General features: G+C 42.1%; 2 protein-coding genes and 1 long non-coding RNA gene across 7 annotated transcripts; all 3 read left to right on the top strand.

Moving 5' to 3' along the window:
* Window positions 1-280: 280 nt before the first annotated feature.
* AP1S3 (adaptor related protein complex 1 subunit sigma 3) lies at window positions 281-17,777 on the top strand. 3 transcript variants are annotated; one of them, XM_061365162.1, is made up of 6 exons: window positions 339-406; window positions 2,834-3,110; window positions 13,845-14,023; window positions 15,190-15,298; window positions 16,243-16,380; window positions 17,335-17,777. In XM_061365162.1, the coding sequence occupies exons 2-6, from the start codon at window positions 3,105-3,107 to the stop codon at window positions 17,368-17,370; spliced, it is 468 nt and encodes a 155-aa protein (XP_061221146.1). In that variant the 5' UTR covers window positions 339-406; window positions 2,834-3,104; the 3' UTR covers window positions 17,371-17,777. The 3 variants fall into 3 exon arrangements, with proteins under 3 accessions (XP_061221145.1, XP_061221146.1, XP_061221147.1); XM_061365161.1 differs by lacking the exon at window positions 2,834-3,110 and having other exon boundaries at window positions 281-406; XM_061365163.1 differs by lacking the exons at window positions 339-406; window positions 2,834-3,110 and adding an exon at window positions 11,332-13,151 and having other exon boundaries at window positions 13,849-14,023.
* Window positions 17,778-29,687: 11,910 nt separating this feature from the next.
* LOC133218647 (uncharacterized) lies at window positions 29,688-30,825 on the top strand. The gene is made up of 2 exons (XR_009727227.1): window positions 29,688-29,760; window positions 30,114-30,825. It is a non-coding gene; the product is annotated as an uncharacterized LOC133218647 (long non-coding RNA).
* Window positions 30,826-54,353: 23,528 nt separating this feature from the next.
* Window positions 54,354-60,451, top strand: SCG2 (secretogranin II). Of its 3 annotated transcripts, none has more exons than XM_061365160.1 (2): window positions 54,354-54,498; window positions 58,154-60,451. In XM_061365160.1, the coding sequence occupies exon 2, from the start codon at window positions 58,168-58,170 to the stop codon at window positions 60,043-60,045; it is 1,878 nt and encodes a 625-aa protein (XP_061221144.1). In that variant the 5' UTR covers window positions 54,354-54,498; window positions 58,154-58,167; the 3' UTR covers window positions 60,046-60,451. The 3 variants fall into 3 exon arrangements, with proteins under 3 accessions (XP_061221144.1, XP_061221143.1, XP_061221142.1); XM_061365159.1 differs by lacking the exon at window positions 54,354-54,498 and adding an exon at window positions 54,519-54,605; XM_061365158.1 differs by lacking the exon at window positions 54,354-54,498 and adding an exon at window positions 54,521-54,664.
* The last annotated feature ends 497 nt before the right edge of the window (window positions 60,452-60,948 follow it).

Here is a 60,948-nt window from a genome sequence, read left to right as displayed (position 1 = left end):
GGAGGACATGAGCTGTGGCAAGAAAGGCACCTTCTGAGCGGTTAACACCTGCACAGGATCTGGGTCACCCCATGTGCGGGGACGGGGTCTCTGCACCCCTGCCTGTCATCGGCGCCCTCCCTTCCCACAACGACCGGCCTGTGAGGAGCTGTCCGGGGACAGCCCGACGCCGCCGGGGCCCCTCTCTCCTACCCGACGGCGGTGCCCGCGGGGAGTCCCTGCCCGGCGGCGGGGGGAGGCGCCCGCGGAGTGCCCTTTCGCGGCATTGTGGGAAGGCGCGATGCGGCCGGGGCCTCACCTGGCGCGGATCGGGGCGGCGCGGGGCGGGGAGGGAGGAGGGCAGGAGGGAGGCGGCCGGCAGCCAGCCCGGCCGGGCCGGCTCCGAGCCCGCCGCCGCCACGCCATGGTAAGTGGGCCGGGGCTGCCCCTGCCCCCGCCGGTGCCGCAGCCGGGCCGGCAGAGCAGCCCCCCTCGACTGGCGCGTTCTCTGTGCTTCCTCGGCTGGGCGGAGGGGAGCTGCCCCCGAGCCTCTCAGACCCGCGGGAACAGGGTTGCTCCGCCCGGAGCCGAGACCCGGCGCTTGGCCGACTGGAGACCCTCGGCGGGGCCGCCCTGGACGTTGCTTTCCCGAGAGCCGAAAGCAAACAGAAATGTTTGCTCGCTGCCCGAGAAAGCAAAGTCCCCGCGGAGGTGGGTTCGAACGTGGAGCCGCTCTGACACTCGGGTGCCCCGTCCTGGTGTACCTGCGGAGAGGGCAGGTCCCGGAATGGTGCGGCAGCGGCTCCCTTGTGTTTGGGAGAAAGAAACTTGGGTTTTGTTCAATAATCATTCCGCTGGAATAACCCGAGTTGGCTTTAAGTAGATGTAAAAGGTGTTATTTGGAAGGTGCATGCCAGCCTGCTTGCGAGGGCTGTGCCGGCTGCTCCGAGCAGCAGAAATGCCATTTCCAAGCAGGCTTCAACAAGGTTAGCACCTGTTTTGAGGAAATGGAAGTTATATTCTTTTTCTTTTTGCCTTGTTACCGTTGGGGTGAGCTGGGGTCATGGTGACAGCTTTTCATAGCCAACCAGGAAAACAAGGCTGTTACAGAGAGAGGCTTTATAAAGTCTTCCTGTAACTTGAGGAGCTGAGGTTCAAGTCAGCTCCAGCGCCTGGAGAAGGATCGAATGTGGTTTCATAGAGATCTGTGTCTGCTGGCTGGCTCTGGGGTCAAAGCGGAGCAGTGCTGGGCAGTGAGGTTTCTTGTAACGGGAGCATTGGGAAGAGCTTTTCCCCACGTGTATTCCCTTGGTGCCGGGTAACTGGAAAGCTTGGGCGGCAGCCTTGCTTCTAGCTCAACTGCCTGGTCTCATGGGGGTCCTAGGAATTTTGTTCTGCTTTTCCATCAATTAATACATCCGTGAAGAGAGCATATGGGTCTGGTTCTCTTCCTTGTATGTCATCTGTTGGCAGCCAGGGTACGTGCGCAACCCAGCTCCGTGGTGGGCCAGAGGTGGCAGCAGCAGCACCTTGTTTCAGTTTGGAAGGGGGCAGCAGCCCTTCAGGTTGAAGGGCTGGCAAGCAGGATCTTGGCAAGAAGGCCCTTTGGCTCTCCACTGCTGTACTTGGTGGTGGTTTGCTGGGATCAGTAAAGGTTGCCGCGGTTATTCTCTTTTGTTAAGCGTGTTGACCAATATCCTCAGAATAATAGCTAGATTTTCCCCAAGGAGGACTGCGGGCTCTCAAGCAGTGAGATGGTCAGCGATGCCTCTTACTTGAGAAAGCATCTTGCTGCTTGATAATTCAGGCTTGGGGCAGGTTCTGAAAGTGTGCCCGGAGCTGCTGTCTTGTACAGTTTGTCTGTTGTGTGATCTGAAACACCAGTTAACTGGCAGAACGTCTCTCACCTCCTTCATCAGAGGCCAAGTTTCGTTGTTTCTTTCTATCCTCAAAGGCAGAACTAAGTTGTTTCTTTTCAGTGGTTTAGCCAGAATGCTAAACATGTGTTAGTTTAGTGTACTTAGAAAGGTGTACCTGTCATTATGTTTGCAAATATGTATGCACAGTAATGAATTTACAGATGGCAACACAGTCTCCACACACCCTAAGTCCCTATGTAGATATAACCTTTCTGGTTACACCCCGAGACAGCCCTACATATCCACTTCCCTCAGGTAAAGCTTATGTAAACAACTGGAGCTCCTATTTTGCTCTTGAAGGTCAGTAAATATGGGAGCTGATTTCAGGGAAGCTGATCTCAGAACTCTCCCTGATGCATGCACTTCACAAATGCCAGTTTTCAAAGCACTCAAAGCGGCCCCAGGGGAGCGCTGCTTACGATACTGCTGTTTATGAACAATTTGGAGACTGCCTGCTGTATTGATTGATATAATTTTATAAGGTGAGTGTGCATTCTTACAATTAATAATTTTTTTTTGCCCTTTTCTGAGGTCATGGTACAAACCCTTGCTGGTGTTACTCCATTAACTAGTGCTCCCAGCCTTACCATCTTCTGTTGTAGAACCAGTGCTGGTGAAAGGGTGCTTTTGTCAGGCCACTGTTTTGCTTACAATTCTTCTATCATCCACTCTTCATGAAGGGCTTGTTACACTGGACTATGTGTCAAGAAGTAAGGGTTACTGGGTTACAAACCAAGAATAAGCCTTATTCAGGCTCATGAGTGAAGAACTTTCAACAGGTCATTTAAAATCTGTAGATCAGTTCCTCCAGTTTGGAATGATGTAGTTGAGCTTGCCACCTTTTTTGTATGTTTTGAAGTCTGAGTGGAAGGTACTTATGCAAATGGAATGGTGTCTTAGCAGGAAGGTTGTTTCAATTGTTTTCTCTGTTGCAGATTTCCAGGGAAGTTTCAGGAAAGAGTCTGTTTAGCAAAGCTAACTTCACATCCTGCTGAGAAAGTCAGCTTTTCTGCCTGGCTGCTACTTTTGTAACATGCTTAAACGAAGACTTTATAGTAAAGAGACTAAATTCTGCTCCCTGACATATATGGGTGCAGTAGAGAAAGGTGTCCTGAAGAACTGTTGTCTCAACAGAGTCGAAAAGCAGGGAGAGAGCACAGAAAAAATTATTAGTTTCTCCAAGGATACGTGTTACTGTAGTCTCTTATGCCTGTAAGTGTTGCGACACCTTGATCTTACTGCCACCTCAGTGTTATCAGTATTGCATTCATGACAGTCCAGGGCTCTGCTTGCATAGCTTTGAGTGCAGAACTGCTGCCTGCATAGTAAAGGTCCTCCTTCCCTCCATTCTGTGCTGCTCATCAGCACAATGAGAAAAATTAGTACTTGTGGGCATGATCTGAAATCCTGGACAAAGATCAAAAGAATCCCATGGAGCACAGGGGCTCTAAATATGGACTTGGTCTGCCTAGAAAAGGAGTTGGCAAGCACTGTTTCTGTTTAGCAAGGCATTTGATACCAGTCACTGATCTAGAAGTGGAAATATTATTGAAGCTGCTGACACCTGGCTGGTGTTTGGCAATGGACTTTCAGCTATTCTGAATGTTGACCTCACCAACAATCTCAATGACCTTAATTGTTAACACAGACACAGGTCTGCAAAAGGTGTTTTCAGTGCTGCACAGAATTTACTGTCCACAGTTTCAAAGAATGACTGTTTTATTCCACTCTGTGATGTAGCTGTGTATTGACCTAGCAAAGACAAACTTTGCTTCTAGGCATTTACCTCTGAAAGACCAGAAGGGCAGCAGATTAGAATAGATGAAGGAAGGAGAAAAAATGGCAAATAAATTATTCTTGTTGTTTGAGGCAGTGTTCTGCATTGGGGGGAAAATTGTCCAAGTGGTATTTCTTTGTTAATTTGTCTTGGCGGTGAATTGTTAGTGTGTGAACAGATAATGGTAATGGAATGGATCCTGAGTAGATAGACTTTTAAGCTTGGAAAGAGATGACTACAGGGGAAGAGATAGAAATGCATGAAGTCATGAACGCCAGAAAGAATGGTTGCTATAGGAAGTATTAGGGTACATCCTGTTAAATTTTTAGGCACTAAATATAAAGAAAACAAAAGGGTGCTGTAGGTGTCCTAATAGTTAAGAAAGTTTGTAGAGGATAGGTCCACAAGTGCGTTGTCTGGATCCAGTTTCTGGCCATGAATCTTTAAATCTGTGATTCCTGGAGACAGGACTACCAGAATGATTTTACACTTGCCATATTACACGTGCTGTCCCCTTCTGGAATCTCCTCAGTTCACAGTACTGCTCAGAGGGTGATCCTTACTCCAATATTCATGTTACTCTGTCATTCAGCTGCGCTTTTGAATAGCATTTTATGGGATTTGCCAGGAAAAATGTTTTCTAGGGTTCTTTATCTCTGACTGTTGATGTGGTCCTCTTCCAGTTTTATATGTTCTCTCTCAAGTACTCACTCACTACAGTCTGTCACTGTTACACTAGAGAGCACTCTGGACTGGCTGGCTATGCAGTAATTGTGATGCACACTTCACTGTCCCTGGGTAATAAGCTCATTTCCGGAGAGCAAAAGAAATGTTATGATGGATCATCTGCTGATTCTTTGCTTAGGTGATCTTTTAATTTATTTTCACTTGCAAATAAGGAAATTGTAGGCATGTCTCAGAGCCAGGAGTTATTACTAGGACGTGGAGTGCCTGGAGGGCTTTGGAGAAAGCCATGGTATGTGGGGTAAGCAAATGCAGGAAAAGGACTGGAGTGTTAATGGGCAGCTGTGGCTATGAGGAGACAAAAATAATGCTGCCAAGTCTGTGGACCATGTAAAATGCTTGCTGCTTTTCTCTGTCTTTCATCATTTCAGAGTCCCATGCTTTATAAACCATCCCATAGACCTTCTGCCTTCTGAAAGCATCAGTTATGTGCAAGAGCAGCAAAGGGACAAAATGATGAAAGTGGTGAGGAAACTGATGGTTCAGGGAGGACAGGTAGAGCTGCTCCTCCCTGAAGTACAAGGTTTATGCTTTGGCAGTACATCAAGCATTTATGTGAGCCAGTTGTAGTGTTTCCAGTGATGCCTAAATGAAAGCCATGCTGCTCCCTGTAAAAAGAATTCTTTTTGTATTGCATATACAGCTACTAATTACCATCCCTGCCCATTCATTTCCCTACTGCCCTATTCCTATGGGCTGTCATCTGCGTTAACTTGGCTGCTTTGGGTGTATGCTTTCTTGAGCAGCCCTTTGCATTTTTGCAGATGTTGCAGTTTAGAGTTGCACGATCCAGTCATGTACAAACAGTATGTCATTTGTGAGTAGGAATATAGTCAGTCACTGGGGTAGGATGGGAAAATAAACTTAACATTTGTGTGTTTGAAGACAAGCTTGACATGCCTTTCTGGCCAGGCATGTCTTTCAGGCCTAGTATGTCCTGGGTTTATGTTTCCTTATACCGCAGGTGTAACCCCAGCTATTCTGTGCACCAGTCTCTTTTTCTTCTCTGACTGGCTGAATTTGTGTAGGATGTCCATCTGCTATCCTCTATTCAGATGAGAAGAGAATACAGGGCATTAAAATCCCTCTTCACCAGCCAGTAAATGCCTGTCCTTGCCTTGCTGCCTGACATTGGAGCTTGAAGGTATTTTTGCTCAGACACTTGAGTTCTTCATGGCTCATTAATCAGTGCAGGAATTCCTGTGTGGTCATCACCCTCTGCTTAGTCTCCTGAGGTGTGTGATAGACACAAACCACCAAGGAATGAGAAATTGAATGATTTTTTGTTTGAACAGAATGAAAAAAATTACTATGTTGTGAACTGTGTAAGTATGCTATGTCTCGGAGTGCTGTATGCTGGAGGGAGAACATGTGAAGTGTTGGGTTAGTGTCTGTCTACTCTGAGCTCTAGAAAAGCCATGGGGTGGTAAGACATGGGAACAGGTTTCCCAGAGAAGCTGTGGCTGCCCCATCTGTGGCAGTGCTCAAGGCCAGGCTGGACAGGCCTTGGAGCAGCCTGCTCTAGTGGAAGGTGCCCCTGCCTGTGGCAGGGGGATTGGAACCAAATGAGCTTCAAGGTCCCTTCCAGCCCAACCCATTCTATGAAACACTCGCAACTCAACAGCCACCAGGCTCAGGAGATGGGGATGGGGAAGGCGCAGTATCTCAGGCATTTCCTTTCCAAGTCTCATGAAAAGAGCTGGATGAATGAATGGCAGAATTATTTTTTGCTCCACTTTTTCATCCAAGAGGCTGAATTTTGGGCCAGCATAAAGCATTTTGTGAGATAATTTGCTTTGGCCTTTCCTTCTGGTTGCTTCTTTTATGCTTAGATTATTAAATCCATGATGTTTTTTTACCTTAATGAAAAAATGACATTTTAAAAGGGAAAATTGAGAATTTCTCTATTGAAAATGACTAAATTAAATGCTTCAGCGTTTCTAAAAAAATACTCTGTGCTCCTCAGAGTCATTCACAAATGTGATCCTAACTCACATGAATCTCTGGTCCTTGTGGAGCTCAGATTTTCTGTGAGCATCTTTGCTGGCAACTGGAGGGATGAGTGTGAGGCTGCTGCAGACCTGCAGCATTCCTGCTGCACCAGACACTGGTGTCCCCAGGCTGAAGCACTGTCAGCTGGCTGAGGCACCTGGAAACTCCTCACCTTCTGATGTATCCACCCTGTCCCAGAGCAAGGCTTTTTAACTTTGCTCCTTGGAAGCTCAGAGCCAAGGGAAGGGCACTGCAGGACCTTCACAGAGCAGGGCTTTGCTGATGAGATAAACGAAATGAAACTGAAAGAGGCTGCACCTTGAGTCAGAGTCCATTGGGCTAGATTTAGCTCTGTTTCTTCATCAGGTGTTTAAGGAACAGACTGGGAAAATGGCTTCTTGTGACTGTAAAGTACACTGGTGCTATAGCAAATGAAGGGTGGCTCTCTGCAGGTTGTTCAGCCTCTCCCCTGGTCTCCTCCTGCTTATAGTAACCTAGTGAAGATTTCCACTGCCTCCCAATAATGTGTAAACAAATAAAAACAACTCTGCGAGCCCAGCCCAGTCGACAGAAGGGATGTGATCACCCAGTTAATAATCATACTAAGTGTCTTCAAATTGTGCTGCTTTCTGTAAGGTCAGCCAGCTAGCATCCCTGCAACCTGTCTGTCCCTGGAGCTGAGACTGAAGGTGTGAGTGCTGTCTCTCTGGTTCACGCAGCTATGGTGTGGTCACTGGCCTGCTCTTAAATTGCAGAGTTTGAGGCAGGTTTTATGCAAACCCTCCGCCTGAATCTGTTCTTGCTTATTGGCTAGAAACAAGAGAAATTCCACATGCAGGAATAAAAAAGCAGTGATTTATGAAAACTGAGATAATTATTCTCTGTAAAACGAGGATGTCATTGCCTGCATCTACATCTTAGGAGGTATCTTGCAAAGCTGTGCTGTCTGTCTTCTGTGGAGAGGTGCTGGAAACTAGGCTTTGCTGTTGGTGGGATGTCCAGCAGCCTGAGAGGAGAAGGCACAAGCATGCCTGTACTGTAAGGAGGATGTTGTTGAAGGAATGCTGCCTGTTCCATGAGAAACGAGCCAAGGGTGGGAGGAGTAGACCTGCTGGAGGCAGCTTGTGGTGCACTTACAGCTTCCTTGAGCTTTGTTTTCTGATCCTTAGGTAGGAATCAGAAGTGAGGACCTTCAAGATGGTTTTGTCTCAGCTATACTGTTTTGATTATAGTTTTATTTAACTCAAGTGAGGCTATCAATGAGGTTGTTGTTTGGATCAATACTATAAATATCCTCTAAATATTAGTATGCTGGTCAACTTAAAATCTTAAGCAATAAGGGTGATTTCTGCATCGTGAAATGCATGAAATCAATGTGTAACTGTAGTCATGTGTGCCTGTAATGATCTGGCACAGCTTTTATTGCATGGACTTGGGATGTATTGTTTAGGGGAAATTGTTCAGAAATTTTCCTAATGGAGATTAAGTGAGAAAGAATTCTGTGCCAGTTAGGCAGCAGTATGCTACTATGGTATTTTTGTGTTGCTGTTTTTTTCACTTACTTTCTTTTTTCTTATTTGCTTATGTTATGCTGACTAAATATGTGTTTTAAAGCAGAGATTCTACAGTATTTAGCAAATATCTTTCAGCTTCTGCACTGCTGTGAATAAAAGTTTTTAGTTAGCAGAGTAAACAAGTAAGGAAGTAGCCTGGGTTGGATTTTACATAATTACTTTTAAACCCTCAAGTGTGTGTATGGAAGGTCAGTAGCCAGATGGGGGACTTGGTGCAGCAGCAGAATACCAAAATACCTATACTTCAATGTGCTCTTGTTCTCTCTCTTCCTGATGTGGCTAGATTGTTAATGCAGTAGCTGTCCATTGAGTGTGTTTTTTCTAATCCTAAACACCTGGCATTCCAAACCATCTGTGTGTTCACAGTGTAGCTATTTATTTTTTCCGGGAAAAATTACAGTAATTATTCCCCCCCCCCAAAAGAAATATTAAAAAAGCTAAACAAATCAAAAACTATTTTTTTATTCTCTGAATATTTCAGAGAAAAAAACCCAGCAAATCAGCAAATGGCTGGAATACTTTGGATGTTCATACTTTTTCAAAGAAACAGTTTAATGAAAGTAGTATTTGTTTATTCTCAGATGTGATGTGAAAATAAAAACTAATAAAAAAAATCTGGACAGAAATATGTTGGGAAATATTTTTCATATTGGAGGAAAGAATGAAAAATAGTAAATAGAATATGAACTCAGACAGAAACGGTGCCAGACGGTCAAGCAGACTTCAAGAAAGTCAGAATAAGGTAAAAGAGAACTTGATGATTAAAAAGTTGCTTCCTCTCCACCAGGTACAGCCAGTCAGTCTGGTTTTCCCCAGGCCCCTGTCAGCAGCCGTTGCCATGTCAGCAGTCAAAGGTGTGGCTTTATTCATCCCACTTTCCTTTTTATGTGGTCTATGAGTTTTCCTTTATTAGCATGTCTTATGTTGCCTGTTGTCCTACTGGCAGCAACAGGCTTAAACTGGAAGTTTCTAAGGAAAATCGAAGAGTTTCCAAGTTCTGCCAAGCTGTCTGTTTTGAAATAGTTATTCCTAATTTGCAGATCTTAGTTAACATGTGAGTTTCAAGAATCTTTCTGTTTTATAAAGGTCGCTTTGTTTTGGGAGGGCTTTTAGCTGAATTTGGAAAGGTTACAGCTGAGTCAGAGTCTAAGCCCAGTGTTGCTGAACTGAGAGAGCTACCTAGCTGAACAAATCCTTGCCCAAACCAAGCACCCAAGGGAGAGAAGTGGGTCTTCCAGCTGCCATCACCTCTTCTGCCTTCCCTCCCCTTAGGCTCCTTGGAGACTTCCTATTTCGCAGTCCTCTCCCACAAAAGGACCTGGAGCAGCCAGGTGCCACAGAACAGGTTTGAAAACAGTCAGTAAATGTTAATGCAGGTTGAAGTATGGGAGGAGGGAAAGCATTTCTAGCACAAGTTCTCAAAGTGGGGTGATTTAGAGCTTCGCTGCATTCAACCCTGGAGTTCACCTTACAGGAATAAGCTTGCCAATTTTTACAGGTTTATGTCACTGGACAGTAAACTGGAGAAACTGGGAGTAAGGAAAGCTGCTTTGTTTTACTGTGTAGTTGTCTTTATTTGATATCCCTACAGGTGGTTTGTTCTGTATGCAATAGAATATAGTCTGGAGCCCTTTAGACAGTTGTACTAAACATTGCAGTGCAGATTACGTTAAGTTTTAAAACATCTGTAAAATCAACAAATGGTCTGAGTTTGAAAACAGCGAACCAGCTGTGAAGTGTGCGATCAGTTTGAGTGTGAAATGACTGAATACTGGGTAAGGCTGCACTGAAGGGGACCTCCAGTCGGCAGGTTACAGTCTGGGAGATAAGCTTGGGTGAGCTGCTTCTTGGATCGCGACAGCCTATTAGCAAAAGGAAGGAGAGGTCTCCCAAGGAAGGTGGGAAAAAAAATGTTTGTGTATTTCTCTTACATTTGCTGTTTGTGAACATGGAAACCTTCTCTATTTTGCATTTTCAACGTCTATTCAATTTACTGTTAAATTATTTCATGCCCAAGTCTACCATTGTATGTTTTGTAGCCCTGAAACTGAAGGTATTGTTTGTTATCCTGGTATGGTTTTGTTTATCTGTATAAAGCAGAAGGCCCCCTAACTTTCCAACCTGTTGTATATTTTACAGCTGTAATAGATTCAGAGATGCATGATAAGGGGATGGAGTTCAGCTTTAGAAATCTGGTTTAAATTCTTGGTTTTTAAAAAATCCCTATTTTTCCAACTAGAAAATAGTGGCCTACAAATATAAAATGCAGCCATTTAAACTACTTGCAGATGTTTATGGAGATCAGTTTGCACAGTGCTGTGGGTGGTTGGGTCTGATTTAGTAAAGCAAGCTAATAAAATCACACTCGGCTCCTAGACCAAAGCTTGTCTCCACAGACTCTGCATGTGAAGACAGCTGATGCTTTTCATAGGAACTGCACTTCTCATCCCGACCCACTCAGGCTTGGACCTAAAAATTCCCTCTGGCATTGGCCATGGGTCTGGTGATTGTTAGTCACAGCCAGCACCCTAGAATGGTAAGAAAGGAAGCCAAGCACCCTGCTTCAAAGGTATTTTGCTCAAGGCAAGTAATTTGCCTTTGCTTGCCTCTGGAATTAGAATTTTTAAAGACAGGTAAAATGTTTTGGGATAATCACCTCTATTTGTATTTTGGCTGCTGAAAACCAGCCCAAAATTCCTTAGTCAACATCCATCTTTTCATTAGCGATATAGGAAAGCAAATATGTTTTCACAGTCAGGGAGCAAGGAACAGATGAGCTGTTAGATTTCTGTTTGTGCAGCACTTCAGTGTTTCCAGGTTTATTGATGCATCAGAATTTTTCCAGGGAGCTGTAATGATCAGAGCTATGAGAGTGAAGATTGTGTTGTATCATATCAGTGTGGCTGAACTGAATGAAACAACATATGTAGCAATTGGATGCTTACCACTCACAGGAATTAAGCCATTTAACCTCTTGCGAAGGTAATATTCAGATTGGACTTCAGAAATCAGAAAAAGGAAGAAAAGTCAAAAGAAGGAAAATGAACCCACAATTTTTTTTAAGCATCTGTAATTTTTTAATATGTTATTTTGTTACAGAAGCTCTACGTACCTAGGCTTGAGGGTACACTATTTTGCTGCAGATTGTAAAATTAGAAATGAAGTATAGTAGAGGCTTTTATCTGTTTTCTAGCTGTACATATTCTGATAATAGTAAAATTGCCTTATGAGTTATGCAGTTACATTCTGCATATGAAACAGTGTGGGATGGGGGATCCAAAAGATGGGATTTTTTTAAGCTTGTATATTAATCTTGATGTGTTTAAGAGCATTAGTGGATGTTTTTTGATTGCAAGGAATGTTGTTGCCTCTGCTCATGAAAGTGGTGGTGAAACATCAACTGCATCTTCATAAGAAACACTGGAGTTTTCAAAGCAGTTTCAAAAGGAAAGCATTTCAGTTTCCTATGGGTGAAGTATAACATCCTGAAGCTAATCAGCAGAAAATGGTGGTCATATTCACAGTGATTCCCTGGCTTGTGGGTATTTGACCTTTTAGAGGTGTAAGGTTGTTTTCCTGGAGATACATATACTACTTGCAGGCACTCAGATTTAAGGTCTTTTGGGTCCAGCAGCTGAACCTAAGCTAGAACACCCTTTCATCTTTCCTATAGAAGCACTGCAGGCAAATATATTTCTTTCTGAGCATGTCTCAAACAGCACGATCTTCTTGTGCTGAACATGCTGTCAGCTTTTGATAGGGACTCATTGACTAATTCTCTGCATTTTCAATCGAATTTGGTCATCCTCTCCTATCTGATTCACCATATTTTTAGGAATTTCTCAAATAGCTTTTACCTGTGCCTGCCTGATTGCTTTTAAATGGACACCTGCTGAGCTGCTGCTCTTATCTGCAGAACCTACGCTGCTTTTCGAAATGCACTTATCTTTACAAAGGCTTTGGAGCTAATGTGCTGTGCAGCAAGAAAATAACTCTTCCATTCATCCAGCTTGTCTTAGTGGACAAGTGTATGTACAGTAAGTGCTGTCCCTTCATCTGCTGGGATAGGGTATCTGACAGCTGGAACATTACCATGTCAAAACCCAGCTGGTTATATGAACAGAGAAAGGCAAGAACATGGTGCTTTGATCTTCACTGTAATCAGGCTATGTGTACTGCCAGCATCATAATTGTTTCTATTTAGCAAGCTCATCTGGAGAGTATTACAGGACTCAAAACAAAATCCTTGTAATTTTATCAAGCACATTAGACTAATGATGGCAAGCGCTATATTTCCAGCAGCAGATCCTGCCACAGGCACATGAATAAAACAGTCCACTTTTCCCCAGAATGATCCACCTTTGAAGCCTTTCTCAATATAGTCAGAATTCTTATCTCTGAATTACTCAATAACTCTGTGACTTAATAGCTAGAGAATTGTTCTGAATTATGAATTAAAGCTTTATTTAAGATCCAGTAGCGCTTTTTTTTCCCCACCTCCTTTCTTTCTTTTATAAAGAAGCTTCTCTGGTGTATTTCTCTGCTTGGACTTCACCAGAGCCTAGAATGATTCTGTCTTTACAGAAATCTTCATTATGATCTTAATAGTAATTGTGAACATTAACTTTGATCCTCACTGGGGAGATGGAGTGATAGGGAAATACAGGTACAGGAATAAGATGGAATAGAAAACAGGAGGGAGAAGAGAGTAGAGTGTATATTGAAAAGCCATAAGGAAGGATAAGGCTAGGTTTATGGGGATGCGGCAAGGGACCTGCCAGCTCTTCCGCTGGGCATTTGCAAGGATTGAGAGTGAGGAAAGCATGTCTCTTATGCTTCTTTTTGGTCCTTCCAGCATCAGGGGTAGCTTTGTCTCTGCATGGGCAGCTGGCAGTGTGCCTGTTGTCATGCACATGGCTGTGACTGCAGTTGGACATCCTCCAAATCCATGGCCTCTCCAAACATTGCTACTGGTGAAAAAATGATGGGGATGCCTGTCCAGTGCAGGGCAGTTCACAGTGTCTGCAGCCATTGGAAGCTTTTCTATCCCTGCTAGGTCGTGGGGTTTTTTCCGTTTAACGGAAGGTGTCCCAATTGAGATGGCTGTCACGATGTCATCATCAAAGATTTCCTGCACTCTTAAAGCCATTTTCATGCTGTGGATACATTATTTACCATACTGCTTAGAGACTTAGTATGGTCAGTTATTTTAATCTGCTAAATAAAAGTATTTATATTGTGGTAATTTCTTAAGTAAAACTAGTCAAGCTTCCAAAGTAGTTGGTTTCTTCTGCTTCTTATAAGCCTCTTCTATGAATGTGCTGCTTTGTTTGTGAGCTGAAATAGTACAATACCAGAATTGTAAGTGATTATGATTACTATCTAAGTATTCGTATTTCTAGTCTTGTGCCACACTGCATCCTTGATCTCCATAGCCCTGTGGAATGTAAGTCTTTATTCCCTTTGCTAAGGTATCTAATCTTGCTGATGGAGGGGTGGGGACCCTCTTTCTCACTACTGCAAAGTGGTGATGTTCCTCCTGTTCCCCAAGGAAGTGGCAGAATAGGAAGCAAAGCAGATTTCTGCACAAGGTAAGGGAGGACGGGTGGGAGAGAATCCAAAGGGGATGCTGAGGGGAGAGGTCCCACAGGGAAGGGAGTGCTGCCAGGGTAAGAAACAGGAGAAGGGATCTCTGCTCCTGTGCCTAGCCTCCCGCAGAACTCACTGATGGCATGTCCAGACGTCACGCCAGGGCTGGAGATGCCTTCACTGGGATCTCACAGATTTCAGTGTCAGGCAGTGGAATGTTCTTCCCTGGCCATGGCCCCAGCGTTAACTGTGTTGCTTTGTTTACTCTAGATACACTTTATACTGCTGTTCAGTCGGCAGGGGAAGTTAAGGCTTCAGAAATGGTACACGACGCTACCTGATAAAGAGAAGAAAAAGATCATTCGAGAAATTGTTCAGATTATTTTGTCTCGCAATCAAAAAACAAGTAGTTTTGTTGACTGGAAAGACCTCAAGCTTGTTTACAAAAGGTGTGAGTAATTTTATGAGAACATATAATTACTATTCATATAAATAACGCGTGCTAGAGCAGGGAAAATAAAGGCTCACTTTAAGAAAAACAGCATACAAAACACTAAGTGCTAAACTAATGGGAGCCTGCCATCAGCAATGTAACTGTGTGTAACAGCACAGTGTCCCCGGATAAATTGGCAGTGTAAATTGTGGGTGCAGACTGCTTAAACAATCTGTCAAAAGAGAAAAAGGGGAATAACTTAATATTGGTGATTGAAATTTTGTTAGGAGGCTTTAGGCTTCACTGCTCCCAGTTCCCCAAGGCAGCCTGCTGAGACATGTGCTGGGCTTTTTCAGACTCTTTGGGTGATTGCAGGAACTGTTCCGAGGCAATTTCAACATTGTGTCATATTTTGACTTTGAAATACTTGTTGCTCTGGAAGGTGTTAATTCCCATTTCCTTTTCCAAACAAATCACTGGTCCCCAGCTGCAGGATGCTAAGTGTTCACTGACTGTTAATTCTTGTAAAGTTGTAGCAAACAACAGTAGCCTTAAGGTATAAGACACTACGAATTAAGCAGCTTCTCCCATTTAGCAAAAATTAAGAGTTCCCTGCTGTGACAGATGTAAGCATCTGGCTAGATGATGTGACAGATTGAGCCTCTAGCCATAGCACCAGGGAATTGGTGTAGATCACTGCTCCCATCTTGGATTGATTTAAACAGAAAGTTTTGCTGCCAGTTAGTTATGAAGATTGTTTGGTTTAAGCAGTTTCATACCTTATGTAAAATACTGTCAGTCATTTGATGGCTGGTGGCCTTCCACCTTTATTTTTGCTTTAGTTTTTGTTAATTAAGACCAGTAACACATTCTGCAGTTTAATTAACCCCGCTTACTGTGGTGCTATTGCAGCAGGTGAGTAGTACTGATTTACCGTGAGGTTTATTAAGACCAGTGTTGGAGGCATCCCACTTTGCCAAGAGTGGAGTTTGTTCTTCTAACTAAATTAATAATTCCTTTAAACTATCTTTTTAAGTGTTCTCTGGGACACCACAAGAATAAAAGCATGTTATTTTAGAGACCAGATAGACATTAACTGTCATTAATGTAACTTATAAGAGACAGAACAGAGCACTGAGGATCCATCTGTTCACACTCACATTTTTGCCTTTGTTTCGTTAGGTATGCTAGTTTGTACTTCTGTTGTGCAATAGAAGAGCAGGACAATGAACTCCTGACACTAGAGGTCGTTCACCGATATGTAGAGCTTCTGGACAGATACTTCGGAAATGTAGGTTTCACTTTCCCTTATGAACTGCATTCCTGGCAGTCTGATAAACAAGCAGTTGTCTGAAGCTGTTTTAGTTTGTGTTTCATCTGTGCTATTTGCCCTGTAGTCTCTTTCAATCCGGAGTGAACTCATTAGTAGAATGTTTCATAAAATAGCGCTAAAACTATCAGAAGATTGTTTTTCCACCACCACCACCTTCCCCTAGTTAATTTTCATGTTTTGTAAGCTTGTCTTGGAATTGAATTTGAGGGGAAACTTGAGGAAAATTATTTCAGTCCTGTGTGACAGTGATTTAGTTCTCTTTCCTGACATCTTCAGGTATGCTGGTTTTGTTTGTTTCATAATATTGTGTAACAGTGAAGGATACAAAGAAGAAAAAGTGAGTGTTTTTCTTAAAGAAAAATCTGAAGAAGGTTAAATAAGTCTTTAAAGACTGCAAGAGACCCATCTTTTCTATGAATATTCTTGAAATAGTTCCCACTACCTTAATTCATCTCTTATTTAAATCTCTGTCCCATTACTCATGTTTTACCACCTCAAAACAAGAAAGCAATTGGTGATGCAAGGTCACTAGGACAGGGAATTTGTCTTGCTCTGTGAAACTGTGCATGAACTTATGTAACCCATGTTACAAGTGCTATATGAGACCTACTGTAAGGTTAATAGGCTAGGAAGTGCACTTTGTTCTCTGAAAACTGGGATGAATGTAGTATATTATATAAAATATAACTGTAATATCTTTGCTGCAAGTCTAGGCTATTTGTATGAAGAGAATTATGGGTAGAAGCTGCGATATTACATAATGAGCAGTATTCTTCATCCTGCTAACTGCCACAAGAGTGCATATGTTGTACAAGTTTGATCATCTTAACAGCTTTTGGCCCAATAGTGATTCCAATGCTACAAAAGTGATTTAAATATGGGGTGTTCTTTTGTTCTGGCAGGTGTGTGAGCTGGATATTATCTTTAATTTTGAGAAGGCTTATTTTATTCTTGATGAGTTTATAATTGGTGGAGAAGTACAAGAAACTTCAAAGAGGTCTGCAGTGAAAGCCATAGAAGACTCTGACATGTTGCAGGAGGTAAGGCAGAAGAAGACAAAAGACAAACACCTCATCTTCTTACATCTTCTGTGTTTGACAGGAGCTGAAAATACGGCTAAGCACCTCTGAGAATTACCTAAATGTGGCTTGTGTTTAGTTTCAAGAGGTACAACAACGCAGTTAAGATAGCAGTTACATAAGCTTTCAATTCAACCTTCTTGCATCTTGTGGAATCACCAGGAGGCTCTTTGTATACTGCTGTTGCTGTCTTGCACTTTAACTGCTAAGGTTTTTTTGGATATTACATTAGGAAACTGTTTAAGACATATCTAGGATATTTATATAATATAAGAACATAATCCATTATTATATTGTATGTATACATATGTATATCTAAATACAGGAAAATGTTTTGCTGATATATTGGAAACAGATTACCTACTATTAACATTTAAAACTGGAAAGAGTAAGTGCTGGCAAACTCCAGTTTCATTCAAAAACACCTGGGTAGATTTTCTGCAGGACCCAGATATACCTAACCTTTATTCAGAGCCCTGCAGGATTCTCTTGTAATATACCGCTGAGCCAGGAATGGCAAAAGCACTTGAATGTGATGGATTTACTTCATTTCTTCCTAGGTAGTGAAGGATCCATTGTAATACTGAAGGGAACAGCATAGCTAGGGACACACTATGTGAGTCAAACAGTTTTTTGCAGTGGTCTGGCATTTGCATATGAAGCTAAGCCAGTTAAGTAGAAAGGCCTATACATGATGAGTTTAGCCACAACTGTGATATGTCATGATTTGAAGATCAGATCGTAGAATGCTGTAAAATGTTTTTAGATCAGAATTATTTCCACATTTTAATTAATCTGATCTAATTCCGTGCAAAACTACATTGTCTGTAAAGAGGAGAAAAGGTTTGATTTGAGAGGTTATTGTACTGTTCAATAATGCTCCATCACTTGACTCTTCTTTTTTTCTTTCCCCAGACAGTGGAAGAGTACATGAACAAGCCTGCATTTTAAAGTTACAACTACCTGGAGAACTGCTGTATGCACCTGTAAAGTGTACTTCCTAAAATTGCTTCCCAATGTGCCAGAGCCTCAGAGAAATACCAAAAGCAATAACTAAAGGGGTTTGTTTGTATAATTGTGAAGATGAAGGTCAGCTAATGTAGCACAGGGTTCAACAATTCTGTACTTGCCTTACTCTGCATATGAGTTTCTCAGAATTGTTATTACCCTTCAGGTAGTTTCTCTTCTCCTTGCTGGACTAAACACTTGTTTTGTACCATGCCTTTTAGCTACTGGTTTTGTCATCATAAAATGTTACTTTGATGGTACTTTGAAGAAGTATTTTTACTAGTTTTTGTCCACTGCTGACCGTATGACTCTACTTTTGTACAAATGTCCATTATTTTGAATGCAATGATTATTCTGCTCTAATAATATTTTTTTCCAAAAGCCAAATTGTTGTGGGCCTTGATTTCAGAAGCGTGTTTTGAAAAGATTAAACCACCTAGTTTAGGAAGAAATGTCCTTCTCTTTAGACCAAGCCCCTTTCTTTCACTGTCTTCCTTCTATTTTCTGCTCTAATCTGCAAATAAGACTGCTCCAACTGCTACTAGCATGCACTCCACACCTCTAATCTGGAAGGCTGTTCCGACTCAAGGTGGGCTTCTCCCAGGTTTAATGAATCCTTTTTGCTGCTGCATGTGGATGGCCTCTTTCTGTCTTTCTCCTCATTTTCCTGTCCCCTTCCTAGGTTCCCTGAACCTGAACAAAGGCTGTAACCTTTGGAAGTGTGCAGCTTGAGAGCAGGAGATATCCAGAAGACAAGAAATTAGTCTTTGGGATTCATTGACTGCATAGGTTTGCATTTCCCTTCGACACAGATTTTCTTTGATTTCTGGGATGTACAGTTGGTATTTTCCTTCAGGGATTTTTCTGATCTTTAAATGTCCTTCATTCTTACTCCTGCCCTTTCATTGCTCCTTCCTTCCCAGTCTGTCTGTATCTTCCTGTAGAGAGGTTTGGGGTTTTTTTTGGAGGGTGGGAGCACTTTGACACAACATGACAACTTTGTTAATTGTCAACCTGCTTTTCTGCCTGTTATCTAGTCTGTTACAAGTAAAACAAGTAAAAACAAGTAAAACAAGTCTGTTAGTAAAACAAAACCGGTTACAAGCTGGTTCATAGCATCATGATGCTCTTATTATAATTACTTTATCCATCTGTTTTCTCTGTATTGATGTCAAAGGCATACTTTCAGCATCAAAAAAATGGTGAAACTGCTGAAGGGTTTTCAATAGCTCTGAAGGCCTTCAATTTAATAGTAAATTATTGAAATTGTATGTGTTGTATATTATTTTCTCATGGCTTGAAATGAAGTTTTTTTTTTTAAAGTAGCATTTAATTGATTAAGGAGCCACTTTAGAACATGCAGAGACTCTTTCCGCTCTTTACTTTTATAAGTGTCTTTTATTCAGTGAAATCATCAGTAGTTTCATTTGCTTTTACTCCTTTTTGGAACCACGCTGTGATTTTCCGACTCTTACAATTGTTGCGTGAATTCTGGAGTATATAAAAATAGGAGTTCCAAAAAGAAGATTTCTTGGTATGAATAAAGATATCTTGAGCTTTTTTCTTCAGTCATTTGAAGAAGAGCTGTAGGACTTCTTTCTCTCTCATTTTAAATGAAGAATTCCTTATGGAAAAGAAAAAATACATTAGATAGGGCTACTTATGCCAGCCATGTCAATATAGCATATAGCATTGCCAAACTGATGTACCCAATGTCAACTTGAGAAGTGTGATGGAATTAATATAGCTTCCTTACCCTTATGAAGAAGGTCATTGGAATATGCTGCACCTGTTGTGCCAACTGCTTTTATGCGACAAAGTTGGATGGAAAGCACGTGTTAGGTACTCTAAAGAACTGCTTGATTATATTTGTGGTCTAAAAAGCATCTACAGGTTCCTGCTGCTTTTGGCTACAGATGGGCTACACAAAGTAGGTAGGTGGGTGTTACTTAATGTGACTTTTGCGAATGTCAGTGTGTATGTATAGTATACCTATGATATAGAACAGATTGGTTTGAAGCAGAAAACTTGTATTTATACTTCTTACAACCTTCAGTGAGAAGGGGGTCGCTCACCTAAGTGGCGTTACAATGGCATTCAGCTCAACCCAACTCTTTTCTAAAGGGACAAAGCCCAGGTGAAACCCAGTTATTGTCAGGTTGCCTTTAGGTCACTGTGTCAAAATGCCTGTGCCTCCATCTTTGCGGAATTCCGTCAGATCATCAACAGGACTCTGCATAGTGTAGTGCACTGAAGAGTATAAGTCATCAGAAGACTTATGCCTCTCCTGATATCTTAGTTCTTTGATTTTTCTTAAAGCCGGTGATGCATATATCTTTGTATATATTTACAAATCTCTCTGAAGCATTGCCCATTTCAGTTGTGTTTGCTGTTGATGTTTCTTTTCCCAACTTGCCTGACTTATAGGCAATATTCAATGTAAAGTTTTGTGAGACTACTTTATGAGATTATTATCAAGAAAGTTTTAGAAAGCAGGTTCCTTACTGGTTTTCCCAATCTCACTAACCTCTTCTGCAGTTATCTAAATTCTCACCTTGATGAGCTTCAAGCACATACATCCTAGTTTGCAAAGTTGCATTTACTAAAATAATCATTAATCGTAGTCATGTTGCTAACCTAGATTCCCTTCCTTGCTTTCGCCAGCTGTATCTAACAAAAAGTTGCTTGGTTTTCTTATTAGCATCTCTGCCTGAAGGATTCTTGCTGTGATGTTGCTGCTTACCTGTTGTGACAAGGCTGGTTCTCTGTCATGCAACTATTTGCAACTTGTGAGTTTTGACATCATGACAATTAAAAAGCAAGAGACACTGACTGGGATAAAAATAAGTGTAATAATGTCAAAAGGAATAGTAGAATTATGACAAATTATTATGAGTGAGAGACAGGAGTGACGGGATCTCAAAGGATGCATGAATTCTTAACATTTGTTTCTTTTTTCATGATGCATTTCTGGCTGTGGTGTCAACTCTTATGAATAACTATAGGAAAATTGACATTCAGGTTACCTCCTATAAGTCTTTGTTTAACAAAAAAGCCACTGGAAGTGAATCTTCAACACCTCCTTTTAGCTGCTCCTACATAAAACCTGTGTTTTATAAAGTTCTGTGCTTTCAGAAACCCAGATGGGAAACTTAGTATAAACTATAGGTATGGTTCTGTGTCTGAATGCAATGCTGAAATAATGTTGCACTTATGAAAGGATGAATTACTCCCCCCGCCCCCCATTAATTTACAGTCCTTTCAATAGATAACACCTTTTTTACACTCTGCTTAGCACTGTGTGTGTTGGAGTAATACAGCATGCAGTAACAGTACATTAGGGGTCAGGAAGGGTTCGTTTTATAATGAAGGTTCAGAGGAGTTTAACACTGTGAGTGAAAATTTCAAAGATACCCAGAGATGTTCAATCAACAAAATAACAAGGCTCAATAATTCAATTCACAGAGAAAAAACCCTCTCTGTGCCTCTCCATGACATTCTGCTGCACTGAAAATGTGTTGGAAAACATTTCTGTTAGCACAGCTCCTCTGTGAGGAGAGACGTTGCTCTTGCCCTGCATGAAATGACTAAACCCAAAGGTCTCTTTTCTGCAGTTAAGCCCTATGGTGGGATTTTCATTAACTTTATTTGATGCCTCCATGAGCGTGGAGTCTGCATCATCGTCTTACATCACTGTATTTTTGCTTTAGATGGCTGCCGAGAACTTGTGAGCTCAGACCAGGTAAAAACATCCTTCTGGGGAATTTGATGACATTCCCACTGAATGCACTAGCATGCGTGCTCCTTAGCACGTTTCATAGTACAGGTAAGATATAGCTGTTGATTTAAATGTCTATTAGTATTTTTCAGGGATTTCGTGAAGCGAGCGGGTCTAGGTTGAAGTACAGTAGCGAAAGCTTCGTGCTTACGGCAGAAATAACTGCTGCGAGAGACTTAATGTTTGCTGTCATGGAAACCTGTACCCTTGGAACATGACTAATGAGACCCAGGCTAAGGGAAAGGAAGAAGCTATTCTTGAAATTACTGTTCAGTGAACCCTAAGGAAGACCAATAATATACATTATCATAAATTACAGTTGTTTCAAGTTCTATTGTCTAGTCCACTTAACCTTGTCCTTTTATTTACTTATTTTACAGCTCGTTACCACATGTTTTCATACAAAGAATAAGACAGTTCAAAGCTAATCCTTTGCCCATCTAGAAATAAATAGTGTCTTATTTGCATTCCACTTTCCCAGAACAGTACAAAATTTGGCTGACTTTTGTGGAAAGGACACACTGGAACCAAACTTGTGGCTGGCCTGGAGAGCCACAGTAAGTTGAGGAATAGTTAGCAGTTTAGCTGGGATTTTTGCCTTTGGTTGTAGCTGTATGTTTTGAAGACAGTCCACATACATGAGGTAGGGAACATTTCTGTGTATATATCCATATGGAAAAATCCAATTACCCCTGTGTTTTAGTGCAGTAAGATTCCTGATTTCCTAAGCTGAAAGGAAACTCCTTTTAAAATTCCCACTGAGAATTCTCCTCTCTTTCAAAGCTTCCGTGTCTGTTGTAAAAAACAATGCTGAATGTAGAATCCCTAGTGGCACAGGGTTACAAATTCATTACGTCCACTTGCTGTGGATCTCAGTTGCTCTGTGGATCAGGATCGTGCATGAATAAATTGCCAGCAGCTCTGTGAGTCTCTGCTGTGTGGTGATCACAATTCAGGGTCCTCCTGGAATCTAACAGTGAGGAGTCAGCCTCAGCTGAGCCAAGCCAACAATGACACATCACAGAGGAGTATCATCTTCACAGAAGTTTCAGGTGAAAGAATATGTTCTATTTTATTTCTCAAGAGGGCTTGGGGCATGGTTCTAGGTGAGTATTACCCTGGGTTACACCTCTGAAAGAGCAATCTTGACAATGTGGCAAGAAAGGAGTATTCTGGGGAAAAGAGAAAAGAGCTGCCTGGGTTTGGAAGCTGACAGCTGCAATTGGGGAGAATGAGGGTTTTTTCTGGTGTCTGTTGTCAGTGACAAGGTGGTCCTTGTTCTCAGAGGAAAAACTGGCTTGGGTAATCAGATCTTGTTTGGCAACGACTGACACAGCGTTGTGTTGGCAATGATAGGAATGTTCTGGCAAAAAAGGGTACTGCAGAGAGCAATGAAATATCATAAATTATTTTTAAATACGGTAATAAAACATTGATTCATTTTGGCTGGGTTAATATGAGGAAACAGCAATATTTAAGATGACAGTTCTGAGTGATGATGAAATTAATTAATATGTCAAAAATGTTATGTCATAATCTATACTCTTGCATTTATGTTTGAGCCTGGCATAAGAGTGGAAGGACTAGAACATCAAGAAATCCTGTGCATCCTTCGGTCACAGGCAGGATCTGAGTGATGTTTTTCTAACTTCATTAAATCCGCCTGTGGTGGAGACCCCAAAATGTTCTTGGACAGTCTGTCCTGACAATTTCCCTCAGTTGAAATTCTCTTCCTGATGCCAGCTCCTTTACTGTGACACAAGCCTAGTACTGCTTGTGATATCAAGGATAGATACAGAAATACCTTGATTACGTTTTTCCTTGCAGCAGCCTTATAAGGGGTTCTCTGTTTTGCTTTCTAACTCCCAGGTACTGCTTAGGGAGCAATGAAGTACAAGGACAGCTATGCCTTCAGTAGAGGGGAGGGTACTGGTTGGTTTTACTCTTTATTCTGTTATGTGGATCATATTCTGTTGTGGCTCATTGGTAGTTGATCAGAAAATTGAAATAGCAGATAAATTGATGAAAACCAGAAGCACAATCATTTCCTTTTTCTCCTATTTTCTTACACTCTGTAACTGTTCGTAAACTGTGCATGAGACCTGGATTCAGAAAGTACTTTGGGGTGTCCTTTGTTGCAAGCATGCAAGAAAGCTCAGACTGCTTTAACAGGGCTACCTGCATTTTTTGAGGTTTAAATTACCCCCCCTGCCTTGCTTGCTCAGCACTGGGAAAACAGCTATTTCTGTTTAGGTGAAGAAAAGAGGAGTTCTCTTCACTGTTGCATGCTTTAATATAAAATTAATGAGAAATAAAGTTTGCTTTAATTTGAACAGGTAATGGCTGTTGTGGGAAGTTCCTGCACAACATTTTCTATCTGGAAAGCAGCAATTTGCTTTCCAGATGGAAATCTTGCCTCTGTCAAGCAGGGCTCTTCTGAGGGGAGGGGAAACTTAACAGATGGGTATGTTTTGAAGCCAACGCAAACAGGGAAGGGAGGCGTTACAAAAGGGATGACTTGAGCCTTGCCTGGCTTCTCTGCTGGGCTGCTGGGTCAGCAGGGCTGCGGCAGTCAGTGATGTGCTTCAGCTGTGCTGAAGTGGGAACATCTGGACACAGCTGTACCTGCGGCAGGGGCCCTGCGGAGGGGAAGGAGGGGTTCTGTGCTCACATTACTGTGCCTTTTCTCACCTCACAGCACAGTGCAGGCTGGGTTGCTGCCTGGCAGGCTGGGGCAGAAGTCGTCTGTCCTTTGTGCTTGTCCTTTGTCCCTGTGCTGCCATTCTGCACTGCAGGGTCCCACAGAGCATCCTGCTGGGGAGAGCTAGGAAGCGCAAAAGCCGTTGGTCTAACTTGCTTTTGCGGCGGCAGTAAGGGCTGGGCTGGAGCTCAGACCTGGTTCAACGCAACGTGGCTGTGCTACACCTAGGACTTAGCGTCGAAAAAATGTATCAACAAAGAATGTTTTTACTCTAAATGGTTAGTGTTTTACTGCATGGGAAAGGGCTAGAGCACACACAGAGACAGCGGATCTCTCAGGCGGGTGTTGGTCGCGTTAGTCCATTCAGCAAGCATCTGATCAGTGTCCCAAGCCTCTGTGCTGGCTTCCAGAAGAAATGGGAGATTAAATCCTTTGAGACATCAGGAATAGTGGACTCGTACACACAAGGGTTTGCCGTTGGTTGACTTGTCTTGCATATGCTAACAAAGCAGCCTGTGCATCCTGTGCTGATAATGTTTCCTAAATATTATAGCCACGTTGAAGCACCCAGTTCTTTCCTAAAAAATGGAAAAAAATCTGAGACCCTAAATATTTGGAGATAGCTCCAGTAGAGGAAAAAGAAACAGAAAAGCAAAGGGGTGCTTAGTGAGAGAGGACAGCCTCTGTTTTCCTTCTGTTCCTTAATGAGATACATGGGCCTTATTTGCTTGTAAGAAGGTACTGATGGCAAATATGTGGCTGTTGAGAGTATTCTTGTCATTGTTTTAAACTTATAACTTTCTGCAGCTGCGGAAGGCTGTATATGTGAGTAATAGTGCGACACACGTAAACAGGAGTGAAAGTGCTCCCTTTCTGCTCCAAGGTGATGCTGTCCAGGAAAGGAGGGAGGTCCTCCAGGGTTGTGGCACACCGGGCAGCAAGACATCTCTTAGTCAGGGATGACTGCCAAGAGCATTAGAGAGGTCCTCAGTGCCAGCTAGTGGTGGGATTGGGGGCAGCCTCTCCTACCTCCAGCGCTTCCATTAACTCCCCTTCATTTCACATCTCTTCCTTTATCTACTCACTTTTAACTGACTTTCCCCAGAGAGAATGAAAGGGTTTTTATCACCAGGGAAGACAGAGCAGTGGAGCCCAGGGGCTGTGTTCTGCTCAGTCCTCAGTTCCATCTGCCAGCACTTCTGCAACCTGTCCCTTTCTTATTCTTTCTGTCTCTGCCAAGAGTGCAAAGTCTTTTAGAAAGCCTTATTTGAGGGATGACCATATTTCTGGTATTGTATCCCTCATTTCTCCTTCTTAAGTAATTACAGTACTCAATTTAGCTCAGATGAATTCGGCAATACAGTGACGTTTTACATAGTGCATTACTACCACTAAGTAAGATGGTAGCTAGGTACTTTTTCAAACTGAAATGTTATTTAGGGTCTAAACTTGATATTATGAGGCATGTGCAAAATTCAAGTCTATTGGTACTTCATCGCTAAGTGATTCTAGAAAGATAAGCAGTAAGAGTATTTTCACTCCCATTTTAGAGTGCTCTGTTGTCCAGAGCTAACTCAGATACCCAGGGGTCATTTTTGTTGTGAACTTTCCCTTTGCTGCATATCTGAGAAAACAACTTCTGATTTGGCCTGCTGATAGACAGGGACCCCACTGAAAATCAAGCAGTCAAAGAGAGTCAAGGCTGAGAATATTGAGAAAGCCAAAAGGTCGGACAATGAACTATTTTCAGCAAAATGACATCAAGATTATGTTGATTTATAAAATCTATTTTTATTTGAAAAGTATGTCAGGCAGAGGCTTGTGTGTTACACTGTTTTTTCTGCACCTTTTCTGTCACGTATGTTTGGTCAGTCATTTCAGTCATCTTTGGGCTTTCATAGCTTATCTGTGGCCTGAACAAGTATCAGAAGCAGTGCAGGTGGGAGCGCAGCCATACACAACCAGCACTTTCCAGCTCTGGCACAAAGCCCGTGTGTGTGGATGTGCCCCACGTTGCCAATGCTCTCTTTCCAAACCTCCACTTTACTCCTTAATTGACTGCCTTTGCTGAAGAGATTGAGCTAACAGCAGTATTTCTGCTTCCAGCACGGTGCTGGGGAAGTCAGTAGCAGGCTGTAAGCGATGCTGTCCTCCAGGCAGCCGGGAACATGGAGCTAAATATATCTCCTGTCCCCTGCTGTGGCCCTTTGCAGCTCAAGAACAAGTGGTTGCAGCCTGGGATGCGCTGCTGCGGGAGCTGGGCTCCGAGGAGACTGAGGCTTGGCTTTGCAGCCTAAAGCTAGCAGAGAAAGTGAAACATCACAGATGCCAGTAATTAATCCCATGTAAGAGAAGAACTCAGATTACTCGGCTTGTTCTCCTCTCCATTGCTGTGCACAGTTTCCGAGTAAAATGCTGTTATCCATGCAACAGAAGGACTTGCCGTCTGGATTAAAAATCTGAATTCTAACTACACAGAAACAGCCCCTTTCTAGGTTACTTCTGCTTCTATCTTTCATGGCACTGGGCCCACCTTTCTGACGAAGAGAATCATGGCTGCGTTCACATATTTTTTCATGTCTGCACATTTCAGTTTACCTTTAGCAAGGAACAGAGGCACGGGAAGGGTCTTGAATTTGGCAGCACTGGACTTGATGCTGCTTCTCTGCATGTCTGTTTGGTCACCCTTATCGGGTGTTACTGGGAAGTATTGTTTGGGCACTTTCAAGGACTGCTTAACAACTACTTTGTGTTGTGTAAACATCTTGTGAAAGTACTCCCACCCTGCTCTGGGCATAGAGAGAGCTACGATGCCTGCTCACTGCCCTGCCAAGCTCCACTGAGTGGGGCAGTGCTCCTGTGAGATGCTCGAGAAGGGCTTCCCGAAAGGCCTAACGCTGGGGGTTTGTTTTGATTTTGAGTCGGTATCTAATAAACCAACTTGCCTGAGGAGGTACCTGGTTTTATGTTTCCAGTATTCACCAGAAAAGTTTACCCTTTGAAGGAGCTGTCAGTGCAATGTGCATGGTGTAACTCTTGAGGCAGAGATGACCCCTGACCAAGCCCCGTGTGTCTGGGAGGAAGTTCAGGCTGTTATGTTGATACCTTTTTTTATCTTTTTAATGAAACCTCCTTCCTGCCATTTCAGAGGAGAGGAGGGTTTGACGTCATGTGCTGATGAGTCACTGCTTTTAACAGGCCAGCAAGCGAGGATTGAGAGTGCTGTCTGGAGCAGCTGCTCTGTTAATCATTCACAAAAAGCCCAGAGAAAGCTCAAGGGGAATGCTTGTGAATAATTAAATTTTTGTTTTCATTATGAAGGCACAGTTGACTTACCTGGATCTGCTAGGATCCAGGTATTGGGAAGGGAAGCAGGACAATGATCTCACTGATTTATCGATGCCACTGTAAATAGCTTTTGGATAGTCATCGTTGTCAGTCAAGCATATACATGATTTAACAGCTTCATGTAAAGCTTATGTAATATAGCTCTGACCGTCAGCTACATCTCACTTGCTTCAACTACTTCAACCGTTGGGTATATTTTCTAGAAGAGAGTTCTTTGAGAAGCAAATGCCCTTGACAGGGCAAGACACAGATTTTACTGGAAGGCTGGAGATCTGGCGTATTTCATAGCCTGAAGTCAGAATCATAGAACAGTTAGGACTGGAAAGGACCTTAAGATCATCTAGTTCCATTCCCCCTGCCATAGGCAGGGACGCCTCACCCTAGGCCATGTTGCCCAAAGCTGTGTCCATCCTCATCTTGAACACTGCCAGGGATGGAACATTTATCACTTCTTTGGGCAACCTGTTCCAGTCGTATATTCTTAAAGGAAGCAGGTTTGCCCAGGTTTGTTCACTGATGGTTATCCTGCTCATAAACAGCTCCTGGGGATGACTCCATCGTTTTGACCTAGTGCTGGATCAGTATCTTGGCAGGATAAATTGCACTCATCCTTCTTGTGATGAGCTTCAAACTTCAGTTGCCAATACACAATGACCAGAGAGTTCATCAAATTCTTCTTTGGATGAGTAGGATTGTTATTTCAGACAAGGTCCGAACTGGATAAATTCCTACATGGTGAATTATTCACTACTCAAATCTTCCTTTTGTAGGTTGTTTAAGTGTCCTAGACAAGAGCTGCTGCCTTTTACCCAGTGGTAGAATAAGAAGGGCAGTTTTATTCCCAGAGCAATCCCACCCACTAAATGGTGAGTTGAAGCTGCTTTAGAACAGAAGCATACCACTTGGCTTTGACAAAATGTCAGGTTCAACTTCACCTACATAGCTGTAGTGCTGGGACCATTAGGGGAGTGGGATTGCCTGCAAACATTTAATTACCTATACCATGTGAGTAGGAAGTTGTTATTCTGACTGACAGAGGAATAATGAGGAAAAAAACACATTATGAAAACATTTGAATCTGAAGAATCTTTCTGTCTTAGAGCATTGTTTTATGGATTTATGGTATGCCACTGATGTGTGGGCAGAACCCAATTAGTTGCAGACATTGAAAGAGTAAACTTTTAAATAATTTGTTGAGAATGGAATATGTTTTCTTCCTTTAGCACTAGTGGCCAATTTACTGCATATTTGTCTTCTTTAACTGATTAGTAGAAAAGCTTAACTGATTGTGTCAACTTCTCCACACACACATTAGCCCCAAATTCTAAAGCTTCTTACCACAGCAAAATTCACTTATTCAGTGGGATGTGCTATTCTTGATAGATGGAAATAAATATTGGTAGATGAAACCAGATAGTATCACTGTGGAAGAAAGAGTTGTCCTAGAAATGCAATAGCTGATGATTTGCCATTTCTGTAATGAGACAATTTCCAGAGCTCATTTCTCAGTCTGCACCTGTGATGGCCAGTCTGGACCCTTTCAGAAGAGTTGGCCTCACTCCCTGAGCAAGTACATGGTTCCTGGTGGGGCAGGAGAGGTGGCTGGCTATTTAGATGTTTAGGGGAGACAGCAAAGGACCAGCAGAGAAGATATGTGTAATTTTATGGGGGGAGCAGTGGTTTCACTGGGTTGAAATCTGTGATGCCAGCAACATGTTGGCTGACTGTCCTGAGCTAGGAAACAAGAACCAGAAGAATGGGGAGAGAGGCGGGCTAACTAAGCAGCTGAGCTGTAGCTCTTCTGATGAGCAGCAGAATTAAATGAAGGCCAAAGGAATGCTAGAAAGGCTTCTCTGTAGAACTGGCATTGATGGAGAAAGCAAGTGGTCCCTGCTGAGGAGTTCAGGGATGGCTGGACTGGCTCTTTCTCAAGAGGACCAGAGATGAGCCTAAGTAAGTTGTAGGTCCTGGGACTGGGATAGCTGATGTGTCAGTGTGGTGAGTTTGGGGTTTTTAAGGTTTCTGTGCTGTCTGTAAATAAATGACAGATGATGGGTGAATCTGGGTCATCGCACAGCACAGGAGACCAGCCATGGAGAGACTGGAAACAAAGCAGGACTGAAGCATGAGAACAGTATGGAAAAAACAATCCTGTGCCCTTTTCACCAGGGTGACCTGGTATCTATCAGGGGACATGGGAGGGAAAAATTTGATCTTAGAATTTGAATTTAGAGCAGAAGCACTGAAGAAATTGTCAGTGAATGGGTTAAATTCAGTTTTTCAGATCATTGCCATGCTGTAGTGAATAGTGTTGTAATAGCAAACCCATGAATAGCAAAAAAAATAGCAAACCCATGAAAGGTACTATCAGAAGAGCTCAATTTACAGATTGTGACAATGGGAGGTTCTGCATGTAACCTGTCCCAATCCATCAGAGATCATGAACCAAGTGTCTGTCTTTCCCGCTGAATCACAGCCTGGGAAAAAGGATGCCCAAGGGTGCCTGGTTTGTAACTTTGGTCCTTTAGTACATCCGTACTGGAGTTCTTCTTTTTTAACTTCTGCCTTCCGAGCCTTGGAGATTCCTATGTTCAAAAAAAAATCCTATTAATTTTAAGGCTTGGAGAAACTTGTATATTGAAAGCTGTGATTCTCATAAATTGACATACATTATAGGTATAAACTGACAACATTATAGGTATACCTAGTTTTACTAATTACTCCAGATATTGTAAGATTCAGTGTCATGAGCCACTGAGTCTGGGACATGGATAGAGTCCAGTTTGAATACCAGTTTAGGGTGGTTGTTTATACTAGCAGTAGAAAAGGTATCAGGAAAGCAAATTGTGTTGTTTGCAGATGGAGCATATTTTGTATAGCATGCAATAGTAAAAGTCATCTTTCAGAGCAAAGTTGCTATTGAAAAGTTGAGAAATATGAAAAATGGAGGAAATCAAGCAGGAGCTTACAATGTATGAGCCAAATCAAAAGGAGGAAAGCATTTAAAAAAAACACTGTTTCTGAGGCCTCATGTCAAATGTTGGCTCTACCAAAGATGTTTTTTTTTTTCAGTTGCTCATTAAAAAGGATCCTACTGAAGAGATCTTGCTCCCTGAGAAATCAGACATGCTGTGTGGGCAAACATATTAAAAAGAAAAGTATTTCCAGAAAGATGTGAATGCAACAAAACAATAAAACCTGAAGAGGTTATTAAAAGCCACCCAGAGAAATTGGCCACATGAGGTGTATTAAAAAAGACTGAGAAGCAATCAGCAACAAGAAATCTTCTGGGACACCAAAGCCTAAGACTGAATGTAATCCTGATCACCTGCGAGCCTCTGATCTCCCTCTCCTGGAGTCCTTGCTATGTGGATGAAGACAGCTGATGGCCTTTACTCTGATGTTTCTGCAGCTGGAGGCATTCTCAGTGGGAAGGGCTGGCAGATTTCAAAACAAGTTTTCCCTATTCTCCAGTCACATTTTTTCTCCTAATTGCAAAGCCAGCATAGTTTGTTTTGTTGTTTTTTGAAATAACTGATTCAGCCAGCCATTAAATCTCTTGCTCTCTGTACACAGCAAAAAAATGTGAGTTTGTCTGGAAAAATAATAATTGGAGAAAAATTAACACAAGGGACCAAAACCATCTGCAATTGAATGATGGGTTCTGGAAGCATCCATCGGCCCAGGTCAACAGTAACAAGAAACTGTCCAGTAGGTACAAATATAAATTGTGATCTCAGGTCAGTGTTGCAGGAGAAGTATAAGGTCTGTGACACTGAAGGATTGGTATCCCTCCCACAGGCTCTCTCATCATAGCACAAGCCTGTCTGCTCGCCTGCCTTGGTGCTCATTAGTGATCACAGAGTTACGGGATAGGAAAAGCAGAACTGGCTGCTGGTCAAATAATCAGATTTCTTCCCTCACTTCTGACCTCTTGATTTGTGCTCAGGAGAGCTCATGCAGACTTCTCAAACCTGCTGGGTCTTGAGGGCTGCAGTCCCTATCTTACATGGCATAAGCATCAGGGCATTTATATAATGCCTTAGCCTATTACATTAAATGTGTCATTATTAATTATTGACAGAGCACTCACATATTGAATTGTGATGTTTCTGCTCTTTGATTCTTCTATAAGAAAAATAACAGTTTCCAAATTTAAATTTATAAAGCTTAAAGTTTTAAAGAGATGCCAGTTCTCCCATGCCTGCTTTCTTCTAAGGTCAGGAATAAGTTTCTCTTCCAGCTTCCATCCTTGATCTGGCACCACGTGATTTACAAAGGGCTCTATGTCCAGTGTAAGCTAACACATCAGATGACTCCAGTGCATCAGCTACAAGCTATTCTCACATGTTTGGTACCAAAGGCAGAAGCAGTTCTGACTTTGGTGCAGTTACTCACTACTGCCTGCTTCTCAGACCTGGGTAGTAGGCATCCTCCCAGTGAATCACGGCTTGAGTTGATGCTCATAAAGATAAAATACCTGTTGCACCCGCTTCCCTGGCAGCCTGATCTTCCTGTCATGAGCATCATCCTTCTGTGCATTGCAGCAGAGATTCTGAGCGTCCCTGTGAAGCTGTTCTGCATTTCAAGAGCATGGCACTTTGTCTCCTCAGAGAGACAAAGATGTGCCTTTCTCTTAGATCCCAGCCTACGGAGAAAACAAGGTCAACCTGATTGTTTCAGAACAGATGGCTTCCTTCCACGTAGTGGCATTTTCCTGGCTAAATGGAGCCTGACTATACTCACATATCAAATGCAGCTATATGTGGATTTATAAGTATAGTAGCAAATTACAAGGTTAGGAGAATTTAGAACTCTGAAAAATGAGCAATTTTTAAAAACAAAAAATCACTTTAAGTTACCTGTTTTCTTTATGTATAAGTCATCCTTTAAACTAAGCTAAGCTGGCAGGCAACAGGTCATTCCAGTCCCTCCTGGGGAAGGTTTTCAGTGAAAGTTGACTGGAAGCAACAACACAAGAAGACCTTGATGTATTCTGAGTCACCTCCCCCAGTGGAGCGAGGTTTTGTTGGGTTGTGTGGAAATGTGAGCTAAGTCACATCTGAGCTGGATACTAAAACGCAGGATTAACTGTGAGGCATAGGCAATGAGGCTAGAAAGAATCCAAATAGGTTAACTGGACACAGAAAGACTAAGTTACTGTTCTGAGTAAATGCATGCCGTTGTCAGGTTTGCATACTTTTCCAGGTCCCAAAGAAATAATTTAGATTATATTAATCAATCATTTAAAATAATACTGTGCAGGAGAGAAAGGCTCATTCCAGATCTGTTTTCTATAATTCCAAGAAATTGGGTGGCTGATTCAAGCTATTTACCCCTGTGCTAAAGAGTCGTCCTGGCAGCATGTGGGAGCCCTGCCTTTCTAAGGGTGGCACGCAGAGCTCCCCATGCCAGCTTTGACTTATTGCCTCCTTTCAGAAAATGCAGCAGAAATATAATCCAATCACTTTGGCGTTCAGAGGCCCTGGCTCAGTGTAGGACAATCCAGCTCACTAACAGAGATGCTGCTTCGTGACTCATTTCCTCTCCTCGAGTCACTCACTGTCCATTCCTATTGCTAAAAGTCTTTGAAAGAGTCTGAATGGATTCCTGGGCGCTTGATATTTTATCCACCTTTAGATGTGGAAGGAGGCACTTGAAGGCATAGAGTTTATTGCTGCCTCCAAAACACCACGAACTACTTTGAAATAGAGACATACCAAGTGTATTTGAAAGCCTGGCTGAAAATCTTACAGGTATTCTTTGACCAGTAGGTCATCGCTAGGAAAGGACTGAGCCACAAATACAAGGGTTTCACAGGGGTTCACAAATGAGCTAGGGCTGTGGTTCCGTTTTGTCTCTTGGGCTTGCTTCCAGAGCAGAACTCAGGTCTGGATCTTAAATACTGCCAGCCTTCTAAGTCAAGTACCAAGTTCAAGTGTACAATCAAGTAAGGTCCTTGACCTAGGTATCTCCACTGTGCTTAGCCATAGTTTCCATGCCTTTGTGCTTGTGCATCTGTGCAGAAGGCTATCAGCCACCTGGAATGCCTCCACCCTGCCTGCTTGGCAGCCTGTCAGCTTCCCTGCCCAGGTTTCCTTCTGACTACATCTTTGCATTCTTCCTTTTTAGCTGCTGGTTCTGTTTCCAGAAGTGCTGCCAGCTCCCTACAAGATTGTCTTGTCTGTCAGATTTCCTAGCACTCATGTTGACCGCATCCCACAAGTCTCTCTGGTCCAGCTGTGAGTCCAGAAACTGATGTGGTTTTCAAATTGAGCCTGCTCGGCTTCTCCTTGCATAAATCAATCCACACATGGCTTGAGATCCAAGGTCTTTTACAAGCAAACCCAGTTCATTACAAAACAGAATCTTCTAAAACAAACACTTGTATTTAAGGTTGTTTTTTTTTTTTGGTCTTTTTTCACTCAAAGGTTTTTTGATCTTTGGTTTGGTTGTGGGCTTGTTTTGTGGTTTTTTGGTTTCTTTTTTTGAGGGGGTGTGGTTTTGGGCTTTTGTGTTATTTGGGGGCGGGGTTTGGGGTTTTTTTTTAACCTTTATCAATATTAAAGCCATCCTGTTTTAAGAAATTTAGGTTTTTCTCTTCTGAGATGGAAACTAATTTAACACAGTAAGTCCCAGTATTCTGATGAAAATTGTTCACTTATTAAATCTCTTTACAAATCCCAGGGAACAAATACCAGCATAAGCATTATCAGACTGAAAGGAAGATAATTTATTTTTCATTAAATTTAAGCTGGCTAATCCCCCAAATTCATAAGTTTTCATCCTTTTTCTTGTCATTTGCTTACCTCAGGTAATAATTATGTAGTGATGCACTATGTAATATTCCTTCATGCTGACCTTGTACCTAGCTCCAGTAGTTCCAAAGGAAACCTCCCAGCCTTCTTGGAGTAAGCTGCCAGAAGGCAAACTCATTATTCATAGACCTCCTTTATGTAGATGTCCTCTCTGCTCCCAAGTAAAATCTATCCTAGCATGAGAGCTGTTGATCCTCTCTGTATACTTGGCAGCTTTCACCAACGCAACTGTTAGTCCAGAATACTTGGGTTTAGTTTTCATTTTGTTAAGTTCTGGTGAACATTCAAAGTGACCAAAAGGAGGCTGGAGCCACTGTTAAGTTGTCGAGCTCCTTCCTAGTCCGGTACTCCTGGGCTTGTGTCTAACCCACTGCACTGCTACAGTGGCAGCAACCAGGAGCTTGGGCTGAGACTTTTGTTTACCCAAGTAAGTTTATACATCCCCCTGTAATGAACATGCAAACCAGACTATTACTATAAGTAGAACCATTACTTGAGACAGCTAAAAAATTAGGGGAAACAAAACAAAAACCAGCTCCATAAGATCTGATTAGTAGTTTTTGCTAAAATTGCTGGCAACAAAATGATTATGTATTGTCTCATAAAAATTGGCTGAGACTAAATGACTGAAGCTGAGCAAAGATTGATGTGTATGCTTAATTTACATATGCTCTGTCCAAAACAATCTTGGTAATCACGTGCAAGTTTAAATGTTCCCAGAGTCTTTGCAGAAGCAAGTCACTGAAAATGAACTGTGAAAGCTTGGAAATGTGTTCCCCCAGAGCTCATGGATATTTTAATCCCTGTTGTTTGGCTTTGCTCACTATAGGATGCGTCCTTCTCTCCTCATTAAGATTTTTAGGAGATATGTGCTGTCAGATAACCAGAAATAACTGAGACTGATTTGTGAGTTACCAGCCCTAATGATTGATGCAGTCTTGGTGTGGTTTGGGTTGTATCTCCAGTGCAGCCTTTTGGAGTTGACTGTACCCTCCTCGCAGCTCTCCTTCCTCTCTGAGAGGTAGAAAGGACCATCCCTGAAGTCTGAATCTGGCTTATGAATTTCTGCAGTCTTTTAAGTTTGCTTTCACTCATATTTCAAATACCTCATGAAGGAACTTACTAGTGGGCATTTAATACCGCTTAATATTAGGGTTTCTTTGTTCGTTTTTAGTTTTATAGCTACATTTTAGTTAGTCCTCTTTTCCACCATTTAATTCATATTAAAATACTTTGTGTGTTTTGGAACAGAAAATTAAATGTACCAAAGCAATTTGGAAGCTAATAGCTATCAGGAACTAAATGTAAGTCTGTGAACAGCCTAGGGGTTTGCTGTTCTTGAAGTTTTCAGAAAGCTAGTTTTCAGAGGCAGAAAAGTTGTAATCATTGCCATAGCTCTGTCTGGTAAAACATGCCGTAAGAGCAGAATCCTGTTGCTTAGCAACTTGTGAAAGATCATTAACCCTTTCCCAGCACCGCCCTCCTGAGGCATCTTTGTGGGCAATAATTGAATATGAAGAAACTACTCTAGTATCTTCAGCTACTAAATGTATTGATTTATTAATCATTAATGTTAAATGAAGGATCATCTTAATCTTATCATTAGTTACTCTTAATCAGAAGGATCATGCCATTTCAGTAAAGATGGGGTAAGAAGTGGTTAAAAATAATTTGGGGTGATGGTGGTTCATGCTGCTGCTGCTATTTCTTCATATGAACTCAAGTATTTCTAAAACTTCTACTAGGTTTGAAGACTGTGCCCATGTATTGACACTGCTCTTGCACAGGGTGCCTTAGAGCAGAGTTTGGTAGCAATGGTAGGTAGGGAAGCTCCGTACCTCTCATCTCTTGCCAGTCCAAGAGGGAAATTTTAAAGGCCATTTCAATGTAAAATGCTCCTTTTAATTAAAAATGGAATTAATTTCTGAGGTTGATGTGCTGCAAAATTTAAATCTTCTTCTTTGAAAGATGCCTGAAATTCAGCAAGAGTTAATTAGCAGGAATGGGGGGTGTGGTGGGTGTGTTTGGGTTTACCTGGTGTCGTCCTTTTGCAGATACTGTGGTGCAGAAATCTTCCATATGGTGTTACTAGTACGTTCCAGCACCTGGGTTGAGATGATTTCCAAATGTGATCATTTTGGATGCTGTTTACTTCACTACAGTCAGAGCAAGAGGAGCAATTCTGATGGGTCATTCATTTCATCTCTTTTAAACATACCCTTGGGTGGGCTCAACCGCCCTGTTTTGCCCTCTGTTGAAAGCACCCTGGAAAGACCATTGCACTCCAGCCTACAGCGAGTGCTGGGGGAGATGAGGCCACCCCCTGGTTTTAGTGGTACCTTGTGCAGCATGTTTCCACAAGGACGGCTTTCTAGTGTTCAGTGTGCTGCCTAACAACAGTGACAGAGCAGAGATTTTCAATTGCAGCCATGGAAAAAGCCTCACATGGGAACAGAGGTTAAGGCATAGACAGAGGATTTTAAATTGCAGTAGCCTCTCTTTGTGAAATTAGCTGGTAATAAAGGCAAGAATTCCCCTGGAGCAAGAAACACAATGGGTTTCACCTCTCCCCCTCACAATGTTCCAGCAGCAGCAATTAGTTTCTGTAACTATTGGTCCTCAGTTGTGGTAGCTTGAGAGGAGGTTGGGGCTGTTGACTGCAGAGAACAGCTGCTGCCTACACATGACTGTGTGCAGCAGCATCCCAAGCATCGCTGTATCTCTGCTGTCACCAGCTGAGAAAACTATCTGAGCTAGAAATATTTTGTATTTGGGAGTGTTGAGATGGTGTTCTCTTGTTTGCAGGTGGGTTAATTCCATGACCTTAACAGAGACTTGCAAGGTGTTAAAATTAATCCAGATAACAACTTGTCATGACCACAACCTTTCCTACAACATACCCGAATGCAGTCCCTGCATTTGTTTGTCCTTACTCAGTAATACTATGTGTGCTCCTATCAGGCAGATATAGAAACTGCTGGAGATCTTGTTTCCCAGATGTTTCCTCCTGATGCATTTAAGACTTTTGGCTCCAGACAGCAGCCCCTGTAATAAATAAGCTGACTGTTTGCCACGTGGTGTTTTGCACTACTGCTTTTCATATGAGTCTTCATGTCACTGAGAGATCTCAAGGGAGAGTAATACTGTAACAGAGGCACAAACCAAGACAGATACTTCTGCATTGTGAGGCAGATTATTTACTGCTGTTTTGAGCCTGCTTTCTTAACCCACTAGCAGCAAAAAAAGAAACTCGTGCCGTTGATACCTGAGCTGTTTTCTTTCACTGCTGTCAGTAAGGAGATGGAGCTTGCGAACAGGGTTTTGGCATTTAACCAGAACGGATGGATTTGAGTTGTCTGATATATGATTTCTGTTGGCACCTATCAGAGGAAATACCCATTTATCTTGTGCTGTGCTAGTTGGCGTGTCACACAATGGGGACAGTGTGTATTATTTGCCCAGCTTTGTACCTCTTCTGGCACACGTTAATCATGCAAGTTGTGGTGGTTGTTTATGAGTAAGTAAACCTGTGCTTGTGCTTCCAGTTTCATTTCTGAGCAGAGACCAGCCTAGGAAACCCTAACATAAGTGCTCATGTACAAAACTGCCCAGCAGTCCACTGTGTGCTCCAGAGGAGGAACAAGACGGTCAGTGCTGCTCTTGGGGCTTAGGAGGGACAGGGCTGGAGCAGCAATGCCCCAAGCTCTCTGCTGAGCCACCGTGATAGAGGGCAATGTGCAACCTCTGCTTCTTTCCCCTTGCTGACTCTCTGAGGTTGGAAATCAGACCACTGGCATTGCTGTGCGCTGATGGATGCACACACACCGGGAGGCAGCACGTGTTCACACCATGGGCTCTGCCTTGGCTAGAGTCTAAATTCCTGTGTTCTCTTATGTGTGTTTCTAGGGGGAGTTTTCACAGTTAAGATGCTGGAATGTGACAATACACTTTAAAGAGAAACAAACTTAAGCCAGGATTTTTGTGGCCCATAGCAAAGTAATATGTGTGGATGAATGTGGTTGCCATCAGGGAAATGTTTGGGATTTTTTGTACCTTTCTGATTCAGATTTTGTGTGTAGCTGAAGGCCTTGTGATTCTGAGGAGCTGTGTGGTTTTATCTCAGTAGGAGAATCTGCACATTGGAAAGGTTGCAATTTATTTTGATACCGAAATGTAACAGCACAAAGCGCATCCTGAGGGGTATGTGGGTTTCAGCATGAAGGGTGGTCCAGGGGGTAAGATGCTTCTGTGGGCTAGGGCAGATTGGGATCAGTTATGGGCCCCTGCAGTCATCCCGTGGGAGCACACCAGGGACATGGGCTTAGACCCTCTGTGAAGCCACAGCTATATATAAAGTACTGTCCTGTCCCCTCCCTCCCTTCCCTGCTGCACCAGGGAAGGAGCACCATGAAGGAGAGAAAGTTCACGTACCCTGATGATGAGTGAGGGGAATATTAGCACCTGAGAGCATGCTGGGACCTTCCCCAACCTGTCTCTGTGTTCAGGTGGTGTGGACCTAAGTCAGATGTGATCCAGCACCCACAGAGCTGTGTTAGCACCAGGCTGGATCTGCTGCTCGGGAGATGATACACAACTATACCTCCCCACAGGGATCAAGTTCTCCATTTCCCATGAATTCTTTTATTTAGGGGGAAAATCTGGAAGTGCAGGTATTCACTGGGTCCAGGGATGCTTCAGCTGTGTGAGCTGTGAACAAAAGCATGGCACATGAGATCCCGGTCACTAGAATGGGGAAATAAAAGACAACTAATCTAGAGATTATTGATTTTTTTTTTAACTTGTTGTAGGTTAATATTTAGCCACCCCTGCCTGTGCTTGAACGCAGCTGCAAACACAAACTGTGGGACAGGTGATAAGGAGTGGCCGGTCTCATTTTAACATCCCTTAATTAGTGCGTAAAGTAACCCGTCGACCACACCTGAAATGGAAGGGCTGCACGCTGAAGCATTCACCAGAATTAATTAATACACGATTCCAGGGGAAGCTGCTTCTTCCAGTGCTGCCAACAGAGCCCTGGGGAGCTTTCTTTCCAGCTGGATGACAGCTAGTGACAGATTTCTTACTATTCGTTACAGTGTTGATGCCTTTAACTGCATGGCACATCAGGAGAAGAAGATCCAATGCTCTAAATAGCTGAACCTGGCCATTTTGTTCTCACCATTTGAGTTTAATGATATCGCTTAAGGCCTGTGAGAGAAGGTGATCAGAACTTCTTCAGTTAGACTGTAAACTGCCATATTTTATACTGCTTTAAATTCATCATGCTTCAGAGGTAGAATGAACTTTAATGCCACAATGCTATAGAACACAGAAATTTTTGCAGCTAACTTCTGTACAAAACCATAGGAAACTCTTTTCAAGTGCAGTACAGGGTACCTGTCACATTTTTCATCATTTATTTTGAGCAGTTTTCTATCCTATGGGTTTTCTACCAACCTCAAAACCTATTGAAACTTTAATGACATTTTTCATATGAAAAAGGCCTCCCAGTCTTGGATGCTTATTGCTGTGATGGGCAGGGAAACTTCTCTCTTCTGCAGAGAGAAACTGGGAACTGAGAGGCTAAGTGAGATGCTGAAGTCCCCGCAGGAAATTCAGGACAGATCAGGGAAGATACGCTCTTGGCTGTCCTGCTAACCCAGATGGCCAAACTAACCCACATGCTCTCAGACTTGCTATTTGGACCTGTGTGGCAAACATCCCTTATGCTGAAAGCATGGCTCTCTTTTACAAGGACCAGGCCCCATGCCAAGGAAAATGCAACAAATTGTGGAAAGAGAAACCCCACGACTCTGGGTGGATGTGCCTCCAGATACAGTGTAATAGTGACAGAGGGCCCTCTTTTCCACCCACTTAAGAGACATCTCTGGGTGCCCATGCAACCTCTGCAGCCAGCATGGTAACATGGCAAACTGCTGCTGCACTCCCATAGACAGCAAAAGCAGGAGCAGAACCTGGAGCCCTGATGTCATCTCACTTTGGAAACAGCAGAAACGGTCATCGTGAGCGGAAAACTTCATCATTTGTTTTATTTTTAGTGACTGCGTAAACAAATTGCTGTAGTTAGAAAGGAGAACCTGCTTTCTGTCTAGGCTCTTCCTCCTGTAGACTGTCAAGTGTTATCAGAGACCTAGCAAAAGGAACTCTTCCCAGTGTTTCTTTCCACAAAGATTGAGACAACTGAGGAACGATGGTTGTAGGTATTCAAGACTGTTGGACCTTACACTCACAGATGCTATGTACAGGCAGAAAGGCTGCAATCACTGCTTAGTTTCTTCAAAGGCTCCATCCAGTCTGAATCCCTTGGCTGGGACATGGGTGGGTGCTGGTGGGGAGCAACTCTATGCTTTTCATTCAAACATTAGACAGCAACTGCTAGTTGTCCTAGCCAAATTCAAAGGTTTTCCAGCCCAATAAACTTGGGTGGTATTGCAATGCAATGGCTGAATTGCATTGTTTATGGTTTTGTTTTACAACCATTACTCAAACTGAAAGTTAGGTACCTTTTCATTAAAGCCAGCTCTAGTGAAAAGGCTTCTTCCTCTCATTCGAAGTTTCTGGTGATGGTAACAGAGATAATAATTGAATGTTTTTGTTCATCTAGAAAACAATTTCTGTAGTATCAAGAGGGAGAAAATGCTATGGAATTACATAGTTCCAGGAAAGTACATATACAATAAATGTTATATTGTGAGAAGGGGCTTTGTTTGCAGATAAGAGATATTTATTGACAAAGATATAAAAGATGCTTATTGACAAAGAGATAAAAGCTGTTTATTGACAAAGATCAAAGGAAGTCCAAAAAATATATGACTGAAAGTTATTCAATTAGTAGGCAGTCACTGAAACCAAAAGTGTCCCAGTTACAGACATTCAGTGCACTTCTTGTGATCTGGATCACCTCATTCTGTCTGATAACATAACCTTTAGTTTGGGAGTGCTTTTTCCCTTCTGTCCCATATGAATGATTTGATATTCCTGGCCCATTTGCAGCAGCATGTAATAGCAAAGTGTGTATCTTAAGATGTCACACGGGTTTTATGTCCTGTGATTCTGGCAGTAGGTCACAGCTTGAAGCATTGACAATATCCAGTAATGAGGCAGTGCTATGTCAGATACAAGTAGATGAGTTATTTCTTGCAACCATCTGATTTAATTTCTTTCCTTCAGTCCCTGAATGATCTACTGTGAGGTTTTGACTGCCAGAGATTTGCGTGTGTGAAATGACAATGATTGTTTTATGCAAATAAGTTTCATGCTCTGGTTTGTCTATCAGCTATTCAGAGAAATTATTTCTCATTATTTGCTATTTCAGCTGAATGACAGCCCTTGCAAGTCATGGGGCATTGAGTTGGATTCCTAAATGAATAGCTTCCAGACTCACATGGAGCCTTCAAGATGATCTCTCAATAGGGCTGTGTGCATGCTCCGAGCATAAACCCTCATGCAAACATATTTGCTGTGCTTTCCTCTTCTCTACTCCATTCTTGACGATGTTTGTTTACTGCCAGCAAGGAATGGGAGCGCTGCCTAGTCTGTAGGGCTTGTATTTAGACAAAGCTTTGTGAGTACTGTTTGACAGCATTTTCTTCATTGTAAGCATGGGCCACACTGATGCAGGAAGACAGGGTTGAATTGACAAGCAGTATGGTAGTACTTAAGGGGTGAGCTGCTGTGGGTTTGCTGGTGCCACCACAGGCGGGTTGAGCCAACCCATGCTTGTGGTGTTCAGGCACTGTCCCTGCTCCTGCAGGCAGCCATAGCCAGGCCACCATGCTCATACAGCCCAAGCTTTGTCTCTGCCAGGGAAGCAGCCAACGTTCACTGTATTCCTTATGCAACTTTTCAGCAAGATTTAGTACATGAGAGTGCTGCATCATTTGTGACTGTTGTAGCTCTAAATAGGAAGTGATTAATATTTCATTATTATTTTTCTGTAAGGCATGATTCTTGGGAGAATGCATCAGTCTGACTTGCTGGAGAGAGTGAGCCTGCCTTGCTTTGCTTCAAATCAAAGTGTAGTCAGGCACTGCATGCTAATATGCCTATATTAGATGAAAACTCTCTGGCTGGCTGACTAATGCTCTGCTGCCAATATGTCAGTATAAAAGTGAACACTTCAGCTTTAGAAACTTCTGCTTCACTCTCCAGTATTGCAAGTTAACTGTCTTTCTGCGTTTGTCTTGTGCACCTTTGATATAGGTTTTAAAATAGTGTAGGAGGTCACGAATATCAGCTGGCTGCATCAACTGTGAAATCTTTGATTCTGATCTTTTTTCTTATTTACTTATTTTTCCCTTTCCTGAGTCATAAGTAAATCTCCTTAAAATATTTCAGAATTGCACTGGAGAGAACAGCAAACAAGCAGTCAAGGAGATGTTCCTTGTACCTGTGATATAATTTTTCTGTGAAGGTAGCTATTCAGAATGTCTCAAGATAAAATATACTGGCAAATATCTTACAGAACTTTGCTTCTCATAATATTAATAGGATGGTCCCTGTGTTACTGTTAATCAGCCGCTAGGCCACCAAGATTTTGACTTATGTCCTGCACTGCTCACAGAAAAGTCTATGGGAAGGTCATGGGGAGGTTGGTAAGAAAAATGCGATGGAAGCTACTCTTCTTTCTTTTCTGCAGGTGGTCCTGTAGGAAGACTTATGTTGTAGCAGGATGTTGTAAAGTGCTGCAAATCAGGGCAAAAGAAACAGTGGGACACATTCCTACTTACACATACAGGGTTTATTCTTTAATCTGAACCATATCAGACCAGAAGAAAATGAGACTAGAAGATGATGTATGTTCCCACAGACTAGTATAATGGCTTAATCTATGTGCAACACTGGAATACAAATAATTCACAGTAGATTTTGCTGGTCCCAACCAAGGTTTCAGTCTGTAAGACACAGTAGAGAATAGTACAAAAATATGATGGAGAGTTATATTGCAGACAAAACGTTAGGAAGCGTCCGTCATCTGTGAAATGTTAATTTAAACCCTCTCTCCCCATGTAAGTGCTATACTTGTTCTTAATTATAGTCACATCTACCTGGTCTGTCTGTACAATAGAGTGGATAGACTTGCTATAACCGAGCAAAACAAGGACTCCTGATTCTTTCTAGGATGCAATTTTAGAGCTGGATCTGTTTTTATATCACAGCTGCTCCATGTTTTTTAAGGGTTGTTGGTAGTCTCTAAGTAAAGCAGAAAGCAATGTGTAGGAGTGACAACTACTTTCCAAGGCAGCTCTACATTGACAAGACACTTGAAAATAAGTTTTGGAGAGTCACGATGTACAACGTGAGAAGTATTTTGAGACCTCATTGATGGACAAGGTCATCTCAGAACTTTTGTCTGCAGTGCCCAAGGATTCAGGGACCTGGAAAACAACACAGCTGAATTGCATTTCCGTCTGAAAGAATCCTGATAAAACAACCCCTTTGGGATGTGTATAATTTTATGCACATGTGGGTATATTCTATGGTATTTGAGGATCCATCTTTTTTGAGCTAATGTAGCTGATACATCAGGCAAGACTTGCTCAGCATTATTAAAATTCATGTGGCTTTATGAATATAGGACTTACATCAGCACTATGGAAAGTATAAATTCAACAGGTGCTTTGTAGGTCAGAGTAGTCTTCAGATAAAAGGCGATATAGCCAAGGGAAGATACCGCATTTATCAGTGGATTGTGGGAACTTTTGTAGATGTTGCTTTTGATGGTCAGTATATCAATCAAATTTGTAGCCTTGGTTTATGATCTGTTTGACTGAAAATCGTTGTTTGATTGTTAGTTTCTTGGGTTCTTTTCTCTTAAAGTGTTGTTATTTAGTAAAAGGAGTGGTTGGATTTGGTTGTAATGATTATAAAAAAAAGGTTTTGTTTTGTTTTGTCTGAGGCCCCTGGCACAGAAAAGCCTCTGCAGTTCTTTTTAGTTTCCAAGTTAACACTCTCTTGGTGATGCTGACTGCCATTAGATGCCTGGCTCTCTGAGCAGCTGTGGGAAAGAACAACAAAACCTTAGAACTGAGAATTGTAAACAGTAAATAAAAATCATGATTAAGGGCTCTCATTCAGCGAACACTGACTGCTGCTCAAAGCACTTAGGTATGCTTTTAATTTCTGCATATTAGACATTTATTTGATCTTATTACAACTGAAGCATATACTTGGAATTCTATTGTTTTACTGTTTTTCTAAAGCAAATAAATGGCTGTAATTCATGTAAGCAGTTGGTGGGTAAAAATCAGGGACCGTAACTGCAGCTACATGTATGGATTTACTTCTGGGAGCAGGTTCTGCTTTATTTTTGCTTCCCTGCAGGTTAGTTGTGCTGGAATTTGTTCTGTTATGCTTCTCACTTCACCTTATTCTTCCTAAGATTTCTCTTATATTGTAAGCCCCATTTCATGCATTTAGTATCACTGTTCATCACCCTATTTACTCTTTGGTTTCACCTCCTTGGCACAGGCCCTGAAAGAGAGACTCAATATTCCTGCCTCAGCTCCCACACCATCTGGCTTTTCTAGTTCAGAGTGTCTGGCCCTGATCTCCAGAGGAGCATACATCTCGGCTGGGCTGGCTCACGTATTGCAGTCACATCACTCACAACTGAACTGTTTCTTTTGCTTACCAGTTTCTGCTGTGTCTCCTCACAACTTACAGTTCTTCCTTCCCATTTCTTCCTGTTCTGCACAGAATACCTCCGTTCTACAAAAAAAATAGAGTAAGATGGGAACTGACATCCTTCACAAAGCATAGCAGTGAGAAAGGAAATCCTTCTGCAGGAGCTCAGGGAGGGCTGCTACATGGGACCGAGTCTGTAACCTACCAGCCACTGCCAGGTCCTTGCAGAAGGAAGGATGAGGAATGAGGAAAGGACCTTTGTGCCCCAGCCAGTGCAGGCTCGTACAAACAGCCACTGATCTGGGACAGTTTCTGCAGCCATCATCTGAGAGAGACACCAAGCAGCAGCGTGATGTTGTCTGGAGCAAAATGTATGTCTGCTGCTACAGGCAACAGCACCTCAGGAGAAGCTGAGAAGATACCACTTCAGCAAACACACATGGTCATGACTTCCTGATTAAAAGCAAGCAACATTAAAAGAGAAGGGTTGTGTTTAATTTTGATTATTTGTTTTGTATACAATAATATCATGAAATGGTCATGCAAAATTGAGTACCTCATCAATATTACATCTGCAACAGATGGTGAAAACCTCTCTGCATGGACAAGTAATCCATTTAGTTCCTTAGACAAGATCTCCAGTGCCAGATGCAGTATCTGGCCTTTTGAATCAGATTTCAGATACACTAGTGAAAACCACAACCAGCCAAACAACTCCCTGTTGACTCCACATCTATGCAGGAGCATATGTGCAAGCCACACTCTAGGTAAGGCTGGCAGTAATTCATTGCAGTGCTTTGTGGCCTGATTTTAAACAGCTGCAATGAATTGCTTTTTGTCATGTATTTCAAACAATTTATTTTGGGTGAACTGGAACGCTTCTATGGGATCCAGCATCACAATCAAATGCAGTAGATATTGATGACAGGATACCTGTCATCCTTTTGGAAGATGGCCACTGATTCCTTGGGGAATGCAGCTTGCATTGTGAGCAGTTCCTGGGCTGTGCTATTTTCCTGTGTGTACAGACCTTCTGCTGCTGGTGGGATGGACCCGAGGTGATGATTTGCAGCACAGTGGCGGTGCAGCAGCAGGACTGCTACAAAATAAAGTTAGGAGCTACAAGTCTGGAGGATAACATGCCAAGCAGGAGCCTCAGGGCTGGGAAGGGCACACACTGGTGCTTACCAGTAAGGTGTATCAGACACAAAGTATTTACTGTAGGGGAAAATCACAGCATTTTCCCCTGATTATAAGGATTTTACTTGCCAGTCAAGGCTCTGATAGCTGAGAGAGATGCAAGACTGCTATCTAAAACAGTTTGGAGGTTCAAACAAGTGTTCTTCCCAGTTCACAGAGGTATTACTAGGCGTCCTGTAGATTGTAGCCTGATTGGGAAATAATGTCACCAGTTATGTTTTAACTTTTGCTAGAAAAGAAAGCAGCGTGCCTAGCACTTTTTTCCTAGCCCAAGAGACCTTTACAGGATTGAGTGTTAAGGAAATAAGAGGTGTTAAGAGAGGTCTTAATCTTTTCAATGGATGGGCATGGTGTGCCATGGCCCTCAGCTGTACCTATCCTGTGGCTCCCACCCCATCCTGTATTGGATGGAGCATGATGTCTTCTCCACGTGCATTTAGGCATGGCTGCAGCTCACTGCTCCCAGACGGCACTGCTTGATTTCTCTGTCTCTTGCTGTTAGGAACATGCCTCCTGCACAGCTGGACGATGACATTAAATACTCACTGTCCGGGGGTGCCTCTGCCAGTTGACAAATATGCTGTGCTGGAGGTCCTGCTCTATGAGCCATGGGGAATGCCTGACTGCAGCCCAGCTACTTGAAACAGCGAGGCTGGCCAGGCAGGAGACTGGTGCAAAGCTGGTGCAGAAATCACCCCAGTATCTCTTTCTTCTTGTGGACTTGCCTTGATCCTATAATCACTAAACTAGTGAAGCTACTGCTGGAGCCAGCCAACTCTCCCTGTCTGTGTATCCTGAAATTCAAAGTTAGTACAGTTCAGCCCTAAAAATCTGCTTTGATCCTGATGAGGCAAATGTTAATAGCCGTAACCACATGGGATGATATGAATTTGTGCTCTCCTTTTGATGAAATCACTCATGTCTGTGTTGAATTACGTTTAAAATTGTTATGTATTTTTAAAAAAGGGCATGACGTGAAGTGGTTCTGCTTGTGCATATGAGCTACCAAACTGAACTGTTTGCCCTCTCTGTGGGAGAAGTTGTCTCCAGGAAGGAATTCTGTAATGTTGGCTCTGTGCTGTGCCTTGCACTGAGTCTCTTTTTTCTACCTTTGTCGCATTCCTGACCAAATGCTAAATTTGGTTTTGACCCAGATCTATATAAATTACTGTAGCAACAGGGTTGGAACCTATGTGGGCATATACTTACTAAGCAAATACGGACAAACCTATGACAACCAAAAGGCTGTAATGACACTGGTGAAACTGATGGCACTATCAAAGACAATGCAAGAGAAAACTGTGATGATGTTTTAGTCCAGGAAACAGAACATGGCTTCTTGTCCTCCTAGCTTCCTCAGATACATAGATAGATTCTTGCATGCTGGAGCAGGAGTTGCCATTATGACTTGGGAATAGAAGGACATTTGCCCATGTGAAGTAAGGCAAGCACATAGTCCATGCTTTGAAAATAGTTGGATTCTATAAAAAAAATAAAACAAAAACCCCCAAACAATAACAACAACAAAACAAAGAAACAAACAAAACAACCCCAAACACCACCCCCCCCCCAAAAAAAAAGAAAAAAAGGAAGAGTCAGAACAGGAGTGTTCATTTGTTAATTTTGGAGTGGCAGTTTTCCTACTCTGTAGCCTATCCTGTGTTGCAAGGCAGGGCAGCAGATAAAACCCACCAGGTTTTCTGCCAGACAAAGAGAGATCAAAAATCACTGAGCTTTTTCATGTTTATGAGTGATTGATGCGAAAAATGAGTCCTTAATGTAAGTAAGGGATAGAAATGGGTTAGCCCCAAGATCATGAAGTTTCTGCAAAGCAGATTTGCTGAAAATATTTAGCAGAGGTCTAAATAATGCAACTAATCCTGTGCACAGCTGTGAAATCACTTCTGTTTATTTAAAATGAAAAATTACATCAATGTGTGCACAAATCACTTCTGTGTCTCCTTTTTTCACCCCCATGTAAAACCTTTGTGTTCTCTCATGAAGAAACATCACTGAAGGTCAGCATTGGCTGATTCAAGTACCCCTTGGTAGGATCCTCACACCAGCCAAGGAGATTGTCACGGGCAGACAGCACTCAGAAAAGCAGAGCCAAAATGGGTCTGTTCTCTGCTACTGCTGGTTGTTGCCACAGCTGCTCTAAAGGGCAGCTCTGGAGGTTATGGTTAAGTAATCTCCAATGCTTTCAGGTGAGCGTGTGCAGGTCCTCCAACTGCCAAGCCATGGTTGCTTTGTTTCCTTCCCCCATGAGCCAGCAGTGGGGAGCAGTGCAGCTCCTCAAAAACATATGACCTGGTTATAAGCAATCATCAGGGTTTTTTTTTTTTGTCTCAGCTGTGGCAAAGGGGATTCGGCTGGGGCAGGAGCACGGGCTGCATCTTCTGTGCCTGAATGATGCTAGAAGTTGCCAGGTTGTGCAAAGCCTTGTGGGTGGCACATCCTTAAAGCTGCTTGTGAGCAGTAAAACTTCTCTGATCACTTCCCACTGCTGAGCTCCTCTGAGTGTCAAGGAAAGGGGAGCCTGCCTCACGCTAATTAAAACTCTTTTTCTCAACTTCTCCTTGGCAAGGTGCAAACAAAACCCTCTTTTCATGCTCAACAACTAAAAATACATCCTATTTTGGGTTTCAGAAGCAGCCGCATGACTAAAATGAGCTGTTCAGTTTCATTCATGTTTGCTGTCTATTAATCTGTTCTCCTCACCCTCAGCAGGGTATGACTCAGGGCTTCACATTGTCTTCCTCCCTAAACTATCTGTGTTTTGACTTTAAATTCTGCTGTCTGACGCAAAGCAGTGCTGAAATCATGACAGTTTGATCCAGCCAGCTCCCAGGAGACTCTTGATCTTTACTGGCTGATAAATGTAGCACTCAGAACAGCTATGCAGAGCAGATATTGATATTTTTACACCAAATGTTGGTAAGCAGATGCCACAGGCTTGTAAAAGAGCCTTGAAACTCCACAGAAGAAAATATGTGAGTACATATGTGGGGGAGGCCTGGAGATAAAAATACTTTGGTGGTTTTATGAGAAGACGTATATTCCTTATTCTGCTGGTATTTTGCTATTCCTGGTCATGGTACTCGAGCTGGAGGCTGCACTGGAACAACTATAACTGTAAACTCCACCCTGATAGATTCATCCTCTGCTTTTACACAGCCCTTCCAGCAGAGGTTTCTTTCCTCCGCTAGTCCCAGGTGAGCTGTTATGTCCCGCCATAAGCAGTCTGTGCTATGTGGTAGAACACAAGTATCCCAAGCCTGAAGCATCCTGTAACAAGTGTTGGTCATTGGGCAGGGAGGAACAGTGAGGCAGCAGGTCATGCTCCCCCAGCAGTCATGAGAGGATCTTTTAGGGGTGTCATAGTCCCGGGATAGGACTCACAAGCAGGAGCCTTGGGTGACCCTAACCCTGGTGCAGGGAGGCTGAGCTGCTGTATGCACAGAGCACTGTTTTCCTTTACAAACCACCACCAGGTTTAGTTTGCCATTCTGTGCAGCTTGATGAGGAGCTGGGCAGGATAGCTCCTGTGGGCAGGCTGTTGGGTATGAATGGAGGGAGAGCCTGTGAGGTGTGCTCAGCAAGGCTGCCATGGTTGCCTCCTTGGAACAGGCACCTGCACAGGCCCCTGCAGAGGGACCACTCATTCTGGCATCAAGGAAGCCTCACACGTATGGAGTGCCTGGATCTCAGACAGCACAGGGTGGATAAAAGAAAACCTCCCACCTGGGGCATTGGAGGCTTCTGCTGAAGAAGTTTTTGTTGGTGTGTCCACAATGCAAAGCCCTGTCTCAGAGGCAGCAGTCAAGTCTTGCCCTAAGGTTCCTCTTCCTAGTTGATTTTTTTTTACGTGTAGACAGCCTGAAACCTGACCAGGTAAATGCTGGGTAAAAGTCAGGATCTATTCTGAGGTTATTTTCTGTTGTTAGCAAAATCTGTTCTTGAAATGTCCCTGTGGAGTGAGGAGCAAACCTTCAGGGAGGCATGTGGTCAGGTTACTTAATCCCATTGCAGCATGGAATAAAACCCAGTGATCTACAGACACCAGGCGCTTGCCTTGACATCCACGCTTTTAAAGGACTGTGGTTACAAACTGCAGAGCTCTTGCTTTTCCTTACAATGTTGTATTTTTCCCTCCCCTTACAACTTTGGTAATGAAATTTGAGCCATTTATTATGTGCTAAATTTAGGGAGGCCAAAAATATTTGCATACAAATATGTTTGATCTTTCAAGCATACAGAATGAGCACAAAATAACAAGTCTGATGTTGGACACAAGCAGAGTTCAAGTATTTTAAAATGGAAATAATTTAAAAGCATCTATAAATGTGATGGCAAATGAGCTTTTTCTGAGAAAAGAAGACCTCCCCCTTCTCATTATATACCAAATAAATGCAGATATTCCAGTCAGATATGGACTGGATTTCAATGTGACAATGGCACTTACTCTGCCAGAAATGCCACATCTGTAATGAGTTGTAAATTATTTTTAGTTGCCACTGGAAACAGAGGAAGGGGAGGGTGAAATAATCAATATTGACACAATCCCGCTTTATTCTTAAGCAGTACTTGTCTTTGGTGACACCAATTAGGGGAGGAGAGAGCTATAGCTGAAGTGAACTGCACAAACTGAACACTATTTTGGTGTTTAGAAAAGAGCCACAAGTGTGCTACCTGCTGTTGTGCATTACCGTCGGGATGGTCATACCATAGAGATCATCGTTTCACCCTCTCATGTGAGCTGGGCATGTGTGGTGGGAGGCAGGCAGGTTTTATTGGGAGACTGTGGTCCCTGAACAGTGGTGGTTCTTGCCACTGTCCCCACCAGTGCTGATGCTGTCTGGTGAAGAGCACAAGGGCAACAACACCAAGCCCTCTGTCAGACCTTGTTGCCTCCTGAGGTCAAGTTGTCCTGACTTTCCCTTTTCCATTAACTTTAGGACTGATGATCTTCTAGCTGGGTATGACACAACACAGTGGGCTGGAGTCCTCTTGCCCCTGTTTGCTGCAGCAAAATACACCCTCACACCCCATGACCTCTGTCTTAAATGAAATGAAACAGAATGTCTTTGAAACTTTACTTACTCTTCAGTTAGCATGCAAGATACAGGGTTGACTGCTTAACTTTTAGCTCCTCGTGATGTGTAGCTATGTAAGGTAGAACATGTGACAGGGCAAACTGTTCACAAAACTCATTGTGCTTATTGCTGGTCTGTTCCCAGGATCCACAAAAGGATGCAGCATGGTCAAAACGCACTCAGAAAAACAAGATTACCAAGCTCCTCTGGTTAAACAGTTGATATTGAGCTACTTCTAATCCAATTTCCTAACATTCAGAGATGCTGTGATGTGATCTTACTCTTGCATAAAATGCCATGGAACTTCTAATGACAGAACAGATCAAATTTTCTGTTGCATGACTCATTCTGAGGAAAAGAATGCCATACACTCAATACGATAAAAGTACATTCACTAAGTACTTCCTTATAGGACTTTGTAGACACAATCAATCACAAGCAGAAAGTCCACACAACACTTCTTGACGTAGACTAAAATTGACAGCTGAATTGTGTGTACCCTTCGGTAAATCTTATCCACTGAACCCAAAATAGCCATGTCAGACCTAAGCCAAGCATCTGCCTGACTTCACACACTGTAAATCTCAAGTGAGTATTTAAGGAGCAGAGGAAGGAATCGTGCTGATGTGCCAGTTAATCGGGGTTGTCTGAAATATGCACTGGTCCTGACGATCAGGGGTAGATGGATGGGAGTCAGCAGGGTGATTTCACTGACAGAATTTGCTAGATAAATGCTAGGACTTTGATGGCAGAATGCACAAAACAAGAGTCTATTGGAAATACCTGCAAGAGCACAAGAATATTCCCTAAAATCTGAATTGAGCATTTTTCTTCTTGGGTTTGTTTTGTTGTATTTTTTTCATTTTGTTTTGCTCACAATGACTGCGTTCTCCATGGACTAAGGTGCATTAGCAATAACAATGTCTGCAGCTCTATGTCTTGTGGTCATTCAGAGCCTTGCTGAAGGGGAATGTGGTGTTCAGCAATACCGCTACCAGCTGCTCAGGGGGAACTTGGTCCTTGCTTTCTGCTTACTGCAGAAGATGCCTTTGTGTTTCCCTTTTTCAGAGATGCTATCATGGGTCCTAACATAGCCTTTCTTTTGTCTCTTTTCTTCCTGGGCCCACTGATGAAAGGGAGCATTTTGGATGGTATCTGTGGCCTGAATAATGTTGCTGCTGAAGAGATTCAGCACAAAAACTGGTCCCATATTTCACTAACAAACAGCTCTATGTAAGGTGAAACAAGAGGCTTCAAGATCTCCATTTCAACAATGGGCATCATTCAAATTACAACAAATGCAGCAAGGGTAGTCTTTTTGTCTGTGTTCATGACTGCAATTATTTCTACCTTGCTGTTCTTACAACAATTTAATTTTGCAACATTTATTGGTTTGGAAGGAACATTCATCCTAGGTTTTTTGCATTTTGTGCTGTAAAAGGTCAAAATTGTCAGAAAAGATTTATTTTGTGGGAAAAGGAGCCCTAATTTAAAAGCCGAAGTAAAACAACCCTTCTGGAATAGAAAGGAAGCAGAAGGAATGAGCTAAAACCCAGAGCAGCAGCTGAAGCAATGTGTTACATTTCATGCTTTCTGATTTATGGCAGGGTGGTATTTACTCATCCTAGTGATCAGTGCAAGTGCTGGCCTTTCTGCACAGGGAATGCTGAGGAAGGAGTTAAAACCACAAGGGCAGTGCAGGCAGTGCCATGGGTGGGTAATCCCTCTCTGGCTGCTTCTGAACTGGAGCTGCTGGGGATGGGGGACCCTTCTGCCTTACCTTTCCTTGTTGACCTTCAGTTTTTCCATCTATGTCAGGCATACAATGGAGGTGTGTCATTTCCTCCCTTAGCTCCCTCCTATTTCAAGAGCACCTATCCCTCATCAGAATGCTGTAGTTGGTCCAGAGCTCCTAGGCCTCCCACTTTTGACAAAGAGGCCATGGATGCCGTGGATTGTCCCCACCTTGTCAGGAAGCCAGAACTGTGCTACTAAGGCTCATTCAGTGGATTAAAAACATTGCAGACCCCCATGCAGACCGTAGCTGTCGGAAGGCCATCTGCGCAAGGCGTGCACACGGGTACACACATGTGCACATGTGCACTGTGCTGCCGCAGCACATGGGCTTCCTTACGGTTTGGCTCATCATCACCTCCAGCCCCTGCGTGCCCCTGGCCTTGCTCCTGCCCACAGCCCTGATGTGTCACTCTGCCATTAAAACCAGAGATGTTGCTCAGCTTAATAAACTTCCCCCCCCAGTGCTCTTCAACACCCTTGGGCTACGGGAGCTGAAAAGCAGAAGGCCCTGACTGTGCTCTGCCTGTGCTCTGCTGCCTGCTTGCTCTTCATTTTATCCTTTTTTTTTTTTTTCTTTTCCACTCTTTACCACCCTTTTTATGTTTTAATCTTTCCCTTCCCCTCTCTTCTTTTTTTTTTTCTTTTTCTTTTTCTTTTTCTTTTTCTTTTTCTTTTTCTTTTTCTTTTTCTTTTTCTTTTTCTTTTCTTTTCTTTTCTTTTCTTTTCTTTTCTTTTCTTTTCTTTTCTTTTCTTTTCTTTTCTTTTCTCTTCTCTTCTCTTCTCTTCTCTTTTCTTTTCTTTTCTTTTCTTTTCTTTTCTTTTCTTTTCTTTTCTTTTCCTTTCTTTTCTTTTTTTTTCTTTTCTTTCATTTTTTTTTCTTCTCTTTTCTCTTTTCTTCTTTTCTTTCTTTCCTTTTCCTTTTCCTTTTCCTTTTCCTTTTCCTTTTCCTTTTCCTTTTCCTTTTCCTCTTCCTTTTCCTTTTCCTTTCCCTTTCCCTTTCCCTTTCCCTTTCCCTTTCCCCTTTCCTTTCTTTTCCTTTCCTTTCCTTGTCTTCTATTTTCTTCCTTTTTCCTTTATTTTCTTTTATTTTTATTAATTTATCTTAATTTCATTTCATTTCATATTTCATTTTATTTCATTTTTCTCTCTCCTTTTTTTCTCTCCCCCTATTCTTCCTTTCCCTCTTTTCTCTGTTTTCCTTCCTTCCTTTTTCTGCCTTTTTTCTTTTTTTCTTCCTTTTTTCCTTTTCTTTTTACCTTTAATCTTTTTTCCTTCTCCCCTCTTTCTCCCCCTTTTCTTTTTCTTCCTTTCTATTTTCTTTTATTTATTTTTTCTTCGTTTTTCCTTTTTCTGTTTTCCTCTTTTTTTCCTTTCTTTTGTCTTTTTCCTTTCCTTTTTTTTGTCTTTTTCCTTCCCCCTTACTGCCCCCCCCCCCATCTCCCCTTTATCTCCATCCCCTCCCCGTGTTCTCTCTACCCTTGACGGCAGTGGGACTCTCCGGGGAGGCTCCCGCTGGCCACGACCCGCTCCCCACGGCCGCGGCGCGGCCCTGCCGAGTCTCCGCCGCCCGGGCGGGGCGTGAGCGCACGGCTGACGTCACGGGCGGCGAGGGCAGTATAAGCGGGCGCTGTCCGGTGCTGAAAGCGACGGCGGCAGCGGCGAGAGCGGCGGGAGCGGCGCTGGCAGGTAGGGGCTGCGCTGGGGGCGGCCGGGAACCGCGGAACAGGCTGCCACCCGGGAGGGACACACGGCAAAGAGAGAGCCTCAGCTAAAACGCGAGCTACAGCAGAGAGGTGGTGGGCTGTAGCTGGAGCTGGCGATGAAACATATGTCTGCAAAACATAGACCTATAGTGAGAGATACATTCTGCATCTATACCTAGCTCTATCTATATCATCTATACCTATCTCTATCTCTATCTCTATCATCTATATCTATATCTAATCTGTATCTATCTATCTATATATCTACATCTCTATCTCTGTCTTTATCTACATGTACATCTACATTTACATCTACGTCTATATCTATAAAACATCTATCTACCGTGGCCAAAGGCAGAAAGTATTGTGTTTCTGTCTGTGATTGTGTTCAGGAGTGCCAGCTTGCCAACATCGCATTTCAGTCATGTCAAAATACAGGCTAAGAGGTTCTCTGGATGCAAACACATCTGACCAACTTTCCCGATGTATGCATACACAGAGAGGCGGTATATACGTTCTGAACTGCTTGAGAGTTGTTTTTTTTCCCCTTCTCCTCACCATATTGTTATTTTTGTTCATGTTTTGAGTCCCTTGCAGACAGTAAAAGGTTGAATAGCATTAAAAACAAGTGGAATTTACTGCAGTTGTGTTTGTTATTTATTGCAAAAGTGAGTGGAAGAAAGAATGTGTGATATATTTCATTATTTTCCTTATGGAAAACTGCTATCAGATTCCCCCTTAGACTTTCAGGGCAGGGGTTCATTCATAGGAAAAGTTATGAGTTTTTATCCCAGGTTTTCGCTGGAAACATTGCATTTACATCAGAGATGACTGCTGAGAGAGATCGTGAGAAAAAAATTAGTGCTACCATGGAAACATCCCAGAAAGGAGATTTATTTTTTAGTCTGTTTTGAGGGAACTTCTGCCAGTCTGCATTGCCTTTGTACATGTCAGACTGTGAACTCAATTGCCTAATTTGTAAATAGGAACTTCTATATTTGTTGGCCAAAGGATGATTTTCCTGTTCGTTAGGTGCTAATAGAATAGCTATCAGTTATTAGGCTCCCCATCTAGGCTAGCTTCACAATCACCTATCTGCAGACAAAACATCCATTTTAATATATTGTCATTTGAGAGGCACAGAAGAAAATGTTTAGTATAAATCCTAAGGATAGTAAAAAATATTATCTGTTTTGTTTAAATGGGATTAAAGTCTGAAAGACTGGGGAGGAGTCCTCTGACCCTAGGTAATGTGGTATATTTAATGACAAGGTTTTATGACATGAACTCAAAGCTTTAAAAAGAAATCATTCCCACATCCATTTGACAAGGCTTCCAATTATCATCTACTAATAAAATAGAAGTGAAAATTGATTTAGAGACAAATGCACCAAAATATGCAGAGGGGAGCCAATGCCCTTTTATTCCTGCTGCAGAAATGTGTCATTGAGCAACACCAGTTTCGTGTGGAACACTAAACTGAACTTTGCCCTGCTATGCACATTTTGAGTCTAATGGGATGCTGACGACTCTTACAAAGGCTGTAACAATACATGATTATGTTCAGGGAAGGAGGCTGGGTTCCTGGTGTCTGTAAGTGGGAGGCGCCTGACAGATAATTATGGAACAACTCTCCCTTCCCCCACCCCTTGGAAAGGACAGTTTCTCATCCACTAATCAAACTATGTTCATAATCAGTCTCTCTGACAGAAAAGAAAATCTTAATTTCATTTACTTGCTGCAAGAAGTAGTGAAGTGTTTTCTTTCCTCAGAGAGATATAAATTCACGTATAGGACTAGTGCCTTTTCTGTGACAGAAAATGAAGGGATGTCTTGGCTTTGTTTCAGGGAAAACTCAGATCTGGAGGGTGGGACCTTCTAATCAGTTGTTTGGAACTAAGCCTTTGTAAAATCAGTGCTCAAATGTACCCAGGCTTGAAGTCAGAAATGTTCAAGGAAATTGTTTGCTATTACAGCTGTTAGCTTGCCAAGGGAAAAAAAAACAACAAACCAACCAACCAAAAAAAAAAAAAAAAAAAAAAAAAAACCCCCAAAACCAAAACAAACAAAAAAACCCAACCAAAATGCAGCTGTCTGAACTGGTACTGCTTTAACTATTCAGTTTAGTCATATTTAGTTAGGATATTTAGTTAACTTTAGTTAAGTCATATTATGTTAGGAACAAAAACTGAGTGGAAAAATCTACAAGTGAGCTCAAATGAGTGTATTCACACTCACTTTCTACTTGCAGCAGGGGGTAAATAATGGTACTGTAGCTCTTTCATGATAAACTGAACCACCTGCAGCTCAGCAAGATGCTTTTACCAAGCCAAAAAACCAAACAAATCAAAATAGGTCAATTAATCAAAGTGGTTTCTATCTTTATCATTTCTTTCTCGTCATTCTACCTTATTAATGTAACTGGATCAGAAAAGTATCTAACCATCAGTCTCACAGCCCAGTGTATCAGTGTCTGAGCATCTCCCAGGATGAGTGATGGCAGTGTTTTGCTACACTGGGTGAAGGGTTCTCAGCTCCCCACAAGACTGGGCTTGTGCAGCTCTGTCCTCATACACAGCAGTGTTGTAATCTTAGTCAGAAGCATATTTTTCCCACTTCTGTTTCAGACTTTACTGTTGGCTGACTTAAGCTGGGCAGACTGACTAAACTTGGGCTTCTACTGATCTATTCTAACTGAATTTAGCCCACTTCTGCCAATGATGATGTTTCTGCCTGTCCTGGGACCTGATTCAATTTCTGCTGAAATCAATGAATGAATGAAATCACCACTCAGAACCTACCTACTCTATCTCATTTCCAAGATGGGTTTCAAAGGATTCAGTAAAATTATATTGTACCTTTAGGATAAATTATAGTGTGTCCTTCATATAAGGGATCATTAGCCGTAGGAAAAACGTTCACCCATAGAGCCTTGTCACTAAAATTCAACTGTAATCCAAATAATATTTTTTTATGATCTATAAAAAAAGAAAGTAATGACACAGACAGTAATGAGAGAAATAAACTTGCAAGTCATTTTATATGCCATGCTATCCACTTCATTACATTAATTTTATTGCAGTATAGCATCATTCAGCTGTATTACCCTGTCATGAAATTACACGCCCTATGGAATAATCTCACAAAGTATTTCTATATGCAGTTTTAATATTTTAAATATTAAAAATGGCATTTAAATATATGGATATACTGATTTTACCATTTGAAGTCTTCATTTTGATGATCAAAATGACATCTAGATTCCTCTATCGGCATTTCATGAGCTATATAGGATTTATATTTTATTCTCTGGTGCTGCCTCTGGGAAATCAATGTTCATAAAGTACATAGAGTATAGAGATAAGAAATTTCTAGCATAGGAACCTGATAGTTTACAGTAAACTGAGGAATCATAAAAAAGACTCAGAAAACCTCATATTCCCCAAAATATACAGCTTCCATGTACAAGTTTTATTAGGTTTCAATAATTAATAAAAATATGTGTAGTACTGGTGGTATTCTTCATGATGAGTTTAAAATATCAATTTCTATTTTACTTCTCAGTTTCCTGAGACTGTCTCCATATGTTAACTGCTTCTTTTTCCTTCTTTTTTTTTCTTCTTCCTCTTTATTTCAAGGAAACATTTTAAACATGGCAGAAACTAAAACCTTCCAACTTGGAGAAGCTCTAACCTTTCTCTTTGTCCTGATCTGCTGGGTTGATGCAGCTTCCTTCCAGCAGCATCAGCTGCTTCAAAAAGATCCAGACTATGTAATGAAAAACATACAAAGATTTCCAAATCCTGATATGATCAAGGCTTTGGAATACATAGAAGATCTTCGCAAGCAAACTAACAAGGGAGAAAGCAGCCCTGATTACAACTCTTATCAGAGCATTCCATACCTCCTGCAACAGAAAGAAAGCAAAGATCAGGTTCACCTACCAGATAATTTAAGGGATTCTTTGACTGAAGATGAGTCCCAATGGGTTAAGGTAATGTTGGAAGCGTTGAGGCAAGCTGAGAAAGAGTCAAAAGTTAGCCCAAAGGAGAATAAACTTTATGGTCTGAGTTCCGACAGCAATATTCCAGCTGGAGGAACTGATGACTACGAGGCTTACAAGTGGCCTGAGAGATGGCAAAAATATCTCAAAATGCCACTTGGTCACTATGAAGACAGTTCAAGAGACAGTCCTTTCAAGCGTACTAATGAAATAGTGGAAGAGCAATACACACCCCAAAGCCTTGCTACATTGGAGTCTGTGTTTCAGGAGCTGGGGAAGATGGCAGGACCTAGTAACCATAAGAAAGAAAGGGTGGATGAGGACCAGAAATTGTATACAGATGATGAAGATGATGTATATAAAGTGAATAACATTGCCTATGAAGATGTGGTTGGAGGAGAAGATTGGAATCCCATAGAAGAAAAAGTGGAAAGTCAAACTCAGGAAGAGATAAAAGATAGCAAAGAGGAAATTGATAAACATGAAGAGGAGATTGACGATGAAATGAAAAGATCAGGGAAACTCAATTTCCTTGAGGATGAAATAAGAAGAGACAATAAAGATCAAACGTCACAGGATGTTTCAAAGCTAATGAATTATTACCTGAAGAGGCTGATGGGTGGTGCTGGGAATAGGAAATTAAGGACTGGAGGAGAACTTGAGGAAAAAAGAACACCCACATTTTTGGATAAGCAACTTGATCCTCAGTCTATAGCTCAGCTGATAGAAATCTCAAGGAATTTACAAATTCCTCCCGAGGATTTAATAGACATGTTGAAATCTGGAGAAAAAAAGCAGCTTCAGAGTGAAAGGTTGGAAGCTGAGCAGGAAGCAGAATTCCCAGAAGACCTCGATGAGATCACTGAAACCAATCTAGGACAGAGAGATATATTTAAACATAATGTAAACTCTAAAAATGGGTACATGAAGCAGCCTCTTAATCTTATTCCAGAAAATCTACCTGAAGACCTCAATGTTGAAGATATAGTCAGTCTTCTGGGAACTGACAATTTAGCTAATCAGAATCCCTCCTATTTCCTAAATCATCTTAATCAAGAAAACGATTTGCCAAGACTGCCTTACATTCCCAGAAGATTGAAAGGACACCCGTTTCCTAAGACTGCCTGGTTGAACGATTTGGAAAGGCAACAACTGGAGTATGAGAAACTGAATGAGAAGGATGAAGAGCTGGCTGATTACTTGGCAAAGGTGTTGGCAAAATATCCCGAAGTTATCAATATGAACCAGATGAAACGAGTCCCAGTTCCAGCTTCTGAGAGCAACCTGCAGAAAGATGACCAGCTGGACCAGGCCATCAGGGAGCACCTAAGTCAGCTGGGACCACAGGAGGCTGCGAAGTTGGCTTCACTCAGCAAAAGGCTTTCCATGGCTGGAGAAACTGATGACACCCAAACCAGGCAGTATCTTGATGAGGATATGCTAACAAAGGTGTTAGAGTATCTAAACCAGGAGAAATCAGAGGTTGAAAGTGATCACATTTCTAAACGTGCAATGGAAAACATGTAATTGTTCCCCAAACATTATTTCTCTTCAATGTGTTGACTTCTATCCCAATTCAGTTGTGATTTATTCCCACTCTCCCACCAAACAACCTATGGTAAACTACTTACCATTGAACAGTCTGCGTATCTTTCTCAGAGCTGTTATATTGTTTATTGATATACTTATGTATGTTATAAATTATGGGGCAACCAACAAATTGCTTGAAGTGTTTTAAGGAACAATTTAATGAAAGCAAGTAAACCTATAATATGTAAACAAATGACCTTTACATTGTTAATAAAACGTGATAAATGAAGAATGACTATTATAATTTGAAATTTTTAAGATTAATTGGATTATTTTGTTACTGTCTGTAGTGTTTTTTGTGGAGTATCAAATAAAAAAATAAAGCATTATATATATAGTTTTATTTACAAGGCTTTTTCTATTCAGTGTTTTATTGTTGATGAATAAATTATTTCTGGACAATAGACTGTGTTTTCTTTGTGGCAGTTGATAAAGTCATACTAATTTGAAATGGAAACATATCTTTTTACTTCTACAGACAGCTCTTTTGGAGTTTAGTATTTTATTATAGAATAAGTTGGTAGCACACGTTTGCTTTTCTGGGCTGTGAGAACACTGACTGACATTGCCTTTAAGGGCGGCGAGTACCTGAAAAGCTTGCTGAAGTCAACCAGGGCAGTAACTGCATTAGGTTTCCGGAAAATTGGGCCTACATAATTGATAATATCTCTTGGCAGTGGGAGGAAGATGATCTGTCCAGCTGAGACAGGCTTTATGACGAAGCTCTAAATAAATACAAAATTGAACCTTTGTACGTGTGTAGCAGCAACTCTGGGAAGCTCTGCAGGCAGGTTCCTCGCTATCTCTGATTATGGCTACCACAAAGAAAGAGACAGGCTC

This window comes from Neopsephotus bourkii, unplaced genomic scaffold (genome assembly GCF_033783945.1).
Source record: "Neopsephotus bourkii isolate Nb327-2 ecotype Australia unplaced genomic scaffold, CSIRO-AGI_Nbou_v1 NB_1279, whole genome shotgun sequence".
NCBI lineage: Eukaryota > Metazoa > Chordata > Aves > Psittaciformes > Psittacidae > Neopsephotus > Neopsephotus bourkii.
The sequence above is the reverse complement of the archived record's forward strand: the minus strand, read 5'-3'. Positions and strand labels throughout refer to the sequence as shown.

Excerpts from the sequence above, each read along its gene's own strand:
- AP1S3 (XM_061365161.1), top strand. The coding sequence starts at position 281 with ATGCGGCCGGGGCCTCACCTGGCGCGGATCGGGGCGGCGCGGGGCGGG. Across the intron at positions 407-13,844 it reads CCCGCCGCCGCCACGCCATG|ATACACTTTATACTGCTGTT; the intron begins GTAAGTGGGCCG and ends TGTTTACTCTAG. Across the intron at positions 14,024-15,189 it reads CTCAAGCTTGTTTACAAAAG|GTATGCTAGTTTGTACTTCT; the intron begins GTGTGAGTAATT and ends TTGTTTCGTTAG.
- SCG2 (XM_061365160.1), top strand. The coding sequence starts at position 58,168 with ATGGCAGAAACTAAAACCTTCCAACTTGGAGAAGCTCTAACCTTTCTC.